Raw genomic sequence first — 72,089 nt, 5'->3', positions numbered from 1 at the left:
TTAATGAAGTTCCTTATGACTGACAGACATATGGATGCATGCCTCCAAGGTCGAATTATGCAAAGTTCCACCTGAAAATACATGTTATACATGGTAAGAAAAAGTTAAACATGACTCAATCCCAAGCAAACCCTGATTTACAGAGCACACCAGGCTCTAATAAATGCAGCCAAAAATAGTTAAACATGAATCAAGGAAAAACATAGATTACCTCAGGTTCAAACGTACAGTTCAGGTGTCAATTGTTGATTCTAATCATAAGAATAAATGACGAATTGCACTATACAGATGATAGGACACGGCTAAGGCAGAAATCTCCATGACAAGCAGGTTGAGTTTTGATGAATAAAATATGAACTGGTAGAAAGAGTCATAGGTGAGGCTAACCAAACCCAATTTCATATAGATCATATAAAAAAGCAAAATGACACCGGCTAGGAAAGCTCCAGCAATTCTATTGAAAATTGAGAGGGTCGAAGAAAGTTGGGGCTGATAAAGAGGAAGATGAGGAGATAGCGGACGAAAACCAGATAGGTTTGTCTCACTGGTTTTACTTGGGATGTCACTCATAAAACGTTTATGACCAATCATTCCCAATGTGCCAGCTTCCATACTTCTCTCAAAACTTCTAGCCATCACGGTATTGACTACCTAATGAATGAAAATGTCATCAGCCAAGTAACAGAAGCCACATAGGCTCAACTCAATCACAGATAACTTATAATATAGGTACTCACCAATCGCATTGGACCCTGTGCAGCCCAAACTCCAGAGACACATCTAGCTCCAGCCAGCACATTCGTGTCCAGTCCAGAAGCTTTGTACCTCTGACAAAAGAGAACAATTCCACAGGAATTAGATACTAAACAGAGCTAAATCAATTTTTGTGTATCACATTCTCAGACGTAATGGCATGCACCAGTTCAATTTCTTTTTGGTATTATAGAAAAAAGATAAGAAACAAAGAAATTGTATTTTGGGCAAGATTAGACTCTGGATTTACATTTGCAATTATACCTTCCATATGTCCTCAAAAGAGGAGGTACCAGTACCACTAAACCTAGAGATAAGAAACAGTTCACAGCTACATATGTCCTCGGCAAAACATCATGTTTTGCAATGCTTGCAATAAGAAATCACTATAATCAACCCAAATAAGAAAGACTTGATAGTTGATACATACACAGAAGAAAAGGTGTGGAAATCTGGTTCCAGCTGGCTGTTAAGATTATTATCTGATTCCTGTTTTTATTAGATAATAATCGTAAAGTTTAGGTGATTTACATTTAAAGTAGATCGTTAAGTTTAGGCAGTCTAGACTGGCTAGCCCTGTTGTTGAGGGAAGAAAAGTTATCCTTCCCTTTCTAGCACTTAATTTCCCTGACACAGCTTGCTATTTATTGGCAACTATTTAGTCCAAATACAATCATCAATAGAACAAAAAAAAAAACTTTGTCCACAAAATCTACAAAAAGAAATCACAACCTAGTAAGAGCATCATGCAGAAGGTTTAGCTAAAGATAATTTTGTCAATGACCACAACAATCATAGTTATCAATCTGCATAGTGGCTATTCCCAAAAACATTATAGTGGGATAGCAGATAGTGGGAAACTGCTACAGAAAAATTATAAATATTAGACATAAAGAATTATGTTTCATGGAAAAAAATGCTCAAAAAATTTAAAATACTCAATTGAAGACAACTTTATACTGAACGCAAAATTAAAGACATCATAAATTTTTTTAGAGGGCAGAAGAGAACACAAGAGCAACTAAAATCAAAATGAAAAACATATGGAATCCCAACAGTCACAATCTCAGATATAGAACAGAGGCACAGAGCACTGTCACAGAGAACAGGGCATTTACACAGAAGTCATGATTGACAGGAAACCAGACAATGTCACCCGAGAATGTCGGAGACAGCACCATAAAACAGTGGATGTGGGTGGTTCACTTGGCCAAAGAGCTGACAAGAGTCATTGAAATAGACTAGGGTTTCATTTTGAAAAGTTTGATTCAATTAGTGGGGAAGGGGATGGTGATGTTGGCCACCAGCCAAACACCCCTAAATGACACAGCTTCGAAGGACAAACAGAGTTTTTCATCCCATTTACAAGTTGCATCCACTATTAACGTACTAATGCCATGAAAAGTTGAAAACTCATTATTTCAGGCATGATAGCAACTGTCATGGCCACAAACAGAAAACCCAAAAACTTGAAATTGTAGAAGCCAGCACTGTGACTCAATGCCCACCACAATAGTACTGCAATTGCACAGGATTAACTACTATGACAACAACTAGCAGCCAGCATTTATTGCTCAGAACCACATAAGATAATAAGTATAGCATCTAACGAAAAAGACGTCTAGGGGGTCAAAACCCCAACGAATAGGTATGCTGTAAATTAGTTTTGAAATTTAAGGTTTGGTTATCACTCAAAAATTGAAGGACCAGTTCGAATATCATACTAAAAACTAGCACAAAATAAACCCATGAAGTTGCTTTCTACCATCAATTTAAATCAAAGTAACCTGTCTCCCTTTCTCTCTCATACAACTTCAAATTCATATTTGTCATTAATCCAGTCAAATTTCAGACATAACAATTTCAAGTTAGTGCAATTTTCAAACTTAAGAAACTAGTTTGAACTTGAACAATTCTCACCAAATTTCAAATTTTGCCAAACCTCCCCAAAAGTTATAATAGTAACCAGGACTAGTGGAGAACTAAACAACAACAGCAACTAGCTTTAACTTCTGACTCCAACATACTTCATATGCATGACCAGAACCCATTAGTCTTATATCAACTTGAGAACATTTCAGCAGCTACAAAGTAAAGAGGGAGCAAAATGGTTACATCTAATCAGACTAATCTAATCTAAATAAATCAAAGTTGCAGCAGGAAAGACAAGTTCTCTTAGGACCTGTTTGGATAAAAATGAATGAGCTTCTCCATAAAAGCTAGAATTAACTTATGCATAAGTTAATTTGTAGAAGCTCTCTCGTATTAGCTTCTCCAAAAGATGATTTTTAACTTATGGTAACTTTACAAAAGTAACTTTAGACAAGCAATCACTACAAGTTAAAGGTACATGTAACATATTTGAAATCTCTTTATCAGTGACTTCACAGGGAACAAAAAGCACAAGCAAGCGGAACGAGAAAGACGCATACCGGAGAATTGATCGCATTAGAGTCACTGCCAAGCGTATTCGCAGGAACTTTGGGAAGACCGGCCAAGTTTCCACCGGAAGCGTTTTCCTTCGCTGAAACGGCATAAGCATCAAAACAAACGACAAAATCAGAACCAAAAAAAAAAAAAAAAAAACTCAGCTCCAGCTATTAGAAACAAATTAAGCTCATAAGGCAACACAAATCACACGATTTCACCAAATCAACGAAACACGAAATAAGAAAATCCTGAAATAAAAAAAAAAGTCTTTACTGATAACCAAACTACTCTCTTCGCGTGATTACTAATAACCCTATTTATTTATGTTTCGTCAATTTACGTGGTTATCAGAACGGAACTTTAAAAAAGAAAATATCTTAACGGATTTGATGAAATAAAAAGCAACGAATAAACGAATTAAAAGAAAGAAAAAAGTGAGAGGGAAGGCCGAACTACCGAAAGGCATGGTAGCGGTGTTGCGGTGGAAGAGATCGGGGAGGGGAGAGATGGCTCCGATCTGAGGGAGGTCAAGTGTGGGGCCGGAGCGTGAGAGAGAGGGGAAGGTTCTAGAAAGTGAAGATGAGGAAGAGAGGAGTTTTGACTTGGTGGATCGGAGGAGCCACGACATGGTGGTGTTAGTGGTGATCGACGGAGATTGGAAGAATACTAACGAGAGAACTGAGAAGAGAAAGGATTAGTGAGATCGAGTGATGCGATGTTGGTGATTTTTTCTGGGGCGTGTGGAGGACCAACGTCAACTAGGGCTACGTGCCACGTCAACATGCTCCTATTTTTTTTTTTTACACAACCAATACTTTTTTTTCATTTTTGTTTCCGCAGCATTTGGCGGGTAATAATAAATAAAATGTGCTTGATTAATTATTGATAATCTTTACATAAATTTTTTAGAAATTAAAGAGTTATACATATTTTATTGATTATTTATTATATTATATAATTTAATAAAGAATACCATCATTTTTTACCGTAATAAAAAAATTAAACTTAAAAAAATAAAATCTTCATTTTCTTATGGAAAAGTTTTTGTGAAAATATTAATTAAAAAATATTCATAAAAAACATTTTTTCTCAAGAATGTTATTTTTTTAAAATGTAAATCAAACATGGGAAATTAAGAAAACATTTGATAGAGAAAAAGTATTTTCATGCCTAAAAATCATAATTCCATAAATTATGTGAGTCACATTTTCTAAGAATGAATGGAACTTGTTTGGTTGTTTATTAAAAAAATTTAGATAAATTTTCTAGAAACCAAAGAATTACGCACATTTTATAAACATAATGTTTGTCTTGTATTAAAAGAAAAATTAAAGTAGGAAAAATAAGATTCTCACCTCATCCCATGAAAAGGTTTTCATGAAAAAATATTTAAGAAACATCCTTTCCCCAAGAATGTTATTTTTTTAAAATACATATCAGCCATGAAAAATTAAGTTTTTCAATCTATAATTCCTAAAAACCAAAAACTTCTCTCCTACTAAACATCTCTTAAGTTTTTCAACCTATGATTTTTAGGAAACCCAACAAAATTCTTCTAACTCAGTGTCCCCTTAGTAAATTTTAGAAAAACTTACTTCAACAATAAGAGAAAAAAAAGATAAATTTAAAATTGAAATATAATAGGTTGAGAAAAAAAATAAACACAAAAGATAATGTTGTCTAAAATATTTTTGTTTATGACATCTCTAATACATGAATTAAAAATAAAAAAAATATAATAAATGAATACATAATAATCAATGAATTTTGTTATTACAAAGAGGATAAAAAAGACATGAAAAATTCAATTTTACATATCCAAATAAAAACTTTTCTTCTTCTAAAATCTAATGTCACCATAACCAATTTAATAAATGCTTCAATTCAAATATTAATTAATGATATCATTATACTCCCTTTGTTGTTATTTATCACCTCTTTCTCGTATCTTTCAATACTTAGGGTTATTACACATAGATTAAAAAATATTTAATAAAATAAAAAATTATTATATTTGGATTAAAATGACCTTATTTAATATATTAATATTTAATATTTGCATCACTAATAATAGATATTAAATTAAACAAGGATATACTTGTGAAAAATTCATTAATTAGACTTTGAAATTCTAAAACATCAAATATTTTAAGGAAAAAATAAAAAGTTAAAACATTAAAAAATGTGAAAATGAGATAATATAAGATTCAATTATTTAATTCATAAGAATTAGGAAAAATAATTAATTTAATTATAAAAATAACTACTCATTTCATTAATGTTTTTCTCTCTCTTCTGATTAATTGTTTATCAATACACTTAAGTTGGGGTATTTTAGTCTAATGAAATAATATAAGCTTCCTCAAATCACTGTAAAGTATAATATGAGGTATACCTTTTAAGGCAATTTTAAATTTTGCCATAATTTTACCCTAAAACTCAATTTGACATAGAAAAAATGAGAGACTTGCTTTTAAAACTTAGTTCACAAAATGAAATTATTAAAACTTAAATTTCTAACCTTTGATTCAAACTTAATCTTATTCCATTTTCTACGTATTATTCTACTCTACTCAGCTGTTCATCGTATATCCAAACAAAGCCTAAAGAAAGAAATTTTCACTACCATAACACTGCATTAGCAGACCGAGTGCCGCGCGCAATTGGCAGGGTTCACACTTCACGTCGGCTTTTACACAATTGTCCCCATTTTCAAGGGGCAGGGTTATCGCACAATCAAATGAATCACCGTTTACCGGTCTGGTCTAATAATTAATAAGCTTGAAAACTGTCGAAATCCCCCTCTAAAAAAAGGGATCTTTTCCTATCTCTCAGAAAATTATTCTCACATTTTACAACTTTAAAAGCATATGGGAACAATGACCTTGGAATTTTCAATCGGCTATGGCTTCACTGCTTAATGAGGTTCCTTATGACATATGGAAGTATGCCTCCGTGGTTGAAGTAAGCAAGTTCGACCTGAAAATACAACAGTGAAGCTCTAGTATGCGATGCGACCATAAAAAAAATGCATCAATGAGAAGGTTAAATTACCTCAGTGTCAAAGCGTGCTGTGCAAGTGAAAGATTTTCCATTATCGGTTGTGACTGTCACATCTTGGCCAGGCCTAATCTCATTGATAATACTTGGTAGTTCAATTGTATAACGTTCATGACCAGTTAATCCCAATGTGTCCGCATCCTCACCGGGTTTGAAGCAAAGAGGAATGATACCCATTCCTACCAAGTTACTGCGATGAATTCTCTCGAAACTCTTGGCTATCACAGCTTTGACTCCCTGTTGTTGAAATGCAATTGTCATCAACCACCAGGAATTTAACCTTTATGCTTTAAGAAAGAAAAATAGAAAATTCAAATTATAATATATAAAGGAACTCACCAGTAGCATTGGACCCTTGGCAGCCCAATCTCTAGAACTTCCACTGCCATATTCAGCTCCAGCTAGCACAATGGTGTCTTGCCCAGAAGCCTTGTATCTCTGGCATGAGAGAACAATTCCAGGGGATTAGAAAATGATGGCCTGTCACAGTCTCTGGTACAATGGGAGTCACTAATTCTCTTTTTTCTTGAGAGAAGAAAAGGGGGAATTGTATTTCATGCACAGTACACAGTGGATTTAGAGCCACAATAATACCCTCCACCACGTCATTAAAGGAGAGTTGCTACCAAATCAAGAGATAATCTTCACATGCCCTTAGTATTATCTATTTGAACAAACAAGACTCGATAGTTGATGCATAGAGGGAAGTAAACGGATATGTTACAAATGTAGCATTTGGAAGAGATTTTGTCATAAAGACATTCTCTGAATCTCTGCTAGTATTTTGAAATAAATATAGAAAAACATCAGCACCAGCAAATATCATTAAAAATAAAATACACTAATACAGTATGTTTTGCCATTTGAAAGGCTATAAAGCAGTAAACAAAAAATTGCCATATTTGAGTAGGACATAACTCACCGTAGCTGCATCAAACACATAAAGTTTTTCCCCTGTTGGAATGTGAATTGTCTTCGGGCCAACTTCCCCATTCAAAAGCTTGTTAACAAGACGAATGTTGGCAAAAGTCCCCCTTGCCATCACCTCATCATTGCCTCGACGACTTCCATAAGAATTGAAGTCCTTGCGTTCCACCCCATGCTCAACAAGGTATTTGGCAGCAGGACTGTCCTTGTGAATGCTTCCAGCTGGAGAAATATGATCAGTGGTTATACTGTCACCAAAATTCAGTAGGCAATAAGCATCTTTTACACCATGAGGTCCAGGAGGATCCATGGTCATGCTCTTGAAGTAAGGGGGTTCATGGATATATGTTGAGTCAGGGTCCCATGAGTATAGAGTGTCAGCAGGAACTTGTAGTTGATTCCACATTGGGTTCCCTTTGGTAATAGCCTCATATGTACTTCGAAACATCTCAGGCAACACACTGGATTGGACAACCTAAGATAAAAGTCACCCAAAGTTAATTTTTCCATGTATAACATTGTATATTTAGATAAAATTGAATATAGTAAGCAAATTTGATAATCCACACTCCACACCAGGTAGAGGGTGCTCTGGTATGGGCAAATTGGTAGACCAAATTAGTCAAGGACCTCAGACTAAAAAGGTTTCCACATAAAACAATAAAGTGACGCATGAAGGATCTCAATAAGGAGAATCAGTTACCGAAATGGAAGAGAGAGAAGGATAGGAGCTAGCAAAGCTAGATATAGGGGGAATGCGAATTTCAGCCAATGTTTTTTTTTTGCATTCTTCTTCATTATTCTTACCAGTATAGCCTTCTAGTGTTTCTGTGGAAATTCCTTAGTTTCATAAATAAATAAGCATTCCAGCAGTTGAGTGTGCTTAGATATATCAAAATTAGGCATCAATTACCTTAGCAATTTCTTCAGTAGATGGCCAAATATCCCTCAAGTAGACATTCTTTCCATCCTTCCCTGTCCCAATTGGCTCCTTCTCAAAGTCAATGTCAACCTGGAAATTTGACCCAAAGATTTTATATTGAGGTCCAACAACATTTCAGGTTTTATTTTTAACTTAAATTTCATCATTATTTTAATAAAAATAAATAAAATAAGTATCCTGCCAACAAAAGAAGGCTCTAAATAATCTTTATAGTCAATAGATAAAAGAACATTTGAAAATTGAAAAATATTGGTTCATTATCTGTCACTGTCAGGAAAAATTTTACGAATAACAAATTTCATAGTCAAATACTTTTTCACTAGACAAAAACAATGATCAAAATAGTAGGGTCTATTTGATTTGAGAAAACATTCTTTGTTTTCCTTTATTTTAATTTTCAAAAATTTGTACAAGGAACAGTGAAACGGGGTTATATTGTTTTCCATGCTTTTACCAATTTTTGGAAACATAAAACAAAGTGAAAACAAAGTGGCATTTTTTGTAATTAATTGTGAAAAAAATGAAAACAAAAAGTTTTATCAAACCAAACAGGCCCTTAATGTTTCATATGCACACACTTGCAACTATTATTGTATGTCTTGAGTCCATAACTAGACTTCTGGATGTAAGTATCCAAAAGGTTAGAATAAAGCCATCATATTTGTTATCAGAAAATTGAGAAGAATACAAAGGAAATGTACAATGCATTTGTACTTTACTAGAGTCCAAATACATTACACATAGCTCAAATCTGCTGATTCAGACATACAAATGAGAATGATGCAACTAACTAGCAGTCAATACCAATGCTTGTGATTAGCCTGAAATAATTTTATGATTTATCTGTTTTATTTACTTCAAAAGAATGAATCAACTATCTATTTCACTTTACAAAGAAAGATAAAAATCAGAGAAAAAGAAACAACCAAAAACAAATTATATACACGTTAGGATTATAAATTAGACATACATACCGTGCCAGCAAGAGCATAAGCAACAACTAGAGGAGGAGAGGCAAGGTAGTTAGCTCTTGTCAATGCATGTACTCGGCCCTCAAAATTACGATTCCCAGACAACACAGCAGCTGCTACAATGTCTGCATCAGAACACACAAAAACGAAATCAATAAATATGTCTAGGAGACTAGAAGGGTATCTATAGGTATAAAAAAGAAAAAAAAATTATGCAACAAAAATATCTGATAGGATATCTAAAAGTTGCAAACAAACAAAAATATCTGAGAAAACTAAAAGTTGCAGAGAAATCAGCTGCGGTTCAAGAAATTGTATTTTGTTACAAAATATGACCATTTTCTGAGATGGCAGAAGCAACGGACTCTTCCAGCTCTCCAGAATTGCCAATACATGTAGTACAGCCAAATCCAACAATATGAAAACCTTGTTCATTTAGATATTTTTGCAGTCCACTGCCAAAAAAGTAGAAACAAATAAAAGATCAGAATATATTTTCCCTAAATTGTGCAGAGGGGAAGTGACTACATTATAATACAAATTACTTTCAATATGAAGCACAAAATACCTCTGGAGTAGATATTTTGTAACAACTCCAGAGCCTGGAGCAAGACTTGTTTTAACCCAAGGATTGACCTGGCAAAATAGTGAAAACAGCACACAAATAGAATCAAGAAAAGAAAAGGACCACACAAAAAGACACAATTTTTTCCTTTTATTATGTGAAGCAAAACCAGACACCAGAAGATAAGGACTTCATCCTTAAAAGGAGAGAAGTAGTATTGTCATAGTTTTTTATATTATTCTGTTGTGCCTAACCTGTAAACCAAGCTCATGAGCCTTTTTTGCAACAAGACCAGCACCAAGCATAACACTTGGGTTTGATGTATTTGTACAGCTTGTAATTGCAGCAATCACAACACTGCCATGCTTGAGTTCCGCTGGCTGCCCATGGAAATCAAATTTTGCAACTTTTCCTTGTGCCTCTTTTGGTATAGCAAATCCCTGTATTTAAATAAAACATTCAAGAAATGAAGTATCTTATAGGGTTCTCATCAGACAACAGTCACTGGAACATGGATGATTACACTTCTGCATATTCAATTACAATGAAGAAAAAATGTCTTATACTGTGGGAGATTCCCCTCCAGCCATTTACATGGATCTCCCAAACACTCACTCACAGGATAAGAAAGAAAGCATACATAAAACCAAATAGAGGCTTTGACATCATTGCTGCTGTTAAGGTCCCCAGAACAAAGTCTCACAAAAATAGGAACATGAGTCATGGATAAGAATGAATGAGAGTCTTGACTTTTTCAAAGGCCAGAAAACATATCATGCATAAGTGGTCACTAATAGCTTGGTGCTCAAGCTAGTGAGAGCCACCAAAAGTTGATAAATATAATGAACATGTGAATGGAATAGAACTGATGTTGATGAACACCAACTATATTAGTAAGATAGCTTTGCTGTTTCAGGCATTAAGTAAGTTGATGAAACATTATAAAAATAGACCATGTATATTCTAAAGATTTTGGCAAATGGCATTGAATCTGCAAGTTGAAGGTCTACTGTCTACATTAAACAATTAAAAAAAGTGTCGAGGTTTGATGGTTTTAGTTATTTTAACAGAATGATTTAAGTTTGTGTGAGAAAACCAATTTGTATCAGAAGTAACAATTTCAACTATGAAAATCTAGGTAAGCAACCATAGACAATGAAGCAATGCTATTAGTTTGTCCATTACAGCAGACAAATACTGAAAGTGAGACTTAGAACCCAATTGGCATTTTATCACAAAAACAAATATGTAGGAAATAGCAATTCTGCTTACAACTATCAACACTTAATTTAACAGACTACAAAAACATTTTTTCTTCTTATAAGACCAAAACATAAAAAATAAGGTTTTTGAATATCACAGTATTACTAACCTTAAACCCAACTTTGTTATCAAGACAAGCATGCCAATCGGCCTTCATTTCTTTCAAAGGTACCCGATCATGGGGTCTACAAAGAACATCATTTAATATGAATTATTACATTGTTAATAGGATAAAAGTTGAAATAAAACCTACATTGCAATACAGGGCAACACATGAAAGATATAGGATCTTACCTCTTTGGTCCTGAAATACACGGTTCAACATCGGAAAGGTTTAATTCAAGATACGATGAATACACTCTGTCTTGTTGCGGCTGAATTTATTGAAAATAAATTAGCATTCTATACCTCCAATATGCATGTATGCATATGTCATTTTGTTAAAAAGGATAAGTGTATGGGGCAATGGCATTCTATTAATGCTACCTCATTATAGTCAACAAACAGTTTGTTTTCCCTGAGATAAGACTCTATCATGGCCACCTGTAACCAGACAAAATGAAGATGAATAGATCTATAAGCACACTTCACATCAGAACATAGTAAATGAGTTTGATATATGGCACTGACAATCTCATCACTTCTTCCTGTTAACTTGAGATATTGTAGTGTAACATGATCCACAGGGAAGAAGCCCATGGTGGCACCATATTCAGGAGACATATTGGCAATAGTGGCCCTGTCAGCCAAAGATAATTCACCCATACCATCACCTAGAGAACAAAATAAATAACTGTTAATCAGCAAGGACAATCACTGTAATTTTAAAAAAAGAAGAAAAATTTATGCAACAGTAGACCTCAAGAGAACTTAATTACCATAAAATTCAACAAATTTCCCCACAACACCATGCTTTCTGAGAATTTGAGTCACAGTTAGAACTAAGTCTGTTGCTGTAACACCATTGCGTAGTTTTCCAGATAACTTGAACCCAACAACACCGGGCAAAACCATGCTCAAAGGCTGTTAAGTATCATTGCACACACAGCAAAGCAATCATCACACTTCAAGATAAAGCAAATAAATAAACACTTCTACCGAGTCATGTGCGCCATCAAAATTCATTAATCAGTAGTGTTTTGAATAGAATTAAGATTGACATTCATGGCATTACATGTTTATATAACAAGATCACAAGGTAATTTACCTGACCAAGCATTGCTGCCTCAGCTTCAATACCTCCAACTCCCCATCCAGCAACACCAAGCCCATCTATCATAGTGGTATGTGAATCAGTCCCAACCACACTGTCAGGATAGAGTAGGCCCTCATTGTTGAATACAACCCTTCCAAGATATTCAAGATTGACCTGGAATTCAAGACATCAAACTACAAGTCCCCAACATTAATGATAAAAAGAACAATTAAATTCCATGAAATCATTTTGCATCTTTGTTTCCAAACTTACCTGATGTACTATACCAGAACCGGGAGGAACAACAAGCATGTTACGGAATGCAGTTGACCCCCATTTAAGAAAAGCAAACCTCTCCTTGTTTCTCTGAAATTCAAGCTCCATATTGGCCTGCACTGCATTATCTGACCTTGTAACGTCAACTTGAACTGAATGATCAATGACAAGATCCACAGGAACCTGTCCACAATTATAGCTTAGAAGTTAGGGCCACTTCTAACAAGCATCAAATATAAGAAAAATATGTCTAATACAGCGTTTACTCAAACTCCAAAAACCCAATAACTACATAGAAAAAGGAGTTAGTTGACAAATTTTGTGTGGGTAGTCACTCAACCTTTGAAGTACTTTTAAGTCAAACTAGTTTAGAAGAATTTCCGTCACGTTTTATTTAAATGAAGTTTTCCCCACTAGTCTCCTATTCTCCCTCAAATATCTATAATTTCAAAAATGATTCACCAGACAACATTTGTCATTAAAATTAAGCAAATTTTAGACATATATAAGTATTATTTGAACATTTAAGATACTAGTTCTATCTTGATTGGTTCTGACCCTTATTTAAAAGATTGCCAAATTCCACCAAAATAAAAATAAACTAGGGAAACTAAATATATTGGAAAATATTTTTCAGATACTATCAACTGCAGAAGTTTTAGCAGCTATATGGTAAAGATAGCACAAATGGTTAATTCTAGATAAAAGCTATTTTTTCTTAAATGAAGGACATTTAAAACTTTTTTTACTGTGCATAACAAATAAGAAGTAATATTACAGAAGGAATTGCGAGTTCAAACTTCAAAGTACATGTATCACTCCCTGATGTAGAGTTAAAAATTTGAAATCTCTTGGTGATTGTGATCAATGAATTTATACAGAACAAAAGCACATGCTAGTGTAATAAGAAAGATGCATACCAGAGGGTTGATCTTATTTGAATCACTTCCAAGCTTATTCATAGCATCACGCATGCAAGCCAGGTCAACAACAGCAGGAACTCCAGTAAAATCCTGTGCAGAGAAAAAAAGTTCAAAAGAACAACATATTACTGAGTATCACCCATCCCTACACAGTTATTTCACTGTATCCAGGTTCCAGATGTTAGCAAGATACCTGCAAGAGAACACGGGCGGGCTTGAATGGAATCTCAACTTGCTTTGTAGAATTGTTTTCCCAGTCAAGGATCTTCTCAACATCTTCTTTTTTTACTTGAAAATTGTCACAATTACGAATGGCAGATTCAAGGAGAATCCTGATGGAGTATGGCAACCTGTCTGTTATACAGGCATAAAGTTGATACCATAAGTAACAAAAGTGTCACACAGGACACAAGATAAAACAAAAATGAAAGTACCAACATCATGTATTTTAATCAAGACTCCATCACATTTAACAAATAACATGATTCAAACCATGAACAAAACCAGGTAACCCAAGTTAGCAAATTACCAATTCTCGGATCATTGAGAGAAGGAAGACTGTAGAACTTTCCAAACTCGCCGCCACCAGGCTTTGGGAGACTGGTCAAGTTTCCCTTGAAAGGATTTTCATTGGCTGAAATGAACAATAATCAGAACACAAAATTCAGCACTAGACATTATAAACATACGCGCATCATAAATATAAATTCACACAATGACAGCAAGATAATGCAAATTACACTACTCCCCCAACCAAACGTGATACATTAATCTCCTTTTGTTGTTTCTTTCTTTTACTCTCGTTACCAAAACATAGACCTACACTCTCGGATGAAAAGTTTTTAACACTATGATCAATAAAAAATTATCGGTAATTTTTATAAAGTCAAATATCTTATCATATATGACACTGTATTACGGTGGTTACCAAAAGAAATATATGACAGTGTATGATTAGATGACGGTTTAGAGGGAAAAAAAAAATTACTCTGAAGATGCAGAGTTTATTTTCTCATATTATTTATTCTTTTTAAAAAAAACTGAAATAAAAAAATATCACTACAACAATCAACACATACTCGTGTAGGAAAGCTAAACAGAATACAAAAAATGGAAACGAAAATGCGAAATTCAAAAACGGAATTGGAGAAATGAACAACAAAATATGAGGTCAAAAAAAGAAACGCTACGAGAGAGAAAGGAGGAGGGAAGCACCCATGGTGGCGATTTCACGGTGGAAGCGTTCAACGAGGGGAGCGACGGCGCTGATCCGAGGACGGGGAGTGAGCGGAGAGGCGGAATGGAGGCGGTGGCTCCACCGCGGAACGGAGCAGAGGAGGGAACGAGCGGTGGCGGAGAAGGAAGAAGTGCAGGGAGTGAAAGAAGCGAAGTTTCTAGAAGGAGAGGGAAAGAAGAGTTTAGGCCTGGTTGCTCTGAGGAGCGAAGAGGCAGAGGAAGAGGCCGTTGTTATATACATGTTGGCCAGCCAGGACAAGGATGGGTGGAGAAAAGACTAAAGAGTGACCAAAATTGTAACGGCTTTGTTTTGTGGCGTCTTTTGCTACGACGACAAAGAGAGAAATGGAAGGGTATGGTGCGTGCCTTGATGATGATGACTATGACTATTGATTGCGGCACCATTGAGGCTGAGCTCACGTGCTCTGTTTTTATCAACTACTGTGACTGTTACGTAAACTAGCACTACCAGCTATTCTTCCAAGCACCGGGCATCGAGGAGTAGGGTAAATGGTACAGGATTTCGAATTTTTACTATCAGAAATAAATTATGTTCAAATGAATAATATTCATAGTGTGTGTTTATGATGTCTGACGTGATTCTTGTAAATATTTTCATACTAATACTATATCACGATTAGAAAAAAGGTTATCCATTAACTAAAATATACAATATAAGTATTTATTTATATAACTAAAATTTATAATCGCAAATATATTTTAATATATAAATTATATCTGATGGTAAAAAAAACTGTCAAAAAGCAAGGTCGGTCCATGCATAAAAAAATTAAAATTCTTACTTAGGCCTTCAAAAAAATTAGGCTTAAAAAAATATATATTAATAATTATAAGACTCATATTTTCTTATAATATTCAAAAAAATAATATAAAAAAATATAGTTTAAATTTTTTATACGACCCATAATTGTATTGTTTAGTTTTTATTTAAAATTAATTAATCATTAATTTTTTTATTAATTAGTTTGTCTCTTGATTGGTTATATCAAAAGTCTCTCATTCTGAATATATCAACTTTCATTAAAATTAATCTAAAATCTTTTTTCTTATTTTCTCTCATTTCTAACAATAATACAAAATGCACTCTTTATTCTCTCCCAATTTAGTTTAAATATCATTTTTATTCTCATTTATACTCTCTGTGATTCTTTTTTTCTATAGATTATTCTTCATTTATTGTCATTTGATTAAGTACGTTTATTGATTTTTTTTTCAATATTTCTTGTTTTGCTTTTGATTTGTGGCTTGACTTTAATCTCTTATTTCGATTCACATGTAAGGTATTACATATGTTATTTTACTAATTCTTCTATCCATTTGGCAAATCATTTGAATATTTTATGCATTTTTTGCTTTTTGAAATACAGTTGTAATTTTTATAATTTTTTTTATATTTCAATTCTAGTATTATTTTTGTATAATTTCTTGAAATTCTAAAATATTTTAGTTTTACATTTATTGGTTTCAAAATTCAGAGAGCATTGTGGTGAAGTATCTCAATTCAACAAAGTATATAAAGAAATTCATTTGCAAGTTGGCAATCAGGTTTTATTGTTCTACCATTTTTTTCATAATCCTAATTTATAATTTTTATTTATTTCTTATACATTAGTTGCTTTATTTCAAAATGTCAACTCAAAAATTTGAATCTTGTTATTCAAAACTTAAAAAAAAAGTTGATGTTTTAATTGAATCACAAAAGAGGTTCTAGATGATTTATCAAAACAGATAAAAATAAATTTAAAAATATAGGTAATTGCTCGTTGAATGAACAAGTTAACAGTGTAAAAATTGATGAAAATGAAAATAGAGAAGAAATATTAGTTAATGGACAAATTAACAATGTAGTAATTGATGAAAATGAAGATAGTGAAGAAATATTATTAGTTAATGAACAATATTATATTGATTCCCAAACTCAAAATTAAAAAGAAGAAGAAAATAATAAATTAAAAAAAACAACTATTAAAATTATATATGATCAAAGTCAAAGGATAACTACTAGTACAAGTTTGAGAGGTTTATTAGTAGAAAAAGGTCCTATTAAAATTACTAATATATATTTTCCTAAGGATGAATTTTAAAGGCACTTTTCTTCATCATTTTACATTTAGAAGTTGTCTAATGGTGAATAGCATGAAAGAAGATGGTTAATTTATTCTCAAAATTTGGATAAAGTCTTTTGTTTCTATTGTAAATTGTTTAATTTTGTTCCTAGTACAACTTAATTAGCTAATGAAGATAGTGGGGATTGAAGAAATATTAATTTTCCTTGAGGAATCATGAGCTAAGTAATGAGTACATTGTTTATGAGTTTATGGATTGACTTAGAAACAAGGTTACTAAAAAATAAAACAATTGACAAACATGTTCAAGAACAAATAAATAGAGATAGGAAACATTGAAGAAATGTTTTATTTAGAATTATTGTGGTTGTTAAAACTCTTGCGAAAAAATAATTTAGTTGTGTTATAACTGATGTGTATAAGTATATTTTGTTATGAAGACATATAAGAGCTATCAATTTTCTCCTCTTTCATCTCTTCTTTTTGTGTGATTCAATGAAATTTTGGCATCCTATGAGTTTTTGTGTAGTAAATGCTTAAACTATTAGAGTTATACTCTTTTGGTGGTATTTGTTTTGAAGAAACACAGATAAGGGATTGGAAGAGAAGTTGAGACCTGAAGAATTTCGCTTAGCACCCAAGGTGTTGAATCTACTTAGCGGGAAGATCCCGCTTAGCATGAGGAAGTTGCTTGGAGAACTTGAAGTCACGTGAAGACGTGCTTAGCACGAAATCACGAAAACTCATAGCAAAGTGATGTTTAAGTGAGAAACAAGGGGGGAAAACGAGATACTTCTAAATTTTGACGAGAAAGAAAACCTAGAGCTTGGAGAAGGGGAAAAAATCCATTGGGAGCCATTGCCTACCTCCACAACCACTTCCTTTCATTCCTCCATACACTTTCATTCCTTTTTGTATAGTTAAACCTTTCATGACAATGAGAGGTTAAACCACCCCATTGTTTGGAGTTTTCTACCAAACTCTTTTGATGTAATGACTTTTATTATCTATTTAATGTTATTTCCAGTTTCATTGTATCTTTTTATGCTTATTTTCATATATTTGGTTTGATCACCCATATATATGTTATGTTTAAGGTTTAGACATTGGAAAATGTTTGCAATCCTTAGAACTGGAAAGAACATCTAAATGCTTCATTGCTAGGGATAGTGTGAGGTTATTTAGCATGTGTATGCATCTCCATTAGTAATGCGATTTAGCTAATTTAGTTCTTAAGGGATTAAGAAAGAAATTAGTGGAATTAGACTTTGTTATGTGAGGAATCACGGGTAGAGTAAATGAATGGGTGTAGGTGGTAATTGAAGTAACGTTAAATAGAGAAAAATCAATCATATTGCATCAAGAGTAGTTTTGGTAGGAAAGCCCCAACATATTCGAATTTTGCGTTCACGTTCACTCACCATTCCTAGTGTTTGTTTTTCTTACCTAATCGTAGTATAGAATAGTGTAGTTCGTTTCAATCTCCTTTAATGAATTAAATTGCAATGATCAAACTTATTCATTAATTGTACAAAAATTGGATATACATCGTTATGAGTATAAACAAAATCCTTGTGGAATCAATACTCGGTCTTACAGTTTTAAAATACAACTTGAATGAATTGGTGAACTTGCTAATGAGTTAACGTTTTGTGAAACAAGTGAAAGAATTTACAAATAAAATAATGAAAACTTTTTAAGTATAATTTAAATGATTGCAGAATTTGATCCTATAATGCAAGAACATATTCGTCGAATTAAAGATAATAAAATTCATAACCATTACCTTAGACATAGGATACAAGATGAATTGATAAACTTGTTATTAAGTGAAATTAAAACAAATATTATACAAATATTAAGAATGCAAAATATTTTTCAATCATACTTGATTGTAGTGTTGGTGCAAGTCATGAAGAATAAATGTCTTTTGTATTACGGTGTGTAGATGTTTCTTCAACTCAAATACAAGTTTTTGAATAGTTTTCAGAATTTTTAAAAGTAGATGATATAACTAGAAAAAGCCTTTTTGATGCTATTATGAATCAAATAAATAATATTGGACTTGATATTAGTAACTTAAAAGGATAAGGTTATGATAATGAATCAAATATGAAAGAAAAACATCAAGGAGTGGAAAAAAATAATTTAGACATTAATTCTCGATCATTCTATACTCCACATGATTGTCATAGTCTAAATTTGGTACTTTGTGATATGGTTCACTCTTGTCCTAAAGCTACATCTTTTTTTGGAGTACTACAACACATATATACTCTATTGTTTTTAAACAATATTTCTTGAGATATTGTTGATCTTAAATAAGATTTAATTAATTTTAGTTTTGAAAACTTCTTTCTGCAAAAACAATACTTATCAAAATTGTTAGCATTATTCTATAAGCATTAATATAAATATTTAATAAAGATATTAATTTTTGTCAAAAAAAATTATGAGACTAAAAAAAATCATTTTAAAATTCACTTTAGATCTCTCTAAAGTATGTTGGGTCAACCCTACCAAAAAGAATGGATCATTTTTAATTTGTACAATGTTTTAAGGATTTAGATGTAATAGTTTTAGGCAAATTTAGATAGGGATAATTGAAAGGGTTCAAAATTACAACTATAAAGAGTAAAGACTTAAAGAAAAACAAGTGTAGCAACAAGGATGGAAAAGATAATTTAAAAGTTAACAAACTAATTACATATAACACTGTGATTAAAAGGGGAAAAAACCACTATTGAGTATTGATGCATTAATATTTATTCTTTGTTTCATGCCCATAATTTTTAGCAATTTTATTCGCATAATTAACGTGTTTAAATGTTTTTACTATACCCCATAAGAGGTAAATAAGTTCAAATGATAAAAGTACTACTCAAAATCGTGATTAATTAAATATTATATTTTTATGTCAGGAAAATTATATTTTATCGTGTGTTATTTCTTTGTTTCATTTTTTTATTTAAATTCTAAATATTAAATGCTAATGATAATATTATTATGATTCTTAACTAAGATTATCTAAAAAATGTTTTACATTTGAATTTACAAATTATTTAAATGTAAAAATAAAAGAATTGTGCATTATTTAATATTTATGCATTCTTGAGCAATTGATAATTCTCTGATCAATTATGAAGTTATCGTAGACGTAACTAACTTCTATAGATGCCCCTATACTATCAATCAAATTAAGGAAACACGACACAAAGTACATTTTATTTTCGTTGGTCTAATGCAAAGTGCCGTATATAGAACGCTGATTATTTCTTAGTCAGCTCTCTCAACTCTTTAGGTTGCGTAATCTTAAATTTTTGTTTCTGTGTTTTAAAAATTTATGAATAAACTCTTTGAGAAAGTAGAAGGATGGGTTACATTTGTTTTTATCACACAGATTTCAAAAATACCAAACCAACATGGTTGTGCCGAATTTCTTGGGTCTCGGATTAAGGCTGTCATTCTCAATGCATTGTGGGGCCAAGGTACACAGCAGAAAGGTTGACATTCTCTGAATTTTATCATTTTTTTAATGTTAAACAACAACAAAATTAATTAGTAATTAAAAATTAAAAAATTAACTTATAGAATTATAATCATTTAATAAAATTAGCTAATAAAATAATTAAAAATATAAATGATAAAAGATAATAAAATCATTATTTATTTTTTAAAAATAATTAAAAAATTAGATAAATATATTAAAGATAAAAACAGAAAAAATAAAATAAAAATTTAAAAAAATACAACTTCAACTAACGATTTAAAAAAAACGTTAAAATTATAAAAAAAATTGTTTATCAAATAATCAAATTAATTTTTCAATTAATTAAAAAGTTATAAATTAATTAAAATATCTTATAAAATATAATATTTTTTGTCTCCATTAAAATTGGGTTGGATTATTTCAGGTTTTTTTTTTAATAATTCTACTAGTATAACTATTATTAGTAGTTTATTATCATGTTCATTAAAAATACTACACGAGCTATTGGGACAAAGAAATAGATGTGTTGTGCCACTACCATATGTTGGTGGAGGTCTCTCTACGTATTTGTGAATAACTTTCCTGGGCAGCGAAGAGGCAATCCAATTTCAATTTCCATTTTGCCCTAGTCGACTAGGAGTCACGTGTTGGTATTAAACGCAAAGAGACTCGAATTCTTAAAGGTAATTCATAAAACGGAAATTAGTAAATATTCCAAAATCATATATTAAAGAATTAAAAAAAAACATATATGGATCCATAACAACAATCATAACCAGTCATAATCATAAATAATTACAAAATAAACTTTTAATGGCTCACATAAACAACCATTAATAATTAATATTAATATAATAATATTTCTTAATCAAATTACTAAATTATTCAAACGAGAGTTGATGTTTCACTTTATAAAATAAGAGAATGAGATTTAATTTTAATTTTTGTGTATTGAAGACTATAACAATCTTTATTGTTTAGAGTTTAATTTAAATCTATCAAAATTTTCATTATTCATTAGCAAACAAAATTAGGTTTCACTTATTGAATCATATCAGTTTCTTATTGGTGGTCTAATAGGTCTGTTAAATTAAATGACATGTATTGAGTCCATCTAAGTGCGATGATGCCAATTGAATAAAAGATCCATTGTGATTCACCTATTGAATCATATCCCTTTCATTAGGTGAATACCTTCTTCATGTCAACTCCTCGTTGGTAGGGACAACCCCATGTTTTTGCTCGAGTACTATTGGGAATCATAAGCAAGAATCACATGTTGAACTCTCATTCGGCTCTGACATCGATGTGGCAGTGCAGGAGGCCCCTAACTACTTCTACTTTGTGGCAAAGACCAACAAAATTGGTGATGTAAGGATTCATACGATGGAAATTCACCTCAACGGGACAAAGATTGTGGTGAAGAACAACAACTAAATCAGGCACATGTTACAAGGATTTTCTCCATTAGGATTTTGATAGCCCTATATGAAATCCATAAGTTAGTGATTCATCACATGGATGTTAAGACAACTTTCTTGAATGGTGATTTAGAGGAAGAAATATATATGACTCAACCCGAGGGGTGTGTGGTGTATGGTCAAGAGAACAAAGTGTGCAAACTTTTGAAATCCCTATATGGTTTAAAACAAACGCCTAAACAATGGCATGAAAAATTTAATGAGACTTTACTTGTTGATGGTTTTTCTAGTAGTGATGCTCATAGGTGCGTGTATACATGTGAACGATGATCATGTTATTATATGCTTGTATGTGGATGGCATGCTTATTTTTGGTACATGCAATGATATAGTTTTTGAAACTAAATCTTTCTTAGCATCTAAATTTGACATGAAAGACATGGGTGAAACAAGTGTTATTTTGGGAGTTAAAATTATAAGGAGAAGAGATAGTATATTACTATCCCAAGAGCATTATGTTAAGAAACTTCTTAGGAAGTATAAATATTATGACTTTAAGTCACTGAATACCCCTAATGATGCTAACTCTCAATTAAAGAAAAATAAAGAAGAACCAATTGCTCAAACTCAATATGCCCAAATCATTGGGAGCTTACTGCATTTGATGAACTTTTCTAGACCTAATATTGCATATGCAATAGGTAGATTGAGTAGATATACCCATAGTCCTAATCAGGACCATTGGGATGCACTTGTTAAAATCATGAAATATTTGAGAGGTACCATGGATTATGGTATTGAATACAATGGATTTCCCACGGTACTTGAAGCGTATAGCGATGCTAACTAGATCTCTGATTCATATGATACAAAATCCACTAGTGGTTATGTGTTTAATCTTAGTGGTGGTGCAGTAGCTTGGAGATCAACCAGACAAACTATTATTGCTAGATCAACAATGGAGTCAGAGTTTGTTGCTCTAGAAATGGTTGGTAGTGAGGTTGAGTGGTTGGAAAACTTCTTAGCTAACGTTCCTTTGGGAATGAAACCGACCCCATCAATATCTATGCATTGTGATTCCCAGTCAGCGATAGTTGTGGCTAAGAATAAAATATTCAATGGGAAAAATAAACATATACAATCGAGACATAATATGGTTAAGCAGCTGCTAAAAGATAGAACAATTTCTATAGATTATGTGAAGTCAGAAAGAAACTTGACAGATCCTTTGATAAAACCCTTAGGGAGGAATATGATATTAGAAACATTGAGGGGAATGTGACTTAAGTAACTTGTTAGTTCTGCTAACACTCAAATTGATTTCTATCAATTTGCTTTTAGTCACTTCCTATGGTGTGAAAAGTGTTAAAGTTGCATTAATGGGAGGATAAACTTTATAGTAAACTTTATATGTTAGAGAAAAGCTTTACTTCTTATAATGTTTTTAATGATTTCCATATCCCTTATGGATGGTGTATGATTTGCAATATGTACTTGATGAAATCAACTATATGAGTGTCAAGTAGGGCCGCTTGCATGAGATCTTGTCGAGATCTCCAAAGCACTCATAAATATCGGGCACGCGCAAGGCCTAGTAGCGCAACACAATGATAACAACAAAGACTGTGGGAGTGTCTTCTGATTAGTAGACTACAATCACACGCCAAGTGTCTTTGGTTCATATAACTTGCTACACCAACTACACTGTGTGTTAAGTCTTATCAGTTTAGGTGTGATTCATATAGTTTGCTATACCAGGTCCGATACATTGCATCTCATGTTGACCTAGGAATTTTCTTTTATTTATTAAATGTAATTTATTCTTTTGAAATATGTGGGGGATTGTTGTAGTTTTAATATTTATTTCAAAAGATTTTTCTTAAAAAAATATTTAATTAAAATTGTTGTTGCTAAAGTCAAAAATCAAGAATGAGATTAAATTTCTTGAGGTGAGATAGTCACACCGGTCGGTTATCATGCATATGCACGAGTCACATTGGTTATGTGGACTTGGCACGAGTCGCGTTGGTTATGTGGACTTGGTTATGTGGACGTATGTTTGAAAAAAGATTTTGTGTAAAATTAATTTTTTTTAAAGTGAATAATAAATCATATAAGAAAAAATGAATTATTTATAACATAAGAAACAATATAAAAAATACACTTAGTATGTAAATGAGCAAAAAAGATGTCAATTTAAGTATTAGAAAACAAAATATGATACGAAAGAACAATAATCATGTATGAAATTTTGAATTAACATTATTTATATTACAGATTAAAATCCTAAATAGAACATAATTAATAGTACACAAATGATAGAATGTGAAGTAAAAAATTTAATTTAAAATAAATTAAGCACTCAAAAATTATATTTTAATTAAATTAAAGTGTATATCTTTGTCTTAGTCTTAATGTAACAAATTGGGAGATATGTGAATTAAACCTAATGTTGGTTACTTGTGAGATAGGATGAATTGTGGTGTTGCCTAAGAAAATGTTGTAATATTTTTTTTTTTAAAATGATATAGTAATTTAATAACAATGAAAAATAGGATGTCATGTTATAACTTACCAAACCTGATAGGTGCAAAGGAGCTTATTTTTGCAGGTTCGTCACTACTACATAAACAATGTAGTACAATATTTGCATGCTCTTCACATAAAAAGCATTCAATTGTACCCATATAATTTTGAAAGATGTTTAGTAAATAAATAATAACATGATAGACAGCGAAGAAATTGATTTAAAAACATTCAAACGGATACCATATGTTGGATCATATATTTCAATGCAATATTTCAACAAATATTGTTCATACCTGATATATATATATATATATATATATATATATATATATATATATATATATATATATATTTCTGAACTTGTTGTTATAACCTCAATAATATATAAGGACATGAATAAATAAAATAAAGTAAGTTTAATTACAAAATAATAAATTGAAATATTGTCTTTAAACATATAATTACTGATTAGATACTCTACATGTTGGCTCAAAGGATATCATCAAGATTTTTAAGTTTTAAGTCCATTTTTTTTTAATTTCAAATGCTCGTTTAATGTAATCATAAACTTGATAGTAAAAAATAATGTATAATCATGGTCTATGATTTTATCATTGTTGACATTTGGGAGGACTAATAAGTCTTAGAAAGTGTAAACTTGATGTTCTCTAATCCATACCCCAGAATTTTAGTGAGTTACTTGTGCATTCGCACCGGTTATATTTGTTTTTATGCATTTTTAAAATAGTAATTAGTGGTTTGCTTAAAAATAAATAAGAAAATACTAGAAAAAAAATCAAATTATTTTCATCATAATCAAACAATAGGAAAAATCTGTTTATATTTTAATTTTTTTTAAATGACATGAAATGAAATTTCAAAAATAGTACACATACATTTAAGTAGTTACCTTTTTATCTCACTAATATATCATTTTATAAATTTATTACAAAATATATAGATAATTATTATTCTATTTTAATCCTACATCTAGTCAGTTACCTATACATTTACACGGGTTGTACTAATCTCTATCACATAATTTAAAATAACTCTTATACATAATAATTTTTATTTAAAATAAAATAGATAAATAAAAGAAATTTTATAAGACGATAAGTGTTTTTTGTAACCTATTTATTTAAAAATAAAATATAGACTAATGAAATGACTTGGGTTTTTTGTCTTTTATTTTTAAAACATTAAAAAATTATATGAAAAATAAATAAAATTGAAAAGAGTAGATATATTTATATCTTTAAATTTTTCATCACAAAAAAAATATATTTGAAGTGTTTTTCACTCATAAAATAAAATTGTAACACATATCTTCTTAGCCACGTCCATAAGTTCATAGATGTCTATGGATTTAAATTTTAAAAAATTATATAATGAGTTTTGAAAATTATGTTATTTGTGTTGTCATTTTATTTTTGTTTCATAATGTATGGTATGAAATCTAATATATCTATAATAAAAGAGTAGTCCAATGAAAAGTCTATTATGCTCATGCTTAAATCGTTGACACGCAACACATTTTTTGGTTTTATGGTCTTTTTGCCCCTCCATTTTTTTACCCTGTTTTGTTTTGTTTGCCACCGCCACGTGTCTCACTGTCCAGTCGTCTCCTGTCATCTCAGTGTGGACTTAATGGCAGTTGCACTCTGCAGCACGCTTACTTCCTCTGGTCTCCATCGAAATGTCTTGTCTAGAATGTAGTCTATGGCGCTCTGAGGTAAGGAGAAAACTCGTTTCTTCTTTTGTATTAGGAGTTCATCGTTTAGCTCTTCCTTCTTCAGTTTTCTCCAGCTTGGTGGTTTTGCAAAGTCACCGCAAAGAAGCGTCCAACAGGCAAGGTTTTTTTTTCTTTGTTGTTATGTTTGCTTCCTTACTAATTGTCTCTATTTGCAAGGTCACCCAAGAAGAAGCATCCAACAGGCAAGATTTTTATTTTGTTTGTTGTTATGCATGTTTTCTTCCTCACTAATAGTTCTTTGTTTCCAGTAGTGACACTTTTCCACCGACATTGACTCATATTTGTTCAAACCATAAACATTAGAGAACAGATCTTGCGTGCCTAATACGATATTCTTTTCCTATTCAATGTTCTCTTCTTCTTTATTTTGTTGGTTTCAAATGGGTTTCGTCCAAAAACTAGAAGCTGTGGGTATGTGGTAATTCTCATCCATCTTTTTTTTTCTTTTCATTTTAACTTTTGTGATTCTAATGACAAAGTTTCTTGACGTTTTTTTAGGAAGTTTCTTACTTTCTTTCTTTTCTCATCCCGCAACTTTTAAAGGACTACATGTTTGGTAAGGCTTCTTTAGCTTAACTCCTTTTTTTTTTAATTTTCATTTTTCAGGATATAGTTACCTATTGGAGTTCATGGCTTGGGATCTCTGGAGTTCGTCCTATGCCCAAGGTTTCTCCTTTTCTTCTCTACTACTATTACTATTACTATTACTATTTCTCAAGTCATTATTTTATTAATTTATCGTTTAGTGGGTTTAATAAGTTATAACAGTAATCAACTTTTTTTTTTCTCTCTCTCTCTCTCACTCACAAAAAGTTCTAATCAACTTATTAAATAATCCGTTCAATATATTCTATGCGCACATGTTATAATCTATTTCTTGATTTTTCTGAAATAATCATAGTTACCTTTAGGTTGTTGTGGACCCTTTATGTAATTTAGTTTTTGAGTGCTGTTATGGAGTTCATATTATGTATACATTTTATAATTTAGATGAAGAAATTTAACTAATTTTTTCCCTTCAATGTTATTATATTCTATGGTATGAAATTTTGGATATTGTATGCAAAACATAGTTCTGAACAGGCTGAGTTCTTGAAGTTCTCCAAGAGAATAGAGTATATAATACCTACATAATAATAATAATAATAATAATAATAATAATAATAATAATAATAATAATAATAATAACAAAACGCACATTACCAATTATTATATGTAATTTAGTTTTTGAGTGTTGTTATGGAGTTCAGATTATGTATATATTTTTTTATTTAGATGATGAAATTTGACTAATTTTTTTCCCTTCAATGTTATTATATTATGTGGTATGAAATTTTGGGTATTATATGCATAACATAGTTCCGACCGGGCTGAGTTCTTGAAGCTCTTCAAGAGAATAAAGTACACAATACGTAATAATAATAATAATAATAATAATAATAATAATAATAATAACAACAACAAAACGCTCATTACCAATTATCATATGTGATTTAGTTTTTGAGTATTGTTATAGAGTTTAGATTATGTATATATTTTTTAATTTAGATGAAGAAATTTGGCTAATTTTTTTTCCTTCAATGTTATTATATTCTGTAGTATGAAATTTTGGGTATTATATGCAATAGAGTACACAATACCTACATAATAATAATAATAATAACAACAACAACAACAACAACAACAAAATACACATTACTAATTATCATATTGTGAATGTATGAATACATGAATTTTGATGATGCCAAAGAAGAATCAAACAAGGCCGCTTCAAAGGATAAACATTTGCTTCGAGATTAATTCAAGATTGCTTCAACAAATAAAGTCTTGTTTCAAGATTCACTAAAGATCAAGCATTACCTCAAAACAAAGGGTTTCAAAGTCATGCAAGGCTCTGGTAATCGATTACCAGGAAGTGTAATCGATTACCAGAAGGAAAGAATGAAAAAGAGCTGTTGAAAAAGGTTTTGAATTTGAATTTTGAACATGTAATCGATTACCATATGTTTGTAATCGATTACCAGCAACGAAACTCCTTAAATTCAAATTCAAAAGTCATGACCCTTCAAATTATAACTATGTAATCGATTACACAAACATTGTAATCGATTACCAGTGGAGAGTTTTCAAAAAATCTGCCAACAGTCACATCTTTTGATTGGATTTGTGAATGACCATCAAAGGCCTATAAATAGGTGACTTGGGCATGAATTTTGAGGAGAGAGTTTTGCTTGTTCAAAATGTCTTATCCTCTCAAAAGTAAATGAGAGAGATTCCAAGAGAACTTCATTGCCAAATGCTCTCTCAAAAGAAACTCTCGGGCAAACACTTGCAAATCCGTTAAGAGTTTCTCCATGAACTTCAATTGTAATATCCTTCTTTTCAAGAAAGAATTCTTCTTTCTTTCTTCTCATTCAAAGAGATTGATTAAGGGACCGAGAGTCTCTTAAGTTGTAAGGATTCCTGAACACAAGGGATGGGTTGTCCCTGTGTGGTTCAGACTTTGTAAACAAATTTTTACAAAGAGAAAGAAAAATCTCAAGTGGGTTGCTTGAGTACTGGACGTAGGCATGGACTTTGCTGAACCAGTATAAAACTGTGTTTGCATTCTTTCTTCTCTTATCTTATTTATTTTGTTGCAATCAATTTTGTCTTGCATGTTTAAAGAACATTATTAAATTGATTATTGCTTTTTCTGCATTCTAAGCCTATCCCTCTTAAGTTATTGAGGCCGCTGGTCCAACACATATGTAATTTAGTTTTGAGTGCTGTTATGGATTTCATATTATGCATATATTTTTTAATTTAGATGAAGAAATTTGGCTAATTTTTTCCCTTCAATGTTATTATATTCTGTGGTATGAAACTTTGGATATTATATGCAGAACATAGTTTTGACTGGGCTGAGTTCTTGAAGCTCTCCAAGAGAATATAGTACGCAATTCGAGCTTGGTACCTTCTACAATTTGAGGACTTGATGGTATCATCTATTTCTTGTTTTTTTAGGACATAATCATAGTTACCTTTAGGTTGTTGTGGACCTTGATTCATTTAAGCTTTCAGCAACTTTACTCCCTCTTTGATCCTATACACGGGGCACAAAAGTTGGAACAACAGAAGTTATCTTCTAAAGAAATTGATGTGCTTGAACAAAATTTCTTGACATACCTATTTCAGGTGCCATCTCTACTTCATGCATTCAAGTGACAATATTGTGGGGATATTATTAGTATAATATAGACTTGCAAATAAAAACCCAAAGATTATGGTGCTGGCCTGCCGCCACTTTAGTCCTTTAAAGACTTTTACATTAATCCTTCAAAGGTTATGTCACCAAATTAGTCCCTTAAAAAGACTAACATCTTACATTGATCCTTCAAAGATTATGCCACCAAATTAGTTCCTCAAAGATCTAAAAAATGTCACCACATTCATTTTTATGAAGTACTAAAGTGGTGGGGTTGTCTACAATTGTCTATTAGCAAGTCAGTTTAAACTTAAGTTGAATAAATATTTTTAGTTTACTTTTTTATCTATTGTCTTTCTTTTCATTTGACTTCATGATGTTAGAAGTTAGAGAATTCTTAAAAGATACCACTGTTTCAATTCTGATGATAAAAACTGCTAGAAAACCACCCAATTATTTACCTATACTAATTAAATTCATATTGTGTTCTATATAGGTTTGCTTTATTCCACAATTCTACGAATCAGTATCAAAAGATGAATACTTCACTCTACAAAATGGTTTCATTACAGTAAGTGAATCATCTATAATTCTATACAAACTCCCTTAGTAGGAATTCATGGTACTCATTGAGCTTGAGTATCAAGAATTAAGACCGAATTTATTCTTTATAGGTTTTGACTTTTCAAGACCGAGCCTCATTACAATAAAGTAAGTTGTCAAACATACTCATTCCATTGTGACACTAAACAAAGCTATTCTTTCCTGAAATATGTATATGCTTTTGATTTCCCTTTTGCTTTTATTTCTAGCCAGTCACACTTTTAGGTGTTTTATTTTATCCCTTTAGAACATTAGTGAACCCCAATTTTAAATAAATTAAACAAAAAGGGAAATTTGCTAACTATTATCTAAACTTCAATTCAGTATAATATTTTATTTTACAGTTTCAAGGCCTTAATATTGTTTTTAGAGCTCATTGCTCTAAGTAATTCATTCCATACACTACAAACATTATACAACTATCACAAATCACAATCATTAGGGAAAATTCAATTTCAATGTCTAGGGGGATTATTTTCTTCATGTCACTCTTAGGTACTACTACATGTTCTGAAATGTGTTTGTGGAAGTAGTCATAATAGAAAATGCGTGCAAGGCTCACTGCAATTAACAAATATATAATGGGATGAAGTATACTTTTAGAAATGGAGGTGAAGCATGAAACAACCAGAGACATTTGAATGTTGTTATAAAGGTTTTTTATTGGTTAATGAATGCACAGGTAAAGTAATTGAAGACAAACTAATAAGTTTTGATTGGAATTATAGGCAAGAGCAATTTGAGAATTCTGCAGCAGGTCGAGCTGCTCCTACATAGCAACAAGCAATGGCAAAGAAATATGCAAACACCAACAAAGGCGATCATTTTAACGTCCAATGTTGCTCTATGAGCTGATCATTTTAATTTCGTTTTTTGCAAGGTCAACAGCGAAGAAGAATCTAGCAGACACGGTATTATTCTGTTACGCATTTTTTCTTCCTTAATAATTTTCTGTGTTTTGTTGTTTTTCAATAAGGACACTTCTCCATCGACATCTACAAAGCTTTGTCTACACCATCAACCTCAAAGGGCCCAGTATTGACCTCTAATACAATATCCTTCTGCTATTCAATATTTTCCTCTTGATTATTTTGTTGTTGTTATTGTTGTTTGTTGAAACTTTTTTACCTATTTACTGAACATTGAGAATGTGTTTCGATGGTGTTAGTCGCTTTTTACGACTAAGTTTTGTATTGAATATTTGCACGAAATTAGCGCTTTACATCCAATTTATAGTTCAATCTGTAGGAATTGTACATATTTTCATGTTTAGTTTGATTTTATACAATAGATGCTCCTATTTTTGTGAATTAATATTGAAACCACTTCAATTTTAGGCTAAAAGAAGAAGAAGTTCAAGTAGCTGATGTCTCGCTAAGCGAGGCAGATCCGCTTAGCGAGTGACATCCGCTAAGTGAGGCATACAACTTGCTTAGCATGTTGGGAAACCCTAGAAGAGGATCAGTCAGAGATGTGCTCGCTTAGCGTGCCGCTAGCTCACTCAGCGAGTTGTTTGTCTTTTCTCGCGCTTAGCGCGCCCAGCTCGCTAAGCCAAAATTCACTTATTCTTGCTTAGCGAGTCAATCTCGCTAAGCGAGCCTTTAGAAGCTGAAACGTCCAAGTAGCCTTTAAAACACTGAAGTTGACGGAAACTAAAAGAGAGTCGAAAAATAGAGCCAAGGGAGAAGCTGAAGCGATAGAAATTGAGCCACCAAGAGAGTTTAGGTCAGAGGAGTGAGATTATGGTTCTAGAGGTTGAAGGAGACATCTTCAACCCTTCTTAGCCATTTTCTTTCACTTAAACTTTGTTCTTCCTTGTATTGAGAGTTCATTTCTTGGAACGGAAGGCTATGCCTCTTGGTTGGGAAGTTCTGCTGAACCCTTGATGTAATATTCTTTCATTATCTATTTAATGTTGTTTTTTTGTGTTCATTGCTTCTATCTAAGTTTATTTTTACATGCTTGTAGCTTGATCACCCATTTGTATGTATAGTTAGGATTTTTAGCATTGGGAAGTGCTTTAAAGCCTTAGAACTTGGTAGAGCAAGCTAGAAAACTGTATGTCTAGGAATGAAGTGCAGTGATCTAGTCTATATTATGCTGTAGACTTAATGCGACTCTTTTAGGCTGAGTTTGTTGAGGGATCAAGGACGAGGTTTAAAGAAAGTTAGGCCCATTCACTAGAGGGATCTTGGTTTGGGTAATTTTTCAGCATAAAAACATTGAGATAACATTAAATAGATAAAAATACATAACAACATCATGGAAAATTCAGTAGAAAGACCCGACGCTTTTTACTTGACTGTTTTTACTTCTCAAACTTTGGATATTTAATTTGTATTTAACTAGATTTTAGAACAAAAACTCAACTTAATATGTACCTTGCTTTTAATCATAGACAAATGTTTGCTCATTGAATGTACAGTTTTGAGTGAAACAAATTTTATGTAGATACAATACTCGGTCTTACCGTTTTATACTACTTGTGCGAATCGGTACACTTGTCGACCACCCGAATAGATGGATAACTACTAGCATGAGTTTGGAACCTAACTTGGAAATTGTTTCATAATGTACTGTTGATTCTGTTCAGTATTATATTGTCTTTTTTTTAAAGGATATCTATTTGGGGTTTTCATATGGTTTGATTATGGATTTTTAACAACTGCTTCTGATGTACCTACTTTTACTATGATTTCCCCCTTTTCCTTTTTGGCATATAAAGAGGTTCAGGAAGTAGCGTGCAAGAGGAATCTAAAATTCAATATCAGTTGTGATTGAGTACCCATTCATGGGTGGCAGTGATGTTTTGCTTATCCATTTGGAAGGCAAAAATTAGTTTCTCGCTTGACTTAATTCTAGTGTCGGTTGCTTAATCTTTTTGTCCTTCCTGGCTAACAACTTTATTGTGTTAGTTGTTATGATATTATGATTCGGATTCGATTTTTAAACACAAAAAACCCTAGACATTTGGAAAAGGATCATTATTCTATATCTTTGGTGGTTGAGGTTACTATGTAAATGTAAACTAAAGCTATAATTTATGACATGTTTAGTCAATATTTCAACACTCATTGCCATACATAAATATTATAGTTATGTTCATTTGATTTTTTTTTTCGTTTCCAAGTTGTTCCTGTATATACGATGTAGGCATCTTGCAAGGTCCATTTTCCACTCTCTGATCCCAATGATCCTCCCCACTATGAGCCTGTAAGTGAAAAATTTTATCTTTCAATTTTAAGTTCATAATTGTGGACTATCACATTTTCAAGCTACACCAATGCTAACTTTTAATCAAACTAAAAAATTAATTCATCTTTTATGCAACAATCCCTATCTGCAACAGGCACCTTAGGGATGTGACGACGAAGCATTGAGTTCCCAGATTTCACCTGCTCAACTTTCATCTAACAAATTAGCAAAACAACATACACTCTTTAAGGGGCCCGTTTTAGTATGCTTGCCTATGCTTCATGAAAGCTTACCATATTTTGTGTCTTATGAAGCACAGAAACAGAGAAGGAAAAATAAATTCACCAATTTTATCTTTTTTATTTTTAAAAAATTTAGATAGAATAATTTTATCTTGACTATTTTAGTTAAAAAAACTTCTTTTAATGACAAATTCAATATTGATAAAGTGTACAAAGTTTGATGACAAAATCTAATAAATAAATTTAGGCCTACTTGGAAATTTATTGTCAATGAAAAACCGTATTTGTGGATGCCATAACTACCCTTGCCACACATAGCAATTTTAATAGCAGCTTTCATTTCAATATCAACAACAAACCCATGCTATAGATCCTTCTGTCACAAAGCAAATGTGCAGTGCATTTAATTCCTGTCCATTCTCCACTGTAGGTACCTTTGCCTATGCAATAGCCTCGTATCATTTGTCCTTTCCCTTATGGTCTTTGCTACTCCTCCCCTTTTTACTTACAAACATACTATAATTAGAAGACACGTGTTCACATTATTAGAATGAGAACAAAATCAAAATTTAGAAATCTTAGAAAAAAAAATAATTACACGAAACACGGACTTTTATTCATCAAACATATACTTTTTAAAAATACACTCATTATATTTGCCTTTTCAACTTCAACTTACTTTTCACCTTCTACACATATTAATGCATACTCATTCTTATTTACCTTACATTACACGCTTACCGTGAACATGCCTTTCCAACTTCCCGTACTTTCAATTACAATTACAACACGTGAAGTTGCAGGCCTTTCTAGTGACGGTTGCAGAGAGAAAGAAAGTGGCATGGCGACGCTTCCATGCGCGTCGTGTCTGGTGCCACTTGCTTACCGTGCCCTCCAGTGAGTTGTCCTATCCAAGATGCAAACCCCTGCAAGTTATCCCCCATCAGAGACTCTCAAAGGTAGGGAAGGTAAAAAAAGTCTCTTTTTCTCTGAGGTAAGAAAAATATAATACTATACACTTCCATGAATGGATGAAATATTTGTTCGTGAGGCCCACAATTGGAATGCATTAAAAAAAGTACAGGAACCCTCTTGAATGTTGTAAGAAGATAACTCATAACAATTATGTGATATTACTATTTTTTTTCATATCTCTCACATTTTATTTTATTTGTTAAATTCTTTGTATCATTAATCAATCATAATTTTTTTCCAGTATAACTTATAAAACAATAGTTATAACAAATAATAAATTTATTATGATAATTTTGTGATCAAATGGCAATATCTTCACATTTGAATTTGAATTTCAACGTTCAAAGGCACTGGTAATCGATTACCAAAACATTGTAATCGATTACAGCTTTTTGAAATCAATTGGAACGTTGTAAATTCAATTTGAAAACTTTTTCAAAACAATTTTGCTACTGGTAATCGATTACAACAATCTGGTAATCGATTACCAGAGAGTAAAAACTCTTTGGTAAACATGTTTTGAGAAAAATCATGTGCTATTCAATTTTTGAGAAAAACTTTTCATACTTATCTTGATTAAGCCTTCTCTTGATTCTTGAATATTAAGTCTTGAATCTTGATCTTGATTCTTGAGATCTTGAACCTTGAATCTTGATTCTTGAGATCTTGAACCTTGAATCTTGATTCTTGACTCTAAACTTTCTTCTTGAGTCTTGAATTCTTCTTGATTTACTTGAGTTGTTCTTTGATTGATCTTTGATTCACTTGAGTTGTTCTTTGATTAATTTTTGAGCTTTTTTTCATCACCTTTGTCATCATCTTTTGTTATTATCATTGTTATCATTAAAACACCTTTGAATCACCTTTGATTCACCATGAAGCTTTGCTTCTACAATCTCCCCCTTTTTGATGATGACAACTTCTGAAATCAAGAAACACACACACACTTTTTCCTAGTCGATCACTCATATAAATTCTCCCCCTTTGTTTTTGAATTTATGCTTATCTTAAAAATAAGTTGATTACTCATGTGAGTTCTTGATTTAATCCCATTTCTCTCCCCTCTGGCATCAACAAAAAGCCAAAGTGCGTTTCAAACAAATTTAATTTAAACATTCATACAATGTTCATGAAAAAAATATCAACCAAATCATGAAGCAAGAAGCAAGAACCATGAAAACCATGAAGCAAACAACCATGAATAGATTAATTGTAAACTCCACATAGTCAAATAACATACTTAATATTGGTCCAAACATACCATGCAAATAAGGAAATAGTAAATTGTTCAAATACCATAATAATATAGCCAAAATACAAGGCTGAAAATCAAAGTAGTAATAATAATATTAAAATATAATTCTAAGATGATGGTGGCGGCGATGGTGGAAGATCGAAGCTTGACTGAATGTAAGATACATCTTCTTCAACCTTTGTCATTCTTGACTCCATTTCATTGAAGCGCATATCCACTTGCAATTCCAAAGTATCAAACCTCTCACCAACAAAGGTTTGAAGACCATCAAACCTTTCCAAAATCTTTGAAAGAAGAGATGAATCTTCTCCCTCACGTCCTTCTTCACCAACATTTCTAGCACCCTTCTTTACCCAAGAGCCATCATGCTCCTTAATATAACCAAAGGATGCTATGACTGAAGCGCCTATAAGGAATGATCTCTTGATTGGAACATAGGGTTCATAATCAAGAGGGATGTTGAAGTGTTGAAGGAAAAGGGTAATAAGATGAGGATAAGGCAAAGGGGAATTCAATCGCAATGCCTTATGCATGCGATATCTAACAAGGTGTGCCCAATCAATTTGTAAACCTTTATGAAATGCCCACATGACAATGAGATCTTCTTCAGAAACCTGGGCAAGGTTTGAAGATCTAGGAAGCAAAATGCGAACAATAAGGTAATGGAGGATGCGGCTTTCAAAAGCCAATGATCCAACAAGAAGCCTTCCCGTCATATCCGCTTGGTTGGTGCAAACCAACCAGAGGGCATCATGCACAGAAAAATCGAATTTCCAATCATCAATCAGTGCACCCTCAAAAGGCACACCTTCACTAGGAAATTTTGTTAAATCATAAAATAGGGATTGGTCATTGACCATCTTAATCCCATAAACTTCAGACAGTGGGGTACCTTCATGGATTTCTAAATTAGAATAAAAAGCTTTGACTAAATCAAAATAAACAGGTAATTTTAGAGACATGAATGGAATAAGATTGGAGTTTTCAAATGCTTGAAGGCATTCAAAACTCTCATTTGAGAAGAAATCCATATCTATGAATTTTGGGTCTTATAATGGAACGAGAGGAAAAGAGGTTTCTGTACCGTATACGCTGTTCCTCTGATGAGAACAATGATCCAGAGGGAATGGAGGGAGGAATTGGGGTTTCCTGTGACCCAGAATGCCGCTGACTCCAACTTGAAGTGCCTTTCCCCTTCTTCGATGGTTCTGCCATTTGAGGAATTTTTTCAAGATTTCAATTAGTTCAAATGAAAATGAGTGAAAAAAGATGAAGTTTAGGCTTTGTGGGGAGTTATTTGGACAAGAATTGAGTGAGATATGGCTGGAAGAAAAATTGGGGGCGAGGGTTTTCGAGAGAGAGAGGAGTTGCAGGTTTCAGAATTTGAAATTTGAATATATAGGTGCAGGGACGCGTTGTAATCGATTACACAAATATGGTAATCAATTACCAGAGAGCAACTTTGCCAGAAATAACTGCTTGTAATCGATTACACTATTATGGTAATCAATTACCAGTGGTTATTTTAGCCAGAAAACAAAAACAGAAGGTTTTCTAGGAGAAAAGAAGTTTTGAGTTACTATCAAAGTACTTTTTTATGAAAACTATATTTGAAAATACTTTATGAATAATTCTCAATCATGTAATTCACATATCATATCATGCAAAAACATTAAAACATGTAGATAATCAATTTTATAAAAAACAATCAAAACACAAGTATGAAGAACATTGATTTTACTTAAACATATGAATGAATATTTTATGCAAATAAGATGAAATCAATCAAGAAAATATACTCATGATTTCAAACAATCAAAAGACAAACAAATAAAGAATTGTTAGTCATCATAATCAAATTGTTTGAATAAAAATTTCAACTTTAAGAGAAATTTTAATAAGATAATGATTTTGATATTACCTTTTTCAAGATTAAAGTGTCTAGATCTTCAAAGATGAGGATCATGTTTTTTCTCCTTGTTTTTCGTTCTTGAGAGATGTTCTCATCACTTTCATAATTGTAAACCTCCATGCATTTATATCATAATTCACAATATGGATGGAACAACTAAAAATTTGAAAATAATAAGCAGGAGCCAAGGAAGATTCAATTGAAACATAATTGATGCCATGGTGATCTACCTACCAATTACAAATATATAGAATATCGTAGGCAACACCCTAGCATAGTCATGGTCACTTCACTTGAGTAATAATAATAATAATAATAATAATAATAATAATAATAATAATAATAATAATAATAATAAGGAGCAGGGAATGAAATGAAATAATATTGGAATGAAAAATAAAAACCGGATTTTGCTAGGTAAATGTGGTGGTGGAGGATGAGAAAGATCGACAGCGAGATATTGATACAACATAAAAAAGGACATTCAGTTAGAGCCTACATAATAATAATAATAATAATAATAATAATAATAATAATGATAATGATAATAATAATAACAATAATAATAATAACAACAACAACAACAACAACAACAACAATACTATTAAATAAAATCCTAATCCAGCTTCCTGCAACAACAATAAACTTTATGATTTAAAATGTAAAATTGCAGTATGATATAAACAATATAGATAGCAGCATACTTTTGGAGGCTCCAATAATTGTATCCTCAGTTTTGCTATTTTTGACTTGAGCTTCCCGAGATGATACTCTGCACAGTACACATAATAATAATAATAATAATAATAATAATAATAATAATAATAATAATAATAATAATAATAATAATAATAATAATAATAATAATAATAATAATAATAATAAGAAGAAGAAGAAGAAGAAGAAGAAGAAGAAGAAGAAGAAGAAGAAGAAGAAGAAGAAGAAGAACAATAACAACAACAACAACAACAACAACAACAATAAATACAAATATATAGAATATCGTAGGCAACATGATCGAGGTCGTACCCGAATCAAATAAACATTAAAAATGCAGTATCTAGGAAGTGATCCTAGGTCGTCTCCCAACGAGCAATGGTCAACCAACGTTCATAATAAATAGTGATAAAACAGTAACGAATTGGGGGGAGAGTTGTTTGTTTTTGTAAATTAAACAGCGAGCAAATTTAATTAGAAAATATCAGAATTAAAACACATTGTTTCTCCTTGATTCACAAGCAAGTCTCTTATCCTAGGTTACGAGAATTTATCCTTTATCAGTTCAACCACTTAATCCAACCCTAAATTAAATTACTAAGCGAAATTTAACATAAGGCTGTCATTATGTGATTAAGCAACACATACACCAATTAATCATGAACGAAACTGATCATTAAGCATGAATGTAAATTAAGCGAAGAGACAATTAATCAAGCACTAAGCATGCATGGATTAATAGCAACAAATACAGAGTAATTGGTGAAGAGGAAAAAATTGATCTGAATTCAATAGTAATAATAAAACCTCAAAGAGAGCTATGCTTGATCCTTAAGAGAAAATAATGCTGGAGGCTTAGTCTTCCATTAATCAGTAGAAAACAAAATTGCAGATTGAAACATAAAACGAAATTACAGATTGAAGCAGAAAACGAATTTTATTGCTACGTGAATAGTAAAACGAATTTCCTAAAATTATTCTTTCTCCCCAAAATGAAAAAGACTCCTTAAAACTAGAACCTTGGTGTTGTTATATAGGTTTTCAGCCCCAAAGATTACAAATCTTTTTTTTTAAGTCCAAACCCAAAAATAAAATCTGGACAAGATAAGATAAGATTTGATAAAATAAAATCTAGATAAGATAAAATCTAGATGAGATAAAATCTGGATAAGATAAGATTTGGTAGAATAAAATTATCTTCTCTCTTTAAGTCCAAGCCCAATTCCGGATTCAAACTCAATTGCTTATAATTCTCCTGAAATTAAATTAAAAACACAAAATTAGTCCAGTAAGCCCAAATGATAAAACTGCATAATTAATTTGACAATTAAGGCTAATCAGTAATTAAAATGGTGACAAAAAAGTTAAGAAATAGGAGAAAATGATGACACATCACAACACCCTAGCCTTTTGACAAAGGTTCAAATTCAAAATCTTTTTGAGCTTTGTAATCTTTTGATAAACCATTGCCAACCTGCAATCACAAAGAAATGGTAAATCCTTTGCTTATAGCTTCAAATTTAAAAGAATAAGCTTGGAGAAAAATAAAAAAGAATTCGAAGAAGCTCACGATTTTTTTAAAATTTAAAGTGAGCAAAAAAACAAAAGAAAAAAGTGAAATAAAAGAAACGTATTGCTGTGGGACAATTTTTATATATATATATATATATATATATATATATATATATATATATATATATATATATAATGCTGATTTCAAAAGAAGCCCGTGCCCCTTTTCCCTTGTATAAATACAAACAAAGGAAAGAAGGGGTAGCATCTGACAAATGATGATCAAAAGCCAGCATCAACTGTGATCTGTTGTCCAAAATCATGTGTCATATACACAACAAATGGCAAAGTCTATTCAATTCCTCACATATATTTATTTTCACAATCCGATCAAAGCAAGACCAACATATCCATTCATCTTCACATCATTCTGATTAGTTTTTGGATAATATGGTATTTAACTTCTCTGATTCTGTTTCTATGTTATGCAACAATATTTTTTGTTTCATTGCGGAGCATGTGTATATATGTTTGATTTATAGTAATTAGTGAACTGTTCCATTATTACCATGAACATTTTTTGGGGGAAGACTAACCTTTTTTCTACAGCTTACCAGGTTCATATAACCAAACCAAATTCTTACAACAACAAGAGATATATTACAAAAAATATTACCTTTCTCGTTTTTGGTAACCAAACCAAATTCTTACGACAATAATTTCAAGAGAGTAAGCAAAAAGAAGAAAGATTCATGGCAAGTTCTTATCTATCAAGGCATAACAATCTCAACATGTGCAGTGAGCTTAAACACATTTAGAATGTCTACACATACATATAGTAATTTCCTTGGTAACATCCTCAAGTTTCCTTTTTCAGACTTGACCACCTTTTAACATTAGCATCAAGAGCTTCTGCTACCCTGTGGAAAAAAAAAGATTTTTTAAGAAAATACTTGAAACAGGAACACAAACTGGAACCCATGAATAGGGGTGAGAATAGGCCAGGTCAGGCCAGGCTTTAAAAGGCCTAAGCCTAGCCTATGATGAATTTTTTAGGCCTGAGCCTGGCCTATAGCCTATCAAAGGCTTTTATTTTGGCTCGGCCTGACCTTTTTAAAAGTCTGGTCTGGCCTGATAGCCTTTTTAAAAGCCTTCTTCACAATAAATATTTAATATTTTATGGAGTATGAACGTAATAGGAAAGTTAAAGAAAAAGGAAAGTTAATCAAAATAATGAGGAATATAAAAAGGCACATGACTCACACCTAAATTGTAATTAAAGTCCTTGATTATAGGAATAGAAGTTATGGAGCAGTAATGTGTAATCAAAGTCTGATAGTTTTAAAAAAATATTAATTGTATCCAAAAAATAATATTATATATTGGTACCCAAAAAATAATATATAAATATATATAGGCTGGCCTATCAGGCTTATAAGGCTTTTTAATAAGTCTAAGCTTGGTCTATTTAATTTAATAGACTTTTAAAAAAGTGAGCCTAACCTTTTAATTAAATATGCCAGTTTAGGCCAAGCTTTATGTAGGCCAAGTTGTAGGCCCCTGTAGGCCGGCCTGACCTATTCCTACCCCTACCCATGAAGCACCACCATAGCAAACCTTACAACATTTCCTATGTGATCATTTGCACGTACTAAAAAAAAGTAGTTACATAATAAGAAAAATAATTCCCAAATTATGTTGCATCAATTATTTTTAAAAATTTTAAGAAAAAAGTTAATTTATTTATTTATACTATTTGTTTACCATCATAAAAAAACAAACTTTCTCTTTTTTTGAAAAAGAGTCTGATTCTATAGAAAAGTATTTAAAATAATATATTGTTTTCTTAAAAAATAAAATAGAATAGAATACTACCTCCTTGTAAAACTGGTGAGGTAGAGCCACCATGATCCCTGCTCTATCTGCAGTGTTGGCTTCACACCGTAAGCACCTCTATGCGTCATTCGCACCAACATCTCCAAAGCATCAGTCACCTACAGCAAAAACAACACATAATCGTAAAAACGCACACCACACGCACCATACTCATACTCACACTCACATGCAAACGCCAAAGTCGTCGCACTCACTGTTTTGTGGCTACTTTCGCCGGACAGTTCCGCCACGAACCCCACTCCACACGAGTCCTTATCCATAGATGGATCGTAAAGCTCGAATAGGACAAAAACGAAACAACCTCTAGAAAGCACCAGCTCTACAGAAACACAATATTAATTTGAAATGAATAAAAAGGGAGAAAGTACCCACCTGGAATGGTGGAGTCAAGGGAAGGAAAAAGCAGACGAAGGATTAAGGTAAATAAAATCCAAAAAGGGAAACAAAACACAAATCCGAGAGAGGAAAAGAAGATTGAGGAAGAGAAAGAGAAGATTAAAGAAGAGAGAGTAACGTGGACAAAATTGAGGAAGAGAAAGAGAAACAGAGAAAGAAGACATGCGATTATTAAGTGAAATTAAATTGGGAGTTGAAATCCGCCAATCAAGAAGTGACACGTGGCGTTGCCAGCAGAAAAAAGGTGCAAAAAAATAAAGGGGCAAAATGACCAAAAAACCAAAAAAAGTGACATGTGTCACAATTCTAAATAGGGGCACAACATCCTTTTCAGGTATTTCTCTTTTATTAGATAGTATATAGATTTGGCATTTCCTATCTCAAAGAATGATATGGAGGTATCTTAAAATTTATAATCCCTCGAGTGCCTGACATATCCAACAAAATAGCAATCAACAATCCTTAAATACAATTTTGGAATAAATAATTAAATTTGTCCCTAAAAATATGAAGCGTCAATAAATTAGTTCCTAAAAGATAAAAAAAAATCAAATTTAGTCCTTGAATGTGTCAAAATGCGACAAACTAGTCTCACATACAATTTAATGACAAATTGATCCTTAAATTTTGTAACTTAATATCCAATTATTCCTAAAATACAACTTAGTGTCAAATTGGTCTTTGAATATTACAATATAATAACAAAATGGTCTTATAAATTTAATGACATAACTAATTTGTTGCAACTTTTGTACATTTAGGAATTAAATTTGTATTTTTTATCTTTCAAAAATTGATTTCTCATCGCATCACACTTTCAAGGATGAATCTGACTATTTATTCTACAATTTTGTTTCATTTGCCTATAACTATAAGGATGCGTCTCAACCGGATATTCCCTATGTGTGTGAGTACCTTATGCCTGGTTTCTTCCCAAAGCATATGTCATGAGGGGTTTCGTTAAGTGGCTTATTAGATAACACGTTAAGCATATACACTACGATCTATAACGCTTCACCCTAAAGGGTCACTAGTAATGAATGTGTAAGAATAATATGGACCCTAGATTGATACTCTTCTTCGATTTTTGATTATTCGGTTTGGTACAATGAAAACTTGTTTTGATCTAGTACACAATGAAAATATATTATAATTTTGTATTAAAAAATGTTAACCGGACAAAAACATGTTTCTGTCAATAATTTTTAAGGAAAATAAATAATAGGGTGTGAGAATAACATGGGCCCTATATAGATACTTCTTCTTTATATATCCAAATCTATAATTCTTGCCCAACAACAAAAAAAGAGAGTGATTCACGACAGGATTTAGGAATCTGAATATCTTATGAATGACAATTGGTTTGTGCACCTAGTAAATTTGCTTGTGCACCCAGTGCTTTTTTTGGTTTTTCAAAATTATCCTACAAATTTACGGATCCGTAATCTGTGTGGACTCATATAGATTGAAAATTCGTATTATGTTTTAAAAATTAATTTAAAATTAATAGCCCATGTAGGATTTAAACATGTGACATTCAGATTATTAACACGACGTTCTAACCATATAAGTTAATAGACCTATTATGTTATAAAATAATTAATGTCATTATATATAATACTAAAATTTCTAATGTATATTTAATGCAGATATAAGTTTACACAGTAAATCTTGTGACAATTAATTTTGGTGTATTAATTTTTTATGTATATTTAATACACATGTAAATTTACATAATAAATAATTCTGGTGCATTAAATATATTAGAACAAAATTAATTGTCACAAAATTTATTATGTAAATGTGTATTAAATATACATTAGGAATTTTAGTGTTATATATAACAATATTAATTGTTTTATAACATAATTGACCTATTAACTTAATTGGTTAGAACTTTTGTGTTAATAAAGAACTTTTTATTTTTAAAAAAATCTGTAATCCTTTCGTAGATACGGAATGATAATCCGTAAGCACAAGCAATTTTCTGGGTGCGCAATACACAGCGTTTGCAGCAAGCAAAGCAAGCTAACAGTACTATAAATAGCGAACGAGTGAAAAAAAAGAGTGAAAAAAAAGAGTGAAGAAAAGAACGCAGAAACTGAAATAAAAAATGGCAGAACCCAAGGTTAAATACGATCGTCAACTCAGGTACTCTCTATCCACTTCCACATTTACCTAATTTTTTGTCCACTTCGCGCTAACCTAACTGTTTTTTCCTTCTAAAAAACCCTAGCGAACTCTATGGCGCGGAAAACTGTTGTTTCGTTATTGATTGTGGTATATGAATTGAGTTCATTCGAGTGTTGTGTTGTTCGTTCACACGGAATCTTTGACTGTTAATTAGCTGAATTGCTATGGCTGAAGGTCCGTTTGGTGTTTTTTTTAACGATGTTAGGGATTTGGTGATTTGATTAAGTGTAGTGAGCCTTGAATGAACTGGAGTGGAGCTTTTCTGGGTATGATGAGATGCAAATTGGAGTTGAGTTGCTTTTTATTTGCAAAATAGAAGAAACTTGTTGATATTACAATGTTGCTTGTTGAGTGAAATGTGCTGATTCTTAACTTGTGCTGCTTTTTTGGTTTTGAATTTTTGTCTTTGCATACATGTGTGTTTTGAATTTGATGTATTCAAGTATGAAATCAAAATCTTAAGGCCATTTGGTTTAAGTTTTGCATAGGAAATAATAGAAACAGAAAATAATAAAAAGTTGTCTTCACTGTTTCTTGTATAAACTTTTATAAACATGACATAAACTGAAAACATGGTGGCATTTTTGTAATTGAAAATGAAAGTAGAAAAGGTTTTTTCAAACCAAACAGTCTCTTCTGCTCTTCCTACTGTTTTTTGTTTTTGGGCAGTCTTGGAGGCATCTCTGATCTCATCCATATTGCAATGTTTATTTGGAAATGCAGAATATGGGGTGAACAAGGACAGGCAGCCCTTGAGAAGTCTAGTATTTGCTTACTTAACTGTGGTCCTACTGGTTCTGAAACACTTAAGAATCTTGTTCTTGGTGGGGTTGGAAGCATCACTGTAGTTGATGGATCTAAAGTTGAAGCGGGAGACCTCGGAAACAATTTTTTGGGTACATGACTTCTTGTTGTACACTGGTTATGTGTTTGTAAATGTCTTTTGGTTCTGATTTTTGTCCCATGTTTGTAGTGGATGAAGCAAGTCTTGGGAAGTCAAAGGCAAAATGTGTATGCTCATTTCTTCAAGAGCTGAATGATGCAGTTAAAGCAAAATTTGTAGAAGAGTCTCCAGAAACATTGATTGAGACAAATCCATCATTCTTTTCTCAATTTACTTTGGTTGTTGCCACTCAGGTATGCTACTATACTCAGACAACTCTTATGAGACAAATGCTTGGAGTTTTTGTATAAAAGTAGATTTTGTGCCTCCGCTCATAATTCTGATTTTTTGTCTATCCTTTTGATAGAAAGAAACCTATCAATTCATCAATTTACAATATATCTAGATTTATTATTCAGTTTTTTTTTAAACATTGTTTTACATATTCTTTTGAAGTTCACTCTCATTGATGGTAATCTTGATAAACTTTCAGCTCATGGAAAATTCAATGATAAAGCTTGACCAAATCTGCAGGGAGGTGAATGTTATGTTGATATTTGCTCGCTCCTATGGCCTTACAGGGTTTGTTCGAATTAGTGTGAAGGTAATTTGGTAAATGGATAATCTTGTATTCATTGTATATTTGATGATGTTACAAGTTCAAGGAATAATTTTATGCCTGAGGAAACGTAATATTAATTTTTGTCACCGACATAATTTTGATATGGTATTTGACATGTCAAATAGAGAGTAAAAGTAAGAAATTGAATGTGGCCATTTGAAAAATGGTATTAAGGAGAGAAGGGAAATAATGGCTGGAATTGCAATAGGTTTACTACCAGGTTGGGTAATTCTTTAACAGTCATATGTATGAACTACAAAGGTGAAAATACCTTCATTAGAAAACATTGGTGTTATTGAATATCACCATGATTTGCATGCTTTGGTTGATTAGTACTTTTTGTTGGCTTTATTAGGAACATGCTGTGATTGAGTCAAAGCCTGAACATTTTTTGGATGATCTCCGGTTAAATAATCCTTGGCCTAAACTCAAGAGGTATAAAGTAGTTTTATCTTCATTTTTTTGGGGTGAATTTCCTTTTATATACTAAGATAAGGGTGAGCCTTGCCCTTGGTGCAATGGTAAAGCTGCTGCCAAGTGACCTGGAGGTCATGGGTTCAAATCTTGGAAGTAGCCTCTTTTCCCCCTTATATACTAAGATCTGGTTTTGCCTTCATCAATTTCACCTGTTGACCTATGTAATTGCTATAAAGCTGAGATCATACACCATAGACATGGTCTTCTCCGGTTTCACTTTAATTTTTCATTGCATGTGTATGCATCCACAGATTTGCAGATGATATTGACTTGAACGTGCAAGATCCTGTGGCTCATAAACACATACCGTATGTTGTCATTCTTGTCAAGATGGCTGATGAGTGGGCCCAAAGCCATGGCGGTAGGCTTCCATTGACCAGAGAAGAAAAAAAGGAGTTCAAGGTTTGTTGTTTAATCATTTAGCCCTTTTATCTACTGCTGTAATAGTTATATGATTAGCTTTGGATGTGAACAATGTAGGAGTTTCTTAAGGCTGGGATGGTGGCACAAGATGAAGATAATTATAAAGAAGCTATTGATTCAGCATTCAAAGTATTTGCTCCCCAAGGAATAAGTAAGTAGATAATTTAAGATTAATTGATTGTAACCTTTTGCCTTTGTCAGTCTTCATTTTGAGAATCACTCTATCCTTTAGTTTTATTGGATAAGGAGCATAATAATGGACTGTTTTCTGAGAGCTTGTAGGGTTAAATTTTATAGGATCCTAGGAGGTGAGAGAATAATAAAATTAAAGAAAACTGTTGAATTTTACTATATTAAGGTTCCAAAAATGTATTTGTTGAGTTTTGCAACGAAGTTACTATAAACTTGTGTGTTGAGAGTTCTTCGTCTCTGAAAAATGACAAACCCATACTTTGCTTGCTATGAAAAAAATTAATTCATCTAGAACTAGAATATAAGTTATTGTGCGAACAGTTACTTCTGCAGTCCAATAAAAAAGATGTTTTATTCTCTAATATGTTATGTACTTTCATAGGTTTGGAGTTGCAACAGATACTAAATGATAGTTCTGCTGAAGTGGACTCTAATTCTTCAGATTTTTGGGTGTTGGTGACAGCTCTTAAGGTTGGTGCTTCTGGCATTGCATAACTGACTTTGCTTCACTTTGATGTGGAAAAAATTTCTTACATATTTAATATTATAATGTTTTCTTATTGGATGGTAATTAGTTAGAACTTGTGTAATTGAAACACTGGACTACTGGAGTAGTAACAGAAGGTTGCTACTTGTTATGTGCTTGTCATATTTTGCTGCTTTGGACCTACTATTATTCATTTCATGTCATTGTTCTTGATTGCTTACCTTTACTTTAGTTGTTTGATGGCACATTTCTCACCCTTTTGCAGGATTTCATTGCAAATGAAGGTGGTGGGGAGGCACCCCTTGAAGGATCTATACCAGACATGACTTCTTCTACTGAGTTAGTAGGCAATTCTTTACATATTTTCAGAGTAATTTTTATTTTCTCTAGAAAATAAAGATTGTTAGTTTATTTATGGGCGATATATTGATGTTCTTGCAGGCAATATGTGAATTTGCAGAATATCTATCACGCTAAAGCTGAGGCTGACTTTCTTGTAATAGAGCGTCTAGTGAGAAGTACTTTGAAGAAGATTGGTAGAGATTCAAATAGCATTTCGAAGTCAATAATTAAAAGCTTCTGTAAAAATGCAAGAAAACTCAAAGTAAGTTTGTGAGCTTACTGATAAAATTCAATATAGGATAAATAGCCAAATTCGTCCTTGAAAGTGAGACGCTGATAAATTAGTTCCTGAAAGATGAAAAATTCAAATTTAATCCTTGAATATGCAAAAATGTGCGACAAATTATCCTGCAGACAATTTAATGACAAATTGGTTCCTAAATTTTGTAACTTAATGTCAAATTGATTCTCAAAAAATATAATTTATTGTCAAATTGATCCTTGAACATTATAACTTAATGATAAATTGGTCTCTCAAATTTAATGATTGGACTAATTTGTCATACTTTTTGCACATTCAGGGACTAAATTTGTATTTTTGATCTTTTAGGAACCTATTTGTCACCGCATCACACTTTTGGGGATGAATTTGGCAATTTACCCTTCAATTTTAGTAGAAAGTTCTCTAGTGGTAGAATATTGTTATTGTTGTGAATGAGTCATGTAAATTGGGTATATTCTAAGCAGATGATTGGGAATGCTTATTTTTCCACCTGTGGCTTCTCTCCTTCCCTTTGTCTAATATTTAGAGCAATTGCATTATTACAGATGCCTTCTGTATCTTTATTTTGTAGGTTTGCAGGTACCGTCTAATTGAAGATGAGTTTAATTCTCCAAACCTACCTGAGTTACAGAAGTACCTCACTGATGAGGATTACAGGTCATGTTCATTTTATAGTTAACGTTTCTGGATGTTTTCATATTAAGAATTAGTCTGTGGGAGAGGATTCGTTTTGCTGAAAAGCTGGTTTCCTGTTTGTGACAGCATTGCTGTGGGGATTTATATTTTGCTTCGTGCTGTTGACCGGTTTGCTGCTAATTACAACAGCTTTCCAGGACAGTTTGACAGGTAATGCTTCACACCATTGAAGTTCTAAATATTTTCCTATTTATAACATGACTCATTATTGTAATTTTTTTTTGCTTATATGGTAATTGTCTTGTAGTGCAATGGATGAAGATATACCTCGATTAAAGAGCACAGCAATTGGCCTACTTAATGACTTGGGATGCAATGGAGCCACTTTGGCTGAGGACCTTATCAATGAGATGTGTCGATTTGGTGCGGCAGAGCTTCATGCTGTTGCTGCTTTGGTTGGAGGAATTGCATCGCAAGAAGTGATCAAGGTTTGAAATTCTAGCCTGTGTTTTTAATAGGAAAATTTTACAGCCTCTTGTCTTGGTTTAGTTACTTCTTTTTCATCAGCTCAAGCCATGGAAGTTAACTTAACATAACAGACTCAATACAAATTACCCTGCTTAAAAAGAAGTCAACTAAACTTGGTCTTTGTTTTATTTTCTCATCTTTTGCAATGATCCCTGGTTGCTCCTAAGGCATAGAGAGGGCGGGGGAGGTATTGCTTACTAACCAGTAACCGGCTTGGAATGGTGTATGTGAATGTGGCTATGCATGCTATTGAAAAAAAAAAAATAGGGAAAATGGGGGTGTAGAAGCAGGGAGCCAATGTAAAAGGGCTTTAAATTGAAGCATAAATTACATTTATCCCAGACCCGTGTTTATACTGTAGGGTAGATCACACATTGGTATGATCAAGGAAAGTTTTGCCCAATAGTTTCTCTGAGATAAATGTGTGATCAGATTAGGATATTCCCTCCACTATAAATTATGTTCTGCACAATGGGATTCGAAGCCAGCTTTATTAATGGAGATCATGTCAATAACACGAGTGTAAAGCAGCTATATGGAAATACATATGTTGCTTCTTAAATCATAATCAGGGAAGTCCACAATCTGATTAGCATAATCTGCTACTTGATGTGAAATGATCAATGGAATAAGGTACACACCTTGGTGAGGTTCCAATTATGGGCACAAAACAGTAAGCTGATATTGACATAAGCTAGATCTGACTGAAATAGCTATAGCTAGCGTTTCTCGTACTACTACTTGGCCATACAAGTATATATAAATCTGATGCTATACCAAGTCTTGTATCTTCGTCTATAATGGAGATTTTGTTTTTTCTAATGAAAATAACACGACTACTATTATTCCCATATTCTGAATACAATATAATTGAAGTAATATTTTGATTTGCATGCAGTAGAATTTAATTTCTGATGTGCACATGTGTGCTGCAACGTAACTAATTTTTGTATTAAAGGAACTGGCTGAAAGATTGTTGTTAAGACAGACACCATGCATTTACAGCTTCAATATTTCCGGTGTTAAGTTCCAATAATCAGAGTTATATAAGGGTCCTTCATTTTGGCCATGCTTTGCAGATTTTTGTCGGAATTGCATTAGATAAGTCCATATATATAGGATATGGATAATGGGGTGACAAATGGATATATTGGATCAATCCTGTTACATTTAGAGAGAGATAGAGAACTGATAGAAATCATAATTGTGTTTTCATTATTGATTTGATGATTACAACAAAGGTCTATATATAGAGCAGAGTTCACAATGAGGCCTAACTCTGACTCTAACAATTACTAACCGATTCTGTTAGTAACTAACAGAATCACAGCATACTAACTAACTAAGAAGAGACAGCTAATAGTAACCACAAACAGTTTTTACAACTAACTGAAAACTAACTGAATTTAAGACTTCTCTCTAACACTCCCCCCACAAGCTCAGCAGTACTAAGTACTCTGAGTTTGGAGCGGAAGTTGTAGAACAAATGCTTGCTGAGTGATTTGGTAAGTATGTCAGCAACTTGGAGTTGTGCAGGAATGTAGGAAACAACCAAAGACTTGTTCAGAACCTTTTCCCTCACAAAAAAAATGTCTAATTCCATGTGTTTCGTTCTGGAGTGAAGCACAGGGTTGTGACTAATAGCAACAGCACTTTGGTTGTCACAATAGATAATTGGAGGAGGGATGGGAACTTTGAGCTCATGGAGAAGAGACTGGAGCCATAGAACTTCAGATGCAGCATGTGCTAGGCTCCTGTATTCGGCCTCTGCACTAGATTTAGCAACCAGAGTTTGCTTTTTAGACCACCAGGACACAAGATTAGGACCAAAAAAGATACAAGCACCTGAAGTAGACCTCCTATCATCAATATCAGAGGCCCAATCTGCATCACAGAAAGCATTAATGCTGAGAGGGGCACTGGTGGTGGCAGGCAGAAGGGTGAGACCATGATCAATGGAGCCCTTTAAGTATCTTAAGATCCTTTTGACTGCACTCCAATGAGAGACCAGTGGCTGAGCGAAAAACTGACACACCTTGCTGACTGAGTATCCAAGTTCACGTCTGGTAATTGTAGCATACTGCAGGGCTCCTACAATGCTTTTGTACAGAGTGGGGTTGTCAAAGGGGTCAGCACCAGTTTTGGACAACTTAAGATTTGCAGGTAAAGGAGTGGAAATCCCTTTGCAGTCTTCCATGCCTGCTCTGTGAAGTATATCTCTAATGTATTTTGCTTGAGATAAATGAAGAGCACCAGATGGAGTAAGCTTGCATTCTATGCCCAGAAAGTACTCAAGAGTGCCAAGCTGCTTAAGAGAAAAGGTAGCATTCAACTTGTTCACAATGAGGTTAATAGCAGTGTTGGAGGAACCCGTGATGATTATATCATCTACATAAATGAGAATAAGCAGGCAGCAGCCATGTTTGTTGAATATGAGAAGAGAGGGATCACACTTGGATTGTTGAAAACCAAAGGAGATGAGAGTATTTGTCAAACTCTCATACCAAGCCCTTGGGGCTTGTTTTAAACCATATATTGCCTTGTGAAGTTTGCATACAAGAGTGGATTCCCCCTGAATAAAGCCTTGAGGCTGTTGCATGTAGACATCTTCATGGAGTTGCCCATTAAGAAAGGCATTGTTGACATCAAGTTGAATAAGGGGCCATTTGGAAGTAAGAGCAATGGTGAGGACAGTTCTCACTGTGATTGGTTTCACCACTGGAGAGTAGGTGTCACTGTAATCTTGACCATATTTCTGGTTGAATCCTTTGGCAACCAAGCGTGCTTTATATTTGTTTATGGTACCATCCGGGTTCTCTTTGATCCTGAAAATCCATTTGCACCCGATGGCTCTTTTATGAGGAGGAAGAGGTACCAAGCTCCATGTTTTGTTAGCTTGAAGAGCTTGATACTCTTGTTGCATAGCTTCAGTCCAGTGGATAGATGAAAGAGCTTGCTGCACAGTGGTTGGTTCAGTGGTTGTTAGATTGATTGTGGAAAAGAGAGGAGGTTTGAGATGGCCAGTTTTGGATCTTGTAAGCATATGATGGGTGTTGGTTGTAGGTGAAGGAGAGGAAGTGGGAGTGGAGTTAGGATCAATGGTGGAGGAAGCTGTGGAGGGTAAGGTTGGAGTTGGAGAGGCAGAGGCACTGATGTATGGTGAAGATGTGTGGCTGGGAAAGGTAGTTGGTGTGTGAGGAGTAGGTGTGTGAGGAGTAGGTTGGTTGTTTGGTGTGAGATTGTTTGGTGTGTGAGGAGTTTGGGGGAATATGGTTGACAACTCCAAGGGGAGCTGCTGATGGGACGGTTTGGTTAGGAGAGCAGGTGGTAGGTGGAGTGATTTGATAAGGGAAGTGCTTCTCATTAAACAACACATCCTTGGAGATATAGATGCGGCCAGACTTATTGTCAAGACACTTGTAACCCCTGTGAGAAGTAGAATAGCCCAGAAAGATGCATTCTTTTGACCTGTATTGGAACTTAGGATTGTTGTAAGGGGTTAGAAGAGGATAACAAGCACAACCAAAGGCTCTGAGGAAGTTATAATCAGGAACATTATTGAATAGAACTTTGAGGGGAATGCAATGATTATGAGATGCAGGGAGTCTGTTTATGATGTACACAGCAGTATGAAAAGCATGGTCCCAGTAATGATAAGGGAGAGAGGAGTGGGAGAGTAAGGAGAGGCCCATCTCCACAATGTGCCTATGCTTTCTTTCGACCACACCATTCTGATGGTGGGTGTGAGGGCAGATAATGCGATGAATGATTCCTAACTGGCTGAGATATGATGTAAAACTTATGAATTCACCCCCCCAGTCAGATTGAATGGCTTTTATCTTAGTGTTAAGCTGTAATTCAGCTAATGCTTTGAATTGTTTGAAAATAGTAAGTGTTTCTGATTTGTCATGAAGAAAATAGACCCAAATATATTTGCTAAAAGCATCAATGAATGAGATGTAGTATTTGTAGCCCATAGAGGACTGCATGGGGGCTGGACCCCATAAATCGCAATAAATTAACTCAAGAGGAGAATTATAAGTGCTTTGAGACAGTTGGGAAGGCAATCTGTGTGACTTGCCCAGACAACAAGAGATACAAAAATCAGTTTTGTTTTTATTGAATGTAGGCATATTACATGATTTCAAGACATTATTCATAGTGTCTAGATTTGTATGGCCTAGCCTGGGATGCCATTGAAAATACAAGTCATTGTGACTAGTTACAATAGAATGAACAGAATGGTGTCTAGAAGAAAGACTAGAAGTAGTTGATGACTGAGAGTGAATGGGATAAAGTCCAGCCTTGTCCAATTTTCCTTGAAGCAAGATGTGATCATTGTCCTGAGATTTCATGACAAAGTGAGATGGATGAAATTGAATGTATGCATTATTATCAGATGCAAATTTTGAAACACTGATCAGATTTTTGTTGATGCTAGGAACATGCAAAACATTATTTAAATGCAATGTATGATGAGGATGAGAAGGTGAAGGAAAAGCATAAGAGGAAATTCCAGTGACACGCAAACCTTGACCATTGCCAAGGAATATGTGCTCAAGGTGAGAAGGAGGAGGAGCAGAGCCTGGAGGAGGTTGCATGAGAGTAACATGCTGAGTAGCAGCTGTGTCAAGATTGTTGTTCATGGTAGGGTGCATGGCATAACCAGTGAAATTGGTCTGAGGTGCATATCCAGTGAAGTTGGCCTGAGGTGCTGCTTGCTGCCACTGAGGGTTACTTTGAGCCCAATTGTTGTTATTTGGTGTAGTGTTCCTTACATACTGATAAGGGTTGCCATGAACATAAGGTTGATTACTTCCATAAGCAGCATTAAACCTGTGATAACAGTAGGAAACATCATGGCCTGTGCGATGACAGACTTGACACTGAACAGTGGAACGACCCCCACGACCACCACGATTGCCACGGCCATTTCTTCCTCCACGGCCTCTAGATTGATTGTTGTTCTTGAAATTGTTGTTTTGAGAGTCGTAATTGCCTGAATTTGAGTTCCCAGTTGTCCAATTGGCTTGAGGAGCAATCTGGGTTTCTGTCGCAGAATTAGGGTTCACAGAATTGGGGGTTTTTGAATTTGGCTGAGATTGAGTAAAATTGAGGGATGCAGCTTCTTCAGTGATACGCGCCTTGTCCAATCGCTGCTCATGAGCCAGAAGAAGGGCCCTCATTTCCTCTAAATCGAACCATTCGATCTTTGAGTTGATTAGGGTTACGAGACTTTCAAATTCATTAGGAAGACCTTCAAGAATCACATCAAGTTGATCTTGAAGGGAAACAGACTCACCAATTGATGTCAACGAATCTGAAATGTGTTTGATTTTTGCCAAGAATTCAGAGATTGAAGATGATCCTTTCTTCGTGGTGCGTAGCTGAGTTCGCAATTGTCGCGCCTGAACCTTGGTTTTCGATTGAAAGGATTGATGGATATTTTCCCAGAGTTGGAATGTGTGCTTGCAACCAATGACAGAAGGAAGAATGGCAGGGGAAAGAGATGATTGCAGCCATGCTAAGAGGAGCTGGTCCTGTAATTCCCAGTTGCTGAAAGCTGGGTTTTCAATATTGGCAAGGCGATCGTGTTCCGAAGCGTATTGAGGAGGTATCTCAGGAGTGACACAGAAACGATGAAGGCGATGAGCCCTTAGGACTGGTTCAATCTGTTGCAGCCATACAAGATAGTTTGTTGCATCTAATTTGACAGAAATCTTGTAGTTGAAAGAAGATAGAGGTGTGATTGTTGAGTTGGGTGTCGCCAAGATTGGTGGTGTACGAGGTGTGAGGTTGGGAATCCATTGAAGAAGGAAAGAGGAAAGAGGAAAGAGGAAAGAAATGGAGGATCTTGCCACGCTTGTGGAAGAATCAGAAGGCTCTTGATACCATGTTACATTTAGAGAGAGATAGAGAACTGATAGAAATCATAATTGTGTTTTCATTATTGATTTGATGATTACAACAAAGGTCTATATATAGAGTAGAGTTCACAATGAGGCCTAACTCTGACTCTAACAATTACTAACTGATTCTGTTAGTAACTAACAGAATCACAGCATACTAACTAACTAAGAAGAGACAGCTAATAGTAACCACAAACAGTTTTTACAACTAACTGAAAACTAACTGAATTTAAGACTTCTCTCTAACAAATCCTAATCCATATCCTTATGGATCGGATCAAAATAATCCATAAAAATTATTTAATGGAGGAATATCCATCCAATCCATACACAAAATTAAATGATTTAAAACTTAATTATTTTTAGTTTAAAAATAATATATTTTAAAACATTCACAATAATTTCTAAAATAATAATAGCTCCAACCAACGTCTATCGAGGTTGTTTTCGATTGACCTCGATCGAGGCTAATTTTTGGTAGACATCAGTTGAGATTATTTTTTGGTCGACATCGGTTGTTTTCTAGTTGACATTGGCCATGTTTTTTTTGGCAATGTGGGCTAAGAATATTTTTTGGTCAATGTTAACTAGGTTTTTTGGTTAATGTCGGTCAATGATTGTTTTTGGCTGACATCGGTTAGGGTTTTTTTTAGTCCATGTCAGTTGGGACTATTTTTTAGATGATGTCAATCTTTAGCTAGGTTTTTATTGGCCACGTCAGTCAATGATGTTTTTTTGCCGACATCAGTCACTTTTTTTGTTGATGTAGATTAGTTTTTTTTGCTGACATTGTTCGTGACTATTTTTTTGTTGGTGTTGACTAGGATTTTTTTAGTCAACACTAGTCGGGGCGATTTTTTGATTGATGCCGGTTAGGGTTTTTCTTAGTCAATGTCAATTGAGGCTATTTGTCGATGTCGACTAGGATTTTTTGGTTGACGTTGACAAGGGTTTATAGGTCGACTTTGGCTTGGGTTTTGGCCAACATTGGCTAGGTTTTTCCATTGATAGTCAACTGAACAATTTTTTGACTGACATTGGCTAGGTTTTTTTGGATGACATTGGCCGGTAATATTTTTTTTCCGACATCAACCTAAAAATAGCATCAGCCAACTTGACTGAAAAAACCAAGCTGATATTAGCAAGAAAAAAGTTGTGGCTGATGTCGACGAAAAATCCTAGCTAATGTTGGCCAAAAAATAGCTCCAGCTAACACTAACCAAAAATACCCTAATCGACATTAGCCAAAAAATAGGCTCAGTAGACACCGATAAAAAAAATCCTAGTTGATGTTGCTCGATAAAGTCTCGACTGATGTTGACCTAAAAACATTATTAATCGACGTCGTCCAAAACTACCCTAGTTGGCGTTGGCCAAAAAATAGCCATGACCAAAATCGGCCGAAAATATCATAGTCAACATCGTCCAAAAAATAGCATCGGCTTATGTTGGCTGAAAACATCATCATTCAACGTAGGCTGAAATTTTCTTGGATGACATTGGCCAAAATAGTCCCAACCAAAGTCGATCGAAAAAACCCTAGTTGGCATCATCCGAAAAATAACATCAACCGCCGGTTGCTGAAAAACATTATCAACTGACATTAGCGGGAAAAACTTTGGATGACATCGTTTGAAAAGTAGCACCAACCAACATTGGCTGCTAAACATCATCAGTCGATGACGACCAGAAAAAATCATGGTCGACGTTAGTTGAAAAATTACCCACAAATTATTTTATTATTAAGTTGGATCAATTTTGATCCATTAAGTATTATTAGAGGATCCATTGGATTTTAAAAATAGCGGATGGATCATTTATCCATACATAAAATTAAATGGATGATTTGGATCCATCCATTTGTTTATTTTTTTGTAATGTATGAATTGGATGGATTTATTGTGAATGGATGGTGGATAAATGAATTCATTTGCCACTGCTTTCTGTTACTCTTAACTTATGCACCCCATAACAGATATAATCACCCTAATGTGGTCTGGAATCAGCATGGAACATTGGCCCGGAAGCATTTATAGTAATCCGTGTTAAGGAACTTAAGGGTTTTTGCGACTTATAATCGCCCTAATGCATGGCCCATGCATTCAAAATGAGGCTCTTGTTCTCTATATGATAATGGAATTTTGTAGTTTCAGGTAGTGATACTGCTTGCTAAATTGTCTTGAATGAATTCATTGTTTCTGTCCTATTTAATGATGAAGTAGTTGAGCTATTACTTATGTTCCTCGCAGCTCATAACAAGGCAATTTGTACCTATGTCCGGAACATTCATATTCAACGGCATTGACCACAAGTCACAGCTTTTGTCACTGTAACTGCTTTGTACCATGGTAATACTTGTTAAACTCGCTGGTTTTATCTGTGGTATAATTTTTATTCTAACATAATTTTTAATGGTTCTGATATAGATTCAAGGGATTGATGGGCAATCGTCTATTATGGCTTCCTTTATTCTTATGCAAACTGCCGAGGCATTTTTGCTCGCTTGGTGGACAAAAGTGGATTCTTGTTTTATACGCAAATTTTGTAACTACGGATATGAATGTAAGGCAAACAACATCAAGAGGAAAGGAGATATTTATTTGCAAAATTGAAGAGTCCATCTAATTAGATGAATTGTACGTTTATATGTAATCTCAAATCTCTTTTTCTGCAGCGGTAAATATAATTAGGGAAATCACATTTATCGTGGTAAGTCACAAGTCACAACGTTGTTGAAATGTTACTTTTTTAAATTCATAAGAATGCTCGTGTTTTTATGTTTGAATAATTAGAGCACGGGCAAAAATGTTCTTGAAAGCTATTTGTACTATTGTTATAAAAATGACAAAATACTAAAATTTCTAAAATAGTAAAATTAACCAAAAATGAAATTAAGGTGTTTATGTAATTTCTACGCCGTGAGAGCTCGTTGAGTACCGAACAGATTTTGATGGCATTGAAGTACCAAAATATGCAGGTTACTAGTAGTTCCTGAAGGGGTTACTCTCTACTAGCAGCAGCTCCTCACTTGTCAGGATTGTATACACTGAACTTCCCGAAGTCCCTTCTTCCACTGGCAAAAATAGTGTCCATAATCAAAGCCTCGAGGAAAGGAATGAAAACTCAGTTGCTATACACAAATAGCATTATAAGTGTACTACAATTAACTATCTAATGACAGTAAAACAAGCATTAAGAGATTTTCTTTTGGGACATTAACTAAGAAATATATATATGCAAGTTATGAAATTATAGAAAAAAAATAGTAATTAAAAGCTTAAAACTGAAACAAAATCATAAAAGAAAATTGAAACGGTGATAGTTCACACTGAATCAGTAAGGAGAGAGAAGGAAAGAAAGACAAAGAAAACTACCAAATTTATTTGAAAAGAAAGAAAAGCTTACAAAGATTGTTTCTTAGAGCTTCCCTCTCTAACCTCTTTCTGAACTGTCTATGTAAAAAGGGTGCCTCACAATGCCTTTGAGGACCCCTTTTATAGAATTGAAAACTACTATAGCCACAGTTCAGGTTATCTAAACCGAAACAATTTCTACAGTACATGTTTACAATAAAAATTTAATCTTCAGCTAAATTAATACCAAAACAGTCATTTTCGTTCTGGTAAAAATCATCTCAAGAGTGTGTTGACTTGGTGTCTTCTTTCTTTGATGAAACGCTCGGATGCCATCTTTGACAAAACGCTTGGATGCCATCTTCACCATACTCCTTCAGTAAATCTTCTACAACTTGTTTCCCATGTGGTCCATGTCCCAAGAGTGATAGTTTTGAATTATGTTCACCAAGTCCATTTTCTTGCCTACTGTTTAGACAGCTATCATCAACATTCACAGCAGAGTCACTGCTTCCATTGTAGTATGTAGTTTCAACTGTGATCATATTTCTGTTCGGAGTTGCAGAGACAACTCCATTAACTTTAATATCAGAAGCTAAAGTGGAGTTTTCAAAATCGTCTTTTCTCATAAAAAGTTCTCTATCTACTTCACTTGTTTCTTCATTTCCATATGAGCCATCATGAGCATCAACTTTCAATGTGTCCACGTCCAAATCATTCATTCTGGTTGTGCAACCAGCATGATTATCCTGTTTTGGCACTGTAGCAGTACTCCCTATAGAATGTTTAAAAGAAAACCCTCTCTTCTTCTTGAATCGTCTTCTCTCATGAGGAGTCATGCCAACTTGCAAAGCTCTTTCTAGATCTTCATCGGATATCTCCCTTCCTCCATAATATCTATTTATAATCTGCAAGTAAATTAAAAACCAACTTGATAAACAGAAACACCTGTAGTTGATGAAGCTCTTCAATAACAATAATGAACAATGATAATCACTACAGATGTACAATTCAGAACCCATAATTTATATTTAAAACACATGTAATCTATCTTCAAAGGATTCCTTAAACAAATCAATTCTCACTTGGCTATCTAACTACATTTAGTTCAAACTAACTGAATATGATCAGGTGGGTGAGGCACTACAATAGCTATGTGTCAGAGCAACTAATAACAAAAATACAATCAAACCTCAGTCAGTTCTTCATGGCGATTGAGAGGCATTCTTGGCCCATGGCGTAGAAGAGCCATAGCAGCTGTTTGTAATTGTAAAGGATATACAGCTCTCTCCAATTTGTTTTTCAGTCTTTTGACCTGGATGAACTACCCTCTGAAGGTAGAGAGGAATCCCAAATTCAACAGCTACTTTTCTCTTATACTTTTCTGCAGCAGCATGTGCAACTTCATGGAAATCCACACAAAGTAGGACAATGTCATGAGAACGATGGCTTTTCAGATGCTCAGGGAAATGTGTTCTGTAACACGATGGGATTATTGATACCGTAAGTAGTGGTTTCCTTCACCACACCCAACACATATTTTTCTTACTCTGGATATAAAAATCATTGCCTTCATCCTCCGGGCGACCTTTGGGTTCAAAAAGAAGCATTATAGCTGGGGGTTCCTCATCAATAAGCTTTGCAAGATCCCGATTAAGGTACCTGGAAATTTGAACATTAATCAAGGAGAAACTAACATCACTTTTTAGTCTATTACAAATGGAATAAAATTAAGTGAAAGTGCACAAACCATTCAAGCTTCCTCCGATCACAATAACAAAGCAGCCTCCCATCATTAGCATATATCCGGCAATTGTGATAAACAGCAGATTTACAAGAGAATTTTTGAACAAACAAATCTCGAGAAGCCTTCCTAGAATATTGTTTAGGATTTTTTGGGCCTGGTTGTTTATAGGCTAAAGTAGGTCTTAGGTTACTGTTTACCAACAAAGCATAATTAAATATAGAAAGTGGGCAGCTCCCATTTTGACCTAGGCACTTCTGTAGAATCACTGAATAAATATCATCATCGTTATCCAACTTGTTTGCAAGCAGATGATAGATATCACTAAGGTGACTGCAAATTACAGGAGACAGGGAAGGGATGAGAGAGTTGACACCCATTTCCATATTGATATCAGCCTGAGCTATGGTGCTGTATATTTCAGAGTGACTCACTGAAGGCTGACTTGCCAAAGCAACAATTGCCTGATCTGACAGTACATATTTTAAGCTCTCATCATGAATACGAGCCTGAAAGTATGGACTCACAACAAAATAATCAGATCGTGTTGCTAACATATATTTTCTGACGTCAAATAGAATATGTTTAGCACTACATCAAAGTTTGTACAGCAAGCAACAGAAACTTGATTTATACATTTAGTTCATTATCATAATAAAGACTATAGCTAAGCGCATGTCTGGACACTGGAAACACTTTTTTCTGGGGAAATAATATTTTTTTTTTCAAAAGCTCTCTCAAAACGTTGGCCAAAAAAAATTGAATATTTCTTTAAAATAATTTAAATCAAATACACTTGATTTTGTAGATTTGTTTCAGGGATAAATTATGGCAGAAAGGAAAAGAAACCTAAATATTTCTATTGCTAATATGCTATTAATATTAAACTCAAAAAATTATCACACCAATTAATAACTCAAAATGTCAAGTATCCTCAACTATAATAAATTTGAATATATCAAAAAAGCAATCCTCAATGTACTTAATAAAATTCCTCTTCTTTTTCTTAGTCCATTATTACTCTTAAGGTTTTATTTTGTCAGATGGCATGATAAGATGTTATCAGAATTTCAAGAAGCATGAAGTGATCTCTCAAATGACTATGAACATGGAACGAATTTCTGTTCCATCTCATAATTTGCAAACTAAAGCAGTCCTTAAACTCTCAAGGAAGTGAAGAAAGACAGACAGTTACAGTAATAAAATTATTCTTAAATGGTAGCTAAATTTAAGGAGCCTTTAGATGTTATAACTGACCATCAGATCTCTCCACGAGCACAGTTGCCTCAAAATATTCTGAATCTGCATTCTGAAGATCACATTAGAACAATATATCCAATTAGACACAGAATACTTCAAATCTGTACAAGAAGCAGCAAACCTGGGATTCATTTGAAATTGATGGAAAGCCATGACTGCTTACTTGACGTGAAAATAATGATCATGCAGAAGATTCTCCAGGAGAAGCTTCAATCTCTTTCTTGAAAAGTTGTAAACAAATCACGTTTGAACGCCGACTAGCCTCAAGAACAAAATGGAATTTGTCATCGGAAGAAGAGTTTTCTGACACAATAATAAGTTCAGAATGTAGACCCAATAACATTAACAAAAAAGGTCCCAAAGAGTTGTTGAGTTGACGAGTAACAATGAAAATAAACTTATTGCTTCAAGTCATTAAAGTTATCCGGTTAAAATGACCAAATCCTTAGGACCATACCATATTTATGGGTCGCAGATCTTGCACATCTCTGGTATAAAATAATCTGTTTATTTCCTCAGCCACATTTTTGGGAAGCATGGGGCAAATATAAAAGGAGGAGAAAAACACGTTGACAAGGTAGATTTTCAAAGTTTCAGTTTACTTGATAAATGCTTAAAATTTATTAGAGATATTTTTTGTTTATATTTTTCTTTCTTTCCTCGCAATATCAGACAAGAGTGAATACCATTGTCCAGTTGTTTGAGTTCATTGATCAGACAGTTTGCAATATACAATAGATAGTGTGCATCTGTTTGTGCATAATGTACCATTTCTGCTGAGAGAGGGCGCTGCCTCCAGTCTTCACGCTACAATTAAGCATATAAAAGAAATATAAGTTCCGGTCACTAACTAAAAGAATCCCAAACACATCATAGTAGCATTGTCTCTTATTTGTAACATTTTACTACATGAAAGAGAAAATGATTGTGTTAGGTAACCCCCATCAGTAGTTAGTTACAATAGGTTAGGTAGTTAGTTAGTTAGGCAAGACGGCTGAATAAGGCATGCTGCATTGCTGCCTATAAATAAGAGAGTGGAGAGAGAGATCATCTTGTAATTTTTTAGAGAATTGGGGTCTTTTGGCAATGAGAGGAGTTCAGAGTAAAGCAAGTTTGAATAAAATACTCAAGTGTTGTTTTCACACTTAGCTACTCTTATATTTATATATCAGAAAAGTTACACTGAGTACACTTAGAGAAAAAGGAGAAAAGTACAAACTGTGTCCCTATGGCAGCACGCTACAGTCAGAATAGAAGAAAGAAAACAGCTTTTATGCATATTATAAGACAAACAAAGATAGCCAATCAACGTGAATTCAACAAGAGGCACAGACACTTGAAGTTCTGCAGTGTTATATCTTGTAATTGGGGTTTGTCCCTATCATTTCTTAATACGAAACCAGGTTTCTACCAGTTTGCAAGTTCAATTTTATTTTTAGGAGCACAAGTTCTATTCATTGATGTACCTCATTCAATGACTAGTTGCATCATTAATAGCCAATATAACAAGATTTTAAATGATTCATTGTCAATGTAATTTTTGGCACAATATGATTCATTGTTCAGATGGTTGCTTCCAAATCAGTGGAAAAGTTCAAATGAAATCTCTTCTACCCTGCAGGAGAACCTCAATTTCAATTTAAATGATGACCACTAAAAAGTCAGAATAAATGTATCATCTGAACTACACTGACCACTTTGTAACTTTTGTTTTTGATATAAACATCTGCCCTTGTGATTGTGAAAATGATTTCAGTATTCAACTTTTAAGCTACATTCAACTATAGGCTTTTTTAACATACTTCTAAAAATTTCCCTGTATTAATTCAATAATAAGGTCTAGCACAAATTCATCATTCAAGCAACATTCAATTATTGTCTTTTTCCAACATATTCGTAATAGTTTTCCATGCCATTTCAGTAAATTCAAGTCTTAATCTAAACTTCTAGGGTCAAACTCCTTTGCAAGTTTAAATTGTAATTCTACATACAGAAGAAGATTATGATTGAAGTTTACCCAACAAAACAAGTGAAAGAGTAAATAGAAAGAATGCTACAAAAACTTTATAACAGAGAAATAGTGCCCTAAATGATCAAGCCAAACCTGTAATAATTTATTTGTTGTCACACCACAGTAAGTTTCAAGCAAATAAGCAAGTGATTTCTGTGGTTTTGACATCACCTCACATGCCTGCAGTACATGAACAACACACTGATATTAAAAAAATAAAAATAAAAATAAAGTTATTGCCAATCAATTGCAAAAGGCAAAATTCTCCAGTTCTGTTATGCAGGAGGAGAAAATTCTGTATGGTACATGGCATCCAGTACATGGTCTGGTGACATGATAGTGGCAACATGTATAGGCAGCTCACCTTTGAAGTATATCAAATAGACTAACAACGTATATATGGAAGTCCCTCTGTAGCCAGACTATATCATTGTCAGCCCCATGGAACACCTATCCACAAATTTTCCATTGAGTGGGAAAAAACTGTAATAAATAGACTTGGATGCAAAAACACTGACAATAATAAACAAATATTTTTTCAATAGATAATATGCTTTCATCCCAAATATCTACCTATCTATTTAAAAAAATGGCTTAATTGCACTTTTTGTTCCCCCACGTATCACAATTTTGCAATTTTGGTCCCTTGGGTTTCAATTGCACAAATTAGCTCCTCCAGGTATCACAATTGCTTAACCGGTATTCCATTCAATATTTAACAGATTTTGCTGACACAGCAACTCGAGTGACCAAATGGCACAATTATGATACCTGAAGGCCAAAAGTACAATTAAGCCTAAAAACTCTGAATTATTCTAACAACAATATATTATAAAATTTTAAAAGTAAAAAAAAAGGTTTGAAATTGAAATTGAAGTAGTTAATGTTAGTGCAAGCACCCCCCTCCCCCACCAAATTTCTAAATCCTATTTAAACAGTTTAGAAATATGATACTGATAACTTACATACTTTACAAATTGAAGGATTGGCAAAAACTGGGCGAAGAATGCCCATAAAATCATGCAGGGCAATTGTATCAACCAAATAATCTTTCTCCCGTGTAGAAATCTGTTTGATATCATACAAAGACAAATGTATTAACAAATTTATCAAACATCAAATTCCTGGCATAATTCAGTCACAGACAAGGAGTTAAAAACTGTTGGAAAAATAAAATAAAAATAAAGGAAAATAAATACGAAGAAGATGCACAGTCTTAAATTAAATAACAAAATAAGAATAGTAAAATAAATTTAATTGACATCACATAAATAATGCATTATATCATACAATGAGCACAATGAAAAATTAAATCAAGGGAAAGAATTAAATAGCCTGGGTTGAAGCGCGTAAACGCTATCCTTAGAGAGAAAACGCCCCCACTGCATGGGTAAGAAATTCTGATTGCGCTCCTCTCCCAAGATACGACAACCCGTTGGTTCCGATCGTGTGCAGCGAAAGGATCCTCGAACCTTGAACACCAATGCTCTTACTCTCAAGAAATAAATTATTTTATAAGAGAAGAAAGAAAATTTTGAGAGAAAAAGATGAGACTGTAGTTCTGTCATCTTTTTAGAAATGAGGAAAGATAATATATAGGCACAAATCACCTTAAGCAACAAACAACATATGACCGTTGGAAATATGACCGTTGGAAACTAACCTACAATTGTCAAAACAAATCTAACAAACTAGTTTGACTCATTAAAACAAAATCTTAAGAAAATCTAAAATAAATATTTTATTTTATAAAATAGCATTAATATATATTTATAAATTTTAAATTAAAACACAAATATTTATCAACATTCCCCCACATAATTTAAAATTTTAAAATATATTTTCTGAAAGATAATTTGTATAAAAACATAAGAGAAAGAGCATGTAATATTGTATTTCGGTATAAGGAACCTTCCGGGTTTGAGCCTTATACCTAGTGTTTATGAACTTCCATCCGAGAAAAATGTAGTGACTTGATTGTCTTGAACTACATATTCTTTAACCGGACTTTAGTACACAACCCCTACAATATTGGTGTTCAATTAGGTTCTAATCAGTGGTAGCGCGTTACACGGCTTTGCGCTTGTATCTTGTTTCGTGAGTGTCACTTAGAGATTAGCCCAAATCTCACCGTGGCGGCCCCACCACCACACTCACTAGGTGAATCCTCAAAGAGTGGGTTGTGACCCCCACCCCTACAATAATTGTCATCGGATTCATTAAGAGGTATTTTTTTTCCACCAAAAATACACATATATAAATATCTCAACCTTAATATTGCCACAATTTATAATACACCTCGTCATAAGAATGAGAAACGGAACAACTCCGTCAAATTTCATTTTGGTGTACTTTAGTCAACAAACAATTTCGTTGTTACCCGTTGAACTCCATTCATGGGATCACCAATCACACGGAGACGAGTGTCCATTGTTGTAACTAAATAATGGGCTTTAATCTCATTCCCCTCGACGACTCAAATACTTGTTGACATGTCAACCTTTTTGTAAGCGGATCTGCAATATTATTTTCTGACCTGACAAAGTCAAGAGAAATGACATCATGAGAAATCAAATTTCTTATAGACTTATGTCTCACTCTTAAGTGTCTTATTTTTTCATTAAAATTTTGCTTGTCACTTTAGATATAACAATTTGACTATCACAATGCATTGGAATTGGAGGTATACGCTTATTTAAGAATGACAAATAACATAATACATTTTTAAGAAATTCAGCCTCACTAGTAGCAGTATTTAAAGCAATAATTTTTGCTTTCATGTGAAATAATAATTTGTCTAGTAAATTTTCATGATACTACACAACCATCTAAAGCAAAGACATAATCACTCATCAATTTTATTTCATCAAAATCAGAACTTCAATTTTGTATCACTAAATCCTTCAATTACTTTCTAATCTACCAATTGCATATGCAATATCAGACAAGCCTAGAGAAGTTTGTCAAATGCAATAAAGAGCTGATACTTTGAGAATATTTATGTGAAGAAAATCCTTTACTCAAATTTTTCTTTAACTTGATGGATGAGTCATAAGGAGTAAAAGCATGTTTCGCATCAAAATAATTAAACTTCTTTAATATATAGCTTTTCAACATAATAAGATTGGGTAAAAAAATCATACCATCATTTTTCTCTATAAGCTTAATTCCCAAAATCACATCTACTTGATCAAGGTCTTTTATGTCAAAGTTTCTTAAACAATAAGGACTTCACATCATTTATGAAATGCATATTACTACCAAATATCAATATGTCATCCAGATTTAAACATAAAATGACACATCCGTTATCATAAAAAATTTTCACATACACACATTTATCACTATCATTAATTTGAAAATCATACAAAAGAATAACTTAATCAAACTTTTGTGTCAATGCTTTGTAGCTTGTTTCAAACCATACAAAGATTTAACAATTTATTTTTTCAAGAAAAAATATTTTCAAAGAAAGTCACATTTCTAGACTCCATAATAGTAACATTAGAAATTTCAGATACTTCTGAATTAATAACTAAGAATCTATAAGTAGTATTATGTAAAAAATATCCAACAAAATATAATTAATATTTTTTTTTTCAATTTTTCTTTTCTTATTAATAGGGATATTAACCTTTACTAGACACCCCCACACTTTAAGATATTTCAGATTTGGTTCTCTTTTTCTCCATAGCTCATAAAGATTTTTTTTTTTGTTTATAAGATACTCTTTTAAGAATACTACATGCAAAATATAAAGTTTTACCAAAGTGTTTATTTTATTATTTTGTGTGTTATATTTTCACAAGCTTATCTTTTATCAATGAGTTATAAATAAAGAGACAATCAGTCAACATGTAATAACAAAATACTTGCAGTAGTAATAATAACGTTAAACAATAAAAATTAAAAACCAAACAACAAATGTCCTGATTTTTAAAGACTTGTGTTCACAGGATCATTTGACCAAGTAAAAGATGAATGAAATTAGAAGTATGCTTTTAGTTTTTCACATAAACTAATTCTAAAAGCATTTTCTCTTCAAAACCATCATTAATAAAGAAAATATATTTTAAATTTCAAATTATAAGAAAATATTTTTCAACAATCTCTCACTAATGTAAAATTTAAGGAAATGAAATAATATAATAAAACATTTTTAATAAAGCATAATACAGTGTGTCTTCATCCATTAATTTTTCAGACTTACTAAAAGGGGAGTCAATCATATTCATGACAGATATTTTGACAAAATAAAATGCTACTGCAGAAAAGACTATGCAAGAAGAAAGTGATAACTAATATTTCTCTCTAAGACTGTTGGAAAATAAAATAAAAAATGAAAGAAAATAAATATGAAGAAGATGCACAGTCTTGAATTAAATAACAAAATAGCAGTAGCAAATTAAATTTAATTGACATCACATAAATAATGCATTATATCATACAATGAGCACAATGAAAAATTAAATCAAGGGAAAGAATTAAATAGCCTGGGTTGAAGCGCGTAAACGCTATCCTTAGAGAGAAAACGCCCCCACTGCACGGGTAAGAAATTATGATTGCGCTCCTCTCCCAAGATACGACAACCCGTTGGTTCCGATCGTGTGCAGCGAAAGGATCCTCGAACCTTGAACACCAATGCTTTTACTCTCAAGAAATAAATTATTTTATAAGAGAAGAAAGAAAATTTTGGGAGAAAAAGATGAGACTGTAGTTCTGTCATCTTTTTAGAAATGAGGAAAGATAATATATAAGCAACAAACAACATATGACAGTTGGAAATTAACCTACAATTGTCAAAATAAATCTAACAAACTAGTTTGACTCATTAAAACAAAATCTTAAAAAAATCTAAAATAAATATTTTATTTTATAAAATAGAATTAATATATATTTATAAATTTTAAATTAAAACACAAATATTTATCAACAAAAACTGCACAACATTACCTGAACCAATGTTGTAAAGCCTAAAAAAGATCGTAAGCTATGTTGTTCCGTGTCCACAGCAAAGAACCTCTCTTCGCTCAAAACATCAATTAGTTCATTTAACTCGGTATGAACCCAAACATAGGAATCCTTCATTTCCAAGTCTGCGATCTCAGTTCCAAGCTCAATTTTAGGCAGAGGATTTTTCAACAATGCCGTAATCTCTGCCTCATATGGATGCGAATTCAAAGCATTCTCTGTAAGAAAACCCCTAAACTCAGCCTATTCTTCTTCAAAAATAACCTTAGAACTTAAAACAATGAATTTATAGCTTTCTGTATTCTGTCCTCTGTGCAAATTTTGCTAATGAAAATCTCGATGATGAAATTATGAAAACTCATCACCTCAAATTCAACCTTCCTCCAACCTCAATTCATTTCCCTCTCTCGAAATTTCCGAAAAAAATGTTCAAAATCCACTAAGCAAAATTAGCTAATTCGATTTCCTAACCTGAGGCAAAAAATTCGCACGCACGAAAAAAAACAATAAAAACAAAAAAGTCTTCGATGAATAGAAGAAATGCGAAAATGATAAAGAAAAAACTATTGCGTCTTTCTTATAGTTACTGCGATTAAGCATCACGATCGAGTACGTGAACTTTCATATTTTCCTTCGGTTTCTCAGTAACCAAACCCAGAAACGAGTGTGGAATGTACCGTCGTTGCTGAGATGATTGAACGGAGAGTAGGAGTTGTCCGCTAAGACGCGCTTGAACGCGCACTTTGGTTTCTGTTCGGAGTGTAAATAGCACGGCAAGGACTTTTACTGCTTGCGCCTTCGCGCGGCGAAGAAGACGGAGATGACGGCGGCTGCGGCGGTGAATGTGACGACGGTGAATGCCACGCGCATCTTGTGAGCGTTGGTCATTTTCTTCTTCGATGAGTTTCAGTTTGCTGAGGGCACGGTGGAGGCGGTGACCGCTCATGCTCACGGCGGCGGAGTTTCATTTAAGCAAGTGCTTTTCGCATAGCTTACGTGCACATTCAGATGTTAGCACTAACACTTGTTAATTGAATCGGGCCTTCAAGGGTAAAGGCCCAATTTGGACTATGTTAAGTAGTGGGCTAAGCTTTGTTCTGAAAGCAATCCCGTTCCTTAGGTGGGAATTGTTATTCTCACACCTCAATTTCTAATATCACCCCCACGTGTTCCAAAATGTTTTTTTATTTCACAAATACCCTTTAAATGAAAATATATTTTCATTGTGTAAAAGGGGATGCCAAAAAATACACAACAGAAATATGTTTCTGTTTATAAAATATAGAAACGAAAACATATTTTTGTTGTGTATTTTTTTCACCCCATTTTAACATCTCAAAATATACTTTTATCCATAAAATAAAATTGAAATTTATTTAAATGTATGAAATAAATATTCCATTTTTTTCATTTGACAGTATTCAATTATTTCATATAATTTTACTGAATACTTATAACTTAATAAGTTAGCTTTCAACTATTAGGTTTCAACTACCATCCAACTTTTTAGATAGCTTTCTAACTTCTAGCTAGTTTTGTTGAACATAACTATAGTGCCTTGGTTATGTAAAATCTATGATTTTGGTCCTTTGGTCAAACTCAAAGTGTTGTTTGTTAATAAATTAATATTAAACTATTATGTGAGTTAAACAAAAATAATCTCATGTTATGTCACTAAATTTGAATCATATCAGCTTAATCTCTTATAGGCCAACATTTAAATTTGATAAAAGGATTAAAATCATGAATTTATAAAATATAAGATTAAATGTCTTTATTTTAAAATAAAGAACCAAATTTACAAATTTTAAATAATAGTTAGACCAAAAGTGTATTTAAGTATATATTTAAATATATGCTGTATGTGAAATGAATTTTGGTTATATAAAAAATGGACAATTCGGTTACTTAGCTCCCCTAGCTTACAAGATAAATTAATAATCTATTTTTGACCCGCCCGTTAAAATTCCATTAAAATTTTACTCAATCCACCCCCTCTTAATTCCCTATTTGTGGCATGCAATTACTCCTAGAGTTAATGTTGGAGCTGAAATAACAGTGACAGCGTGGCCATATCTGGTAGCCACTGGGCACTTGGTAAAGTCTGAGTGCGACTTCTAAGCTGGGAATGGTGATAAAAATGATATTGATGGTAATTTGGATTTGTTGGAGACAATTATAAAAATTGTCATTTTGATTATGTCTATGTTATGTGTCTGTCCCCCACCATGAAAAAAAAAAAGTGTTTTTTTGGGTTGAAAATAAAATAAAAAAGTTAGATAGTGATTTATGCATCGACGAATGGCTCTTCTTGGGCTGAAAAACTTTACAAGATTGGCCAATGAAGGAGAGCCCTTTACCGTGGCTGTAGTTTGTCGGCACATGTCTACACTACAAAATGAGACGTAAAGGAAAGTTAAAGCATTGATTGAGCTGTGAAAAATACTAAGAACCCGTCACATCTTATGGTGAAGTCACCCTTCAGAAACTAATGCAAAGAAAGAATATAAAACTTTTAGAAGGATTGTATCTACCTTTAAATTTCTTTTTTTTTTCTTTTGCTAGTGCAATTGTTTTTACTTTATATTTAGATAAAAGTTAAAAAGTGCTTTTGCAAATTTTAATGTATAAAATGATAAAAGAAATTGTTGCTTTTAAGAGTAAAAATGTTTTTGAGCTCTTTCAGTTAAAATACAAATATGTTCTTAGTAATATATCCTAAATTAATCCCTGATCACTTTTTACAAATGCAATTACTTTTTAAAATCATTAATCCAAAATCGAAATTGAAGGGACAGTTAAATAATTGAATTGAAGCTTGAAACGTGTAAGAGTAACACAAGGTACTAGATTTGTGTACCCATTACGTTGTCACTTTGGTATATTTTTTTCAGCCAAACATTTATTTACTGGACCAATTAAAAGAGTGAGTTAGAAAATCATACTTCTCTTTTGTATAGCCATTTTCTTTAGAAAAATGGCATGTTGCAACAGGTGCAGTTCCTCACTGAAAATTACTTAGTACTTTCATGGTAGTGATTGATAATGACATTGCTTTTTACTTCATTTTTCTCACTCTCACTCAGTTAAACTGCACAGATGAAATGCCCTTATTGCCCCAGTCTCTAGCAACATGCAGAATGTGTATGCCCCCCCCTCCCCCAAATGAGCTTCATGGTGCACTAGTTTGTAGACACAGACACAGTGCAGAGGATTAAATTGTAGGCCACATGAAAAGGGTGGTCAATACTCTATGGTGGCATTTTATAAAAGGCCCTAATGTAAGGACTGGGTCACACTGACTTCACATGTCCATAATTGATAATAAATTAATACCAAATGGCCTCATTTAATACCGAAAGATTGGTGTCTGCCCTTGTTTGTTTATGTGGAAATATATATCAAGAAAATCGCATTGTTAAAATTACTTAATTTCTATTGTTTTTTCTTTCAACTTGTTATTAAGTCAATTATTCTGTTTTGGGAGATCAATCATTTTGGGGGGGGTAAGAAGTAATTGTACTGTGAGGATTCGATATTTTTGGGGTTGGTTTCTTTAGTTGGAACTAATCGATCCTATTATGCCTATGCATAAAAGTAAAAGAACTATCTAGATGAGTATAGCCTTTTTTGGTGCTTGGTCCATAAATTTGAACGTGTTAAAGCAGTGCGATTCAGGTTTCTTTGTCTTTGGAATGATTAGCAAAATCTTAAAAGAGTTGGGTAGCAAGTAATATTTGTGGGTCCTAGGGAGCCTGTTCAGCACACTTAAATTTCAAATTTGTTTATAGTAGTTTTCTTTATGAGAATTGAATCATGGCACAGTGAGTCTCGCGGCACCAAGATGAAAATCCAAAAAGTACAATTTGATTAGAGCAATGGGGGACAATCATGGTCTTATCATTATATACCATAAGCCCTATTTGCCAAAAATATTGTCATTATTACTTTATAGTGGAATGGTCAAGCCCAAAGTTTCAAAATGGAAAATTCTTTAAAATTCCTTTGGTTGATCACTTACACTTATCGGCGCCTTTAATTTAGAAAGAGATAACGATTT

General features: G+C 33.1%; 4 protein-coding genes and 1 pseudogene across 6 annotated transcripts in view; 1 reads left to right on the top strand and 4 right to left on the bottom strand.

The window, feature by feature from the left end:
- LOC100499683 (succinate dehydrogenase subunit 3-1, mitochondrial) overlaps positions 1-3,991 on the bottom strand; it is a 4,191-nt gene extending 200 nt beyond the window's left edge. The window contains exons 1-5 of the mRNA XM_003539818.5: positions 3,640-3,991; positions 3,186-3,277; positions 738-827; positions 212-651; positions 1-71 (exon numbers count right to left, since the gene is read on the bottom strand). The exon at positions 1-71 is cut by the window's left edge and continues 200 nt beyond it. Coding sequence (XP_003539866.1) covers positions 256-651; positions 738-827; positions 3,186-3,277; positions 3,640-3,811 — 750 coding nt within the window. The 5' untranslated portion in view covers positions 3,812-3,991 and the 3' untranslated portion in view covers positions 1-71; positions 212-255. The remainder of the gene's footprint in view (positions 72-211; positions 652-737; positions 828-3,185; positions 3,278-3,639) is intronic.
- Positions 3,992-5,799: 1,808 nt separating this feature from the next.
- Positions 5,800-14,967, bottom strand: LOC100778506 (aconitate hydratase, cytoplasmic). 2 transcript variants are annotated; one of them, XM_003539817.5, is made up of 20 exons: positions 14,522-14,964; positions 13,836-13,940; positions 13,500-13,660; positions 13,304-13,396; positions 12,381-12,566; positions 12,120-12,281; positions 11,791-11,935; positions 11,543-11,685; positions 11,399-11,455; positions 11,207-11,286; positions 11,022-11,097; positions 9,904-10,089; positions 9,653-9,720; positions 9,421-9,539; positions 9,088-9,209; positions 8,084-8,182; positions 7,166-7,645; positions 6,583-6,681; positions 6,238-6,480; positions 5,800-6,162 (listed from the first exon to the last, which is right to left on the bottom strand). In XM_003539817.5, the coding sequence occupies exons 1-20, from the start codon at positions 14,781-14,783 to the stop codon at positions 6,094-6,096; spliced, it is 2,955 nt and encodes a 984-aa protein (XP_003539865.1). In that variant the 5' UTR covers positions 14,784-14,964; the 3' UTR covers positions 5,800-6,093. The 2 variants fall into 2 exon arrangements, with proteins under 2 accessions (XP_003539865.1, XP_006592372.1); XM_006592309.4 differs by lacking the exons at positions 5,800-6,162; positions 6,238-6,480; positions 6,583-6,681 and adding an exon at positions 6,688-7,016 and having other exon boundaries at positions 14,522-14,967.
- A 28,701-nt stretch (positions 14,968-43,668) lies between these two features.
- Positions 43,669-57,335, top strand: LOC100777973 (NEDD8-activating enzyme E1 regulatory subunit AXR1). Of its 2 annotated transcripts, XR_005887594.1 has the most exons (16): positions 43,692-43,866; positions 44,632-44,804; positions 44,882-45,045; positions 45,285-45,395; positions 45,769-45,848; positions 46,142-46,292; positions 46,371-46,464; positions 46,888-46,976; positions 47,258-47,331; positions 47,434-47,596; positions 48,189-48,274; positions 48,380-48,463; positions 48,561-48,741; positions 56,666-56,843; positions 56,940-57,038; positions 57,117-57,335. XR_005887594.1 is itself a non-coding variant. In XM_003539816.5 (15 exons), exons 1-14 carry the CDS (start codon positions 43,829-43,831, stop codon positions 57,021-57,023), a joined length of 1,572 nt encoding a protein of 523 aa, XP_003539864.1. In that variant the 5' UTR covers positions 43,669-43,828; the 3' UTR covers positions 57,024-57,038; positions 57,117-57,335. The 2 variants fall into 2 exon arrangements, 1 of the variants encoding a protein (XP_003539864.1); XM_003539816.5 differs by lacking the exon at positions 56,666-56,843 and having other exon boundaries at positions 43,669-43,866.
- Positions 57,336-58,049: 714 nt separating this feature from the next.
- On the bottom strand, positions 58,050-65,577 carry LOC100800629 (protein RRP6-like 3; annotated as a pseudogene).
- LOC106794175 (uncharacterized) lies at positions 65,345-69,121 on the bottom strand. The gene is made up of 2 exons (XM_014764650.3): positions 68,707-69,121; positions 65,345-65,594 (listed from the first exon to the last, which is right to left on the bottom strand). Exons 1-2 carry the CDS (start codon positions 68,973-68,975, stop codon positions 65,498-65,500), a joined length of 366 nt encoding a protein of 121 aa, XP_014620136.1. The 5' UTR covers positions 68,976-69,121; the 3' UTR covers positions 65,345-65,497.
- Positions 69,122-72,089: the final 2,968 nt, after the last annotated feature.

This window comes from Glycine max, chromosome 12 (genome assembly GCF_000004515.6).
Source record: "Glycine max cultivar Williams 82 chromosome 12, Glycine_max_v4.0, whole genome shotgun sequence".
In the NCBI taxonomy this organism is placed as follows: Eukaryota; Viridiplantae; Streptophyta; class Magnoliopsida; order Fabales; family Fabaceae; genus Glycine; species Glycine max.
This window is presented reverse-complemented; position numbering and strand designations above follow the sequence as displayed.

Coding starts and splice junctions, on each gene's coding strand:
- LOC100778506 (XM_003539817.5), bottom strand. CDS start 14,783: ATGTATATAACAACGGCCTCTTCCTCTGCCTCTTCGCTCCTCAGAGCA. Junction 13,397..13,499: donor CCGCCCGTGTTCTCTTGCAG/GTATCTTGCTAA, acceptor TTCTCTGCACAG/GATTTTACTGGAGTTCCTGC. Junction 10,090..11,021: donor ATAACAAAGTTGGGTTTAAG/GTTAGTAATACT, acceptor ATTTAAATACAG/GGATTTGCTATACCAAAAGA.
- LOC100777973 (XM_003539816.5), top strand. CDS start 43,829: ATGGCAGAACCCAAGGTTAAATACGATCGTCAACTCAG. Junction 43,867..44,631: donor AAATACGATCGTCAACTCAG/GTACTCTCTATC, acceptor TTGGAAATGCAG/AATATGGGGTGAACAAGGAC. Junction 48,742..56,939: donor CATCGCAAGAAGTGATCAAG/GTTTGAAATTCT, acceptor TGTTCCTCGCAG/CTCATAACAAGGCAATTTGT.
- LOC106794175 (XM_014764650.3), bottom strand. CDS start 68,975: ATGAGCGGTCACCGCCTCCACCGTGCCCTCAGCAAACTGAAACTCATC. Junction 65,595..68,706: donor CAATCATCTCAGCAACGACG/GTACATTCCACA, acceptor TGACTTTGTCAG/GTCAGAAAATAATATTGCAG.